The sequence below is a fragment of the Nicotiana tabacum genome, chromosome 21 (assembly GCF_000715075.1).
Source record: "Nicotiana tabacum cultivar K326 chromosome 21, ASM71507v2, whole genome shotgun sequence".
Classification (NCBI taxonomy): domain Eukaryota; kingdom Viridiplantae; phylum Streptophyta; class Magnoliopsida; order Solanales; family Solanaceae; genus Nicotiana; species Nicotiana tabacum.
The window spans coordinates 73,462,201-73,534,289 of NC_134100.1; the positions used below are offsets into that span (position 1 = coordinate 73,462,201).

Below are 72,089 nucleotides of genomic sequence, written 5' to 3' on the forward strand. Positions count from 1 at the left end.
AGGGTGTAGCATGAGTACAACCAACTCAGCAAGTAACAGAAATAAATAAGGAACTGAGAAGGTAGTGATGAGCTATACAATTACAGTTCATTTTCAATAATTCCAGCAAAGAATAGACATGCTTTCAAATCCGGCAGTTCAAATCAAATCAGTTTTATACAGTTAAAGTGTAGGTAAATCCGGATATAGAATCTTTCAGAAATTGTATGGCAATGACAGATTACAACTAAGTGCATCAACAAATGAAAGAGCAAGTACAACCTCTTAGGGTAACAGTCACTCAACTCGTCTCAACAGCTCAATCACTCGGCTCTCAGCCCTCAGTACTCACTCTCAATAGGTACCTGCACTCACTAGGGGCGTACAAACTCCGGAGGGGCTCCTTCGGCCCAACCACTATATCATTGCAGCGTGCAGCCCGATCCCATAATATATAAATAGCCATAAGGCTCGTTGTGGCGTGCAACCTGATATATATATATATATATATATATATATATATATATATATATATATATATATAGCCCGAAGGCTTGTAGCGGTGTACAACCCGATCCATATACATACAGCCCTCAGGCTCGTTATGGCGTACAACCCGATCCAAATACATACCTATAGCTTATAGCTCGGTACTCAGGCCCTACCTCAGTCACCAACCTCTTCAGTCTCTCGGGTTCTCAGAAATCATAAAGATTAACCCAAACAAAATAACATAGTGTATCAACAAGAATCAAGAAGAGACTGAGATATGATGCGTAAGTAAAATCATGATTGAGTACAAGACAACAATTAGCAAATAATTCAACAAGTACGCCACCTCTGCAGGTCCCAACAGTACTATCACATAGCCTAAGCATGATTTCTAACATTATTTGCATTTAAAGTTCTATAACACAGAGAGAACAGGTAATTAACAATAGTCTATTCAACTTTACAGTTTCACGAGACGGACCAAGTCACAATCGCACACGGTGCACGCCCACACGCCCGTTGCCTAGCATGTGTGTCACCTCCAAAATAGTCACATCATACCAATATCCGTGTTTTCATACCCTCATGACCATATTTAAAACTATTACTTACCTCAAACCGTGCAAAATCCTACTCCGCAATGCCCTTGCCCCTCGAATCAATCTCTAAATGCCCTGAATCTAGCTACAAACATAACCATATAATTAATATAATCCAAAAGAATCAATTCCAGAAGAAAAAACGAAATCATAAGCCAAAATCTGAAATAGGCTCAAACCCGGCCCCCAGGCCCAAGTCTCGAAATCTAATAAAAGTCACAAAATCCGAAATTTCACTCACTCACGAGTCTAACCATACTAAATTCATCAAAATCCGACATCATTTGGTCCTCCAAATTCCCAAAATCTACCCTCCAATTCTCAAGCCCTAAACCTCCAAATTTCACTTCAAAATCTCGCTAATTAGGTGGGGAAATCAGTGGGGAATCAAGATTTATGATAAAAAATGAGTACAAGAAGCTTACCTCAATAATCCCTTCGAAAATTTTCTCCAAAATCGCCTAAGTCTGAGTCTCAAATGGTGAAATAAGACTAAAATCGCGAACCCTTACCTTTAAACCTTCTGCCCAAACTTTTCGCATTTGCGGACCCACTGTCGCATCTGCGACGCCGCACCTGCGGAAATCCATTGTAGATGCGGATTCCACTTAAAATCCCAGATTCCGCTCCTACGGCTTCAAGATTGCATCTGCGCCTATCGCATGTGCGGAAACCCATTGCATATGCGGCTAAAACATGCACATGCGCCCAGCTGCCCGCTATTGCGACCATCGCAGGTGCGGGAAATCTTCGCACATGCAGCTTCTGCTCAACTTCTCCTTGGCCACTTCTGCGGTCCCATCACCGCTTCTGCGAGCTGGCACCTGCGTTTCCCACTCCACAGATGTGATTACACTACCAACAACAGCACTACAGTTGCCCCTTTTCAAATCCAAACCAAGTCCGAAACCTCCCGAATTCCACCTGAGGCCCCCAGGGACCTCAACCAAACATGCCAGCAAGACATATAATCCAATACAAACTTAGCCGAACCTTAGAATCACTCAACACAACATCAAAAACATCGATCACACACGGATTCAAGCCTAAAGACCTTCTAAACTTGTAAATTCCGCAAACGACACCGAAACCTACCAAACCACGTCCGATTGGCCCCAAACTTTGCACATAAGTCATATTCAACATTACGGACCTATTCCAAGTTCCGAAATTTGAATTCGACCCCGATATCAAAAAGTCAACCCCCTGATCAAACTTCCCAAAAATTTAACTTTCGCCATTTCAAGCCTAAATTAGCTACAAACCTCAAATTCACAGTCTGGACACGCTCCTGAGTCCAAAATTACCTAATGGAGCTAACGGAACCGACGACTTCACACACTTCGATTGCGATCAAAATCTTGGGACTTAAGCTTCTGTTTTAGGGATTAAGTGTCACAAAACACTCTGAAATCAAAAATAAGACCCCTCCCCCCGGCAAGTCACATAAGCAGAAACAGATACGAGAAAAATAGTAATTAGGGGATCGGGGCTAATACACTCAAAACGACAGGCTGGGTCGTTAAAATTATAGATCGAAAAAAGAAACTTATTTTTGATCATGTTTATCCAGAAGACCATCACGAACCCATTTCTCAAATTCTTGAATGACTAACGTATGATGTGGCCCCGATATTAAATCATCCTCAAAGGGGTGTTTCTTGTCAAATATGGCAGTCAACTTTACTGAGGTACCTGTAGTTCATCGTCGTCATTAATAGCGATATTTAATTATAGTTATCATGAGGAAATATATCAACACTTTATAAAACATAGTTTTTGTATAAGAATTTACTAACCGACCGAGTCAAAGTTTGACTCGTAAGGCGAAGAATACCATCGACTTGGATGTTGAGTCCTATGAGAGGGTAAAGGGGTTGAATCAACAACTTTTACTGCTTGATGTATCACAATTCTAGTGTCTGAAATTTGACTTGGAAGGTATTCATACGCCAACTCAAATTGTGATACATGTATTTCTCTGGATACATCCTCGTCAGTTTCAAGTGGTATGACAAAAGGCACCTCCGATGGAGTAGGCCCTTCCTTACTTCACCACATAGAGGATTAACCTCAGTAGATGCATCTAATGTGTCTCTAGTAAAATTAGCTTGTGGGGGTTCATCGGCATGAATGTCGGTGTTCAGCTTCCTTTCCATAACCTTATAATACCCAATATAATATATTAATATAGTGCATGTTTTACATAATTGTATTTGTCAGATTAGTAAAAATAATTCTTCTCAAATTCATAGTAGGCGTATAGACTTGTAATCCATTAATGTATTTCTATGTATATAAGTGTATTCTGAATAATGTATTTTATTGTATACTTGAATAAAATGAAGAATAGTAAAGGTTGTTTTTACAATATATATTTATTCACATCATGAATACAAATATAACATTGTGTTTACATGTATATAGGTGTATTATGAATCATGTATGTTGTTGTATATATGATTAAACTGAAAAATTATAAATGTTGTTTTGCAACATGTATTTATTAAATCATGAATACGTATTTAACACTGTATTGACATGTATATAAGTGTATTATGTAACATGTATTCATATAAATATAAGATTGTATTCACATGTATATAAGTGTATTCAGATTATAGTTACATAAAACATATATAGACTTGCATATATACGAAAGAGGTTACAAAATGTTAACCTCTGAATTCTCCCAAACAGTTATATCATGTTGTATTTAGCATTTGGGATTATCATGCAAGTTTGCCTCGGTTGACATTTGAATACCACCATCATGTGTAATGACCCGATCGGTCGTTTTGAGCATTTACGCTCTTTTAAACTATTTGAAGTCTTAAATAACTTCTTACGAGGTATTATGACTTGTGTGAATTGTCAGTTTTGGTTTTAAGATATTTCGGAGTTAGCTTGGAAAAATGAATTTCATGTTGGAAATTTAAATTAGAAAAGTTGACGGGATGTGGACTTATGTGTAAACGACCTCGGATCTAAATTTTGATGATTCCAATAGCTCCGTATGGTGATTTTGGACTTAGTAGCGTGTCCAAAAATATTTTTGGAGGTCCGTAGTGGAATTAGGCTTTCAATGGCGAAAGTCGAATTTTCGAAAAGTTTGACCGGGGCGTTGACTTTTTGATATCGGGGTCAGAATCCGATTCTGAAATTTGGAATACCTCCGTTATGTCAATTGTGACTTGTGTACAAAATTCGAGATCAATCGGACGTGATTTGATAGGTTCCGGCGTCGTTTTTATAAATTGGAAGTTTCAAAGTTCATTAGGCTTGAATCTATGTGTGATTCATGTTTTTAGTGTTGTTGGATTTGATTTGAAGGCTCGACTAAGTTTGTATAATATTTTAGGACTTGTTGGTATATATGGTTGAGGTCCCGGGGGGAACTCGGCTGAGTTCGGATGCTTAACGGATCGAATTTGGATTTGGAGGAAGAGCTGAAGCAGCTGGGCATCTGGTATGATCGCACCTGCGTGAAAAAAGGCCTCGGATGCAAGCTCACGGATGCGAGGCACTAGTCGCAGAAGCGAAAATGCATAGGCTGGCCAGGCACCGCGGGTGCGAAAATATTTGTTGCGGGTGCGAAGACAGCATGCGTGAAAAAATCATCACAGGCACGGACACTGCAGGCGCGAGGGTTTTGCCGGGGGTGCGAAGACCTCAGGCGCGAAGAAATCATCATAGGCGCAGACACCGCAGGTGTGAGGGTTTTGCCGCGGGTGCGAAAATCGCATGCGCGAAGAAATCATTGTAGGCGCGGACATTGCGGGCGCGAGAGTTTTGCCGTGGGTGCGAAGACCGCAGGTGCGAAGAAATCACCGCGGATGCAAAAACCCCTGGGCAATACAAAATCAGAGGGGTTCCAAGTTTTGCCATTTTTGGACCTTCAAACACGGGTTTTGGCTAATTATGCTAGAGAATTTAAGGGAAACTTGAGGTAAGTCACTTGTGATCATTTCTACTTCATAATATTGAATTATCATCGAATAATTCGACTAGATTACATGTTTTAGAGGTGTAAATCGGGGGTTTGAACTTAGGGATTTGAAAATAAGATTTGAAGATTTGGAGGTCGAGTTGAGGTCGGATTTTGGTAAAATTAGTATGGTTAGACTCGTGGTTGAATGGGCTTCCGGATTTTGTAACTTTTGTCGGGTTTCGAAATGTGGGCCGGGAAATTTTGAGCTAAATTTTAGATGTTTATGGGAAATTAGTATTTTCTTATGGAATTAATTCCAATAAATTTTATTGACGAAATCGAATTAATTGTGGCTATATTCGAGGCGTTTGGAGGCCAATTCACGAGGCAAAGGCATAGCAGAGTAAAGAATTACATGGTTTGAGGTAAGTAACACTTCTAAACATGGTTCTGAGGGTATGAATCCCCGAATTTGGTATGATATGAATTGTTTGGAGGTGATGAACATGTAGACGTGCACCACAGAAATTATGTCTTAAATAAATCCTGTGAAGTTGTAAAATTAAAGAATCATGTTATTATTTAAACATGTGGCATGTGTTATAGGAATTGAGGTGAGGCTCGTAATAAAGATCATGTTTAGGCTATGTGCCGATATTTTAGGACCCATAGGGTCGTGTTGTTGTTGAATTAATTGATTTAAAAAAATATACATTTCTCACTCAGTCATATACGTCAATTGTGAGGATATTTATGGGATTGAGCTGCGCAACACAACATGCCATTTGGCTTTATATATGTTATTATTAAATGGATCGGGGTTGCCCGCCTGCAGCATGCCAGAATGGCTTTATACATTATTATTGTTCTGGATCGGGGCTGCCCGCCTGCAGCAGGCCTTATTGGCTTTACTATTTTATGGATCGGGGTTGCCCGCCTGCAGGTGGACTTATAGGCTTTGATATTATACGGATCGGGACTGCCCGCCTGCAGTAAGCCATATTAGCTTTGTGTTACGCTTGGGCTGAAGGAGCCCCTCCGGAGTCTGTACACACCCCCAGTGAGCGTAGATGATTATATATATTCGGAATGGACTTTCCAAGGCATGGACTTGCCTTACTTACTGATTTTATATATATATATATATATATATATATATATATATTCGGGATGGATTTTCCCAGTGCATAGACTTGCCTTACTTATTTGTATTGTAATGAATTTACCTGGACATGGATCTTGTCCGTATCATTTACATTTGGGGATAAATTATCCCAGGGCTGCATTGGCCTTATACGGTACTGAGTGACTGACTGTCAGTCGATGTGTGTGTATATGTGTGTATATATATATATATATATATATATACACACACACACACACACATACGGGTTAGAACACCCCTGGGCTGGATTGGCCATAAACTGTACCGAGTGATCGAATGATTTGTGACTAGTATTTACATGAGGTCTTTCTACTGGGATGTCATATTCCTCATATCATGCAGTATTGATCTATTGCACTTGTACTGAATTTAACTATTGAACTTGAAAGCATGCCTACATTTTGTACCATTATTTATACTGGACTGTACCTGCGGAGCTCGTCACTACTTTCAGCCCAGAGGTTAGTCTTGTTACTTATTGAGTGTGTTGTACTCATACTACACTCTGCACCTTGTGTGCAGATCCAGGTACTTTCGGACACGGCGGCTATTAGACCTGAGGGTGTTACCAGTTGGAGACTATCGGGGTAGCTGCCTTGGCGTCCGCTGACCTTGTCTCTCTTTCCTTCAGTTATTGTACTGTTCTATACTTTTACATAGTGGTTTTATCAGTCAGACATTGTATTCATATTAGATGCTCATGTACTCAGTGACACCGGGTTTTGGGAGTGTTATATTTGTATTTGTGAGATTTATTCCGCTGAATTTAATTATTTTGTTTTCAAATTTAAAAGATATGGTGGTTTATTAAGATTTTGGGCTTGCCTAGTATTGAGATAGGAGCCATCACAACTTTTGAGTTTTTGGGTCGTGACAAGTTGGTATCAGAGCTTTAGGTGACATAGGTCTCATGAGTCATGAGAAGGTTTAGTAGAGTCTTGCGGATCGGTACGGATACGTCTATACTTATCTTCGAGATGCTGCCAAACCCTTAGGAAAATTTCACTTTTTTGCATCCTATCATGCGGAATTGATTCACCTTGAAACATAACTCTTTGAATTCTTTCCACGTATTCGTATGCGCACATGAGCGCTCGGTATCGGCTGTGCATCGTCAGCTTGTGATTCCATGAACGATGTTTGAGATGTGTATTCTGTGTTTTGGTGATGGGCTAGTCTGGAGGATTTGAGGCCAGGGTTAGACCGCAGCTTAAGCTCGGTAGCTTCATTTGTGTGAACTTGTATATTTGGACTCATATGTCCGGTAGTTTCCCTATGTGTGGAAAATATGGCTCGATGAGCGGATGAATGGCTATATGATATGTATGATGCGATTGCGGGATGTATTCAGATGGGTTGAATATGATGAATAAAGTACTTGTGACTTAAGAGTTTGTTATTGGGTACTTGATATCTGTCTTGATTTGACGTATAGTCTCAAGTTGTGAGTGTATTGAAGGATCTTTCACGTTGTTAAATTGTGGGACAAATTAAATTCTCATGTTTTGTCAATGAGTTTGGACTCAAGGAGAGTAAGTGATTGTGTAGTAATTTTGGCTGCGAATGGGTATTTCTAATGTTGATGGCTCGAGAAAGATGATCTTCGAAGAGGCTTAGAGCCGGTAAAATTTTATTGGTTCAGGTGCGACAGAGATGCATTTTGATTTGATCCAACAGTTGGGCAGCAAAGTGTGAGGGATGACGGGAAGTGTTTCATGGTGGTTGAAGTACTAGCAGGTCAAGTAAGAGAAGTAGAGGTTGAGAAGTTGCTTAAAGGAGATGGTTTAACCGAAGTAAGAGTGGAAGATTAGCATATGGATTCTATGGTAGGGTAGTCGCGTGCCTTGAGAAAGTGTAGAATGGTTTGGAATCGTGATAGAATGTGATTTGGCCTATAGACTTTATTTGGAGTGATGGTTACTGTACGGAGAAAGATTGAATATGGCAGAAAGGAGTTTATTTGAAAATGAAGAGGGATGTGAAGATCTGATTATCGTTTCAGGCACAATATGACTTGAGTTTGGAAGGTATTGATGAACTTTCAGTTATTGTCAATAGGGAAAGTGTAGACTTATACAAATAGTGGGTGAGCATGAGCTCAGAAGAATTTACTGATTACGTAGTCGTTGCACCCAGTGCAGCGTAGTTGGAAGATATCAGTAATGAATTCCACATGTGGGTTATCTCCTGTGAGAAGTTAGCGGTGGCGTGATGTTGATGAAACTTCTGCGAGGAATATTACTTGCTACCCGGTAAGAGGTCGAGTGTGTGACTGTGGCTGGTGATTCAAAATGTTCATGAAAAGCTTAACAAAAGACTTCGAGAAGTCTGGCGGGTTAACGGTGCGGGATCTTGGTAATTGAGAAGGAGAAATCCTTGCGAGTTCTAATTTTATATAATTGCAGCTTAAAGCTAAGTGGGGGAGCCTGCTATTGACAATTTGATTTCATGGTTATTTAGTTTTGGTTTGAGGCATACTTGTGGGTTAGTTATGACTTACATATGTGGAGATCGAGGATGACTCGGGTAAGTAAATTCCTAGATATGGGCTACATTGAACTTTATGAAAATATGAAAATTATGGAATGATTAAGTTTGAAGGTGCTTAAGAAGAATACAATGGCTTATGGGCCATAGGGCGATGTGGCTTTATGTTAGGATGTCTTGTAGTGAGCTTTGGGTGAAAATAGTAGTGTTCTGACAAGGAAAAATGTCAACTTGAGGGTAATTCAGAAGAAACTCGGAGAAAATAGGACAAATGGGTAACATGCTAGATCAGTATGGTAATGGTATGCTCGGTTCTTTTGGTTCTTATGATGAGGTGGGGCTTTTCGGGTGTTTTGTGGCAATACTCTCTGATTTGGCAACCTGTGTGGCTTGGTAGAGATAGAGAAAATTAGTTCTAATAGCTTGATTAGGTGGAAAATGGATTTCAAAGTGTTCTTAATGGTTTCTACCATGGTTTGAACCAGATATTTTCTACCGGTATGGGAAACGTGTTGTGCATTAATATTACGGTACTATCCTGGTTGATAGACTGTTGATATTCAAATTATTGATATTATTGGCACGTGAGTTGTCCGTGCGGGTTCAGATATTGATACTATAGCACGTGAGTTGTCCGTGAGAGTGATGTTAATGTGAGCTCTAGAAGAGCTGGTTACTATTTTTAAATTTGTATGTCTTAGTTCTACTATATATAATGAGCTTATAGCATTACAGTTGTGGTGGTGCTTGTTGAACTTACAATACGGTTCTCTACTTTGAGACATCTTCTATTTTGGGTACAAGGTTGCGCAGTTGTGGATTGAGTTGTATTGGTGTGGCATGTCAATGGGATAATTGTGTTTAATAATATAAGGTCATTGGACCTAGAATGGATACTATCAGGTTTGATTATGGTATATAGGGAGGATAATATTGAAGGTCAGCTTAGAAAGTGATTATGGTTCTGATTGGGGTGGGAGAGCTCCATGACTTGTCGATCTGATAAGGTGTTATGACATTTCACGTGTTTCTTTCGTTATTAGCAGTGTACGAAGGTTTTAGAACGAGGTTTTGTTTGATATGGGGTTTAATACTATTACCGGGTTACTTTGGAGTAGTCAATGTGATCGAAACTGGTGCTGCGAGCATGTGAGTTATGTAGTATGTTAAGTGATTATATCTGGGGTTATGGTTATAGCTTGATACAGCTTGTTCGAACTCATACAGCATGTAGATGTGAGATTCAGGTCTTGAAAAGAAATTCTGAATGTTAGAAATTGAAGTCCAAGGTTTATGGGCTAAGACTGAAGTAATGATTTTCAATTATGATTGTGTTTTCAGGCCTACACAATTTACACAAAATAGGGTGACGTGGGATCACCCCCGAGTATGTGTGTGGTAGATGAAATAGTGATGTGATGGCTTGAAATCAACTCTTGGCACGTTCGAGGACGAACGTATGTTTAAGTGGGGGATTTTGTAATGACCCGATCGGTCATTTTGAGAATTTATGCTCCTTTTAACCATTTGAAGTCTTGAATAATTTCTTACGAGGTATTATGACTTGTGTGAATTGTCATGTTTGGTTTTACGATATTTCGGAGTTAGCTTGGAAGAATGAATTTCATGTTAGAAATTTAAGTTAGAAAAGTTGACCGGATATAGACTTATGTGTAAACGACCTCAAATCTGAATTTTGATGATTCCAATAGCTCTGTATGATGATTTTGGACTTAGGAGCATGTCCAGTAAAATATTTGGAGGTCCGTAGTGGAATTAAGCTTTAAATGGCGAAAGTCGAATTTTTGGGAAGTTTGACCGGGGGTATGACTTTTTGATATCGGGGTCGGAATCCGATTTTGAAAATAGAAATACCTCCGTTATGTCAATTGTGACTTGTGTGCAAAATTTGAGGTCAATCAGACGTAATTTGATAGGTTCCGGCGTCGTTTGTAGAAATTGGAAGTTTCAAAGTTCATTACGCTTGAATCTATGTGTGATTCATGTTTTTAGTGTTGTTGGATGTGATTTGAAGGCTCGACTAAGTTCGTATAATATTTTAGGACTTGTTGGTATATTTGGTTGAGGTCCCGGAGGGGGAGGGGCTCGGGTGAGTTCGGATGCTTAACGGATCGAATTTGGATTTGGAGGAGAGGCTGAAGCAGCTGGGCATCTGGTATGATCGCACCTGCACAAAAAAGGGCCGCAGGTGCGATCTCGCGGATGAGAGGCACTAGTCGCAGAAGAGGAAATGCATGGGCTGGCCGGGCACCGTGGGTGCAAAAATATTTATCGCGAGTGCGAAGACCGCAGGCGTGAAGAAATCATTGCAGGCGCGAGGGTTTTTCCTCGGGTGCGAAGACCACAGGCATGAAGAAATCATCGCAGGCGCGGACACCACAGGCGCGAGGGTTTTGCCGCGGGTGTGAAGACCACAGGCACGAAGAAATCATCGCAGGAGCGGACATCGCGGGTGCGAGAGTTTTGTCGTGGGTGCGAAGACCGCAGGTGTGAAGAAATCACCGCGGGTGCGAAGAAATCACTGCGGGTGCGAAAACCCCTGGGCAATACAAAAACAGAGGTGTTCCGAGTTTTGCCATTTTTGGACCTTCAAACACGGGTTTTGGGGCGATTTTGCGAGAGAATTCAAGGGAAACTTGAGATATGGCACTTGTGATCATTTCTACTCCATAATATTGAATTATCATCGAATAATCCGACTAGATTACATGTTTTTGAGGTATAAATCGGGGGTTTGAACTTAATTATTTGAAAATAAGATTTGAAGATTTGGAGGCCGAGTTGAGGTCGGATTTTGGTAAAATTAGTATGGTTAGACTCGTGGTTGAATGGGCTTCCGGATTTTGAAACTTTTATCGGGTTCCGAGACGTGGACCGGCAATTTTTGAGCTAAATTTTGGATTTTTATGGGAAATTAGTATTTTCTTATGGAATTAATTCCAATAAATTTTATTGACTGAATCGAATTAATTGTGGCTATATTCGAGGCGTTTGGAGGCCAATTCACGAGGCAAAGGCATAGCGGAGTAAGGAATTACACAGTTTGAGGTAAGTAACACTTCTAAACTTGGTTCTGAGGGTATAAATCCCCGAATTTGGTATGATATAAATTGTTTGGAGGTGACACACACGATAGGTGACGAACATATAGACGTGCACCACAGAAATTGTGTCTTGAATAAATCCTGTGAAGTTGTAAAATTAAAGAATTATGTTATTATTTGAACATGTGGCATGTGTTAGAGGAATTGAGCTGAGGCTCGTAATAAAGATCATGTTTAGGCTATGTACCGATATTTTAGGACCCGTAGGGTCGTGTTGCTGCTGAATTAATTGATTTTAAAAAAATTACATTTCTCACTTAGTCATGTACGTCCATTGTGAGGATATTTATGGGATCGAGTTGCGCGCCACTGCAGGACATATTGGCTTTATATATGTTATTATTAAATGGATCGGGCTTGCCCGCCTGCAGCAGGCCGGAATAGCTTTATACATTATTATTGTTCTTGATCGGGGCTCCCCGCCTGCAGCAGGTCTTATTGGCTTTACTATTTTATAGATTGGGATTGCCCGCCTGCAGTAGGCCTATAGGCTTTGTTATTATACGGATCGGGACTGCCCACCTACAGTAGGCCATATTGGCTTTGTGTTACGCTTGGGTTGAAGGAGCCCCTCCGGAGTTTGTACACACCCATAGTGAGCGTAGATGATTATATATATTTGGAATGGACTTCCCACGGCATGGACTTTCCTTACTTACTGATTATATATATATTCGGGATGGATTTTCCCAGGGCATGGACTTGCCTTACTTATTTGTATTGTAATGTATTTACCTGGACATGAATCTTGTCTGTATCATTTACATTTGGGGATAAATTACCCCAGGGCTGCATTGGCCTTATACGGTGTGTGTGTGTGTGTGTGTGTGTGTGTGTGTGTATATATATATATATATATATATATATATATATATATATATATATATATATATATATATATATATATATACACAGAATTGGAACACCCCTAGGCTGGATTAGCCATAAACAGTACCGAGTGATCGAATAATTTATGACCAGTATTTACATGAGGTCTTTCTATTGAGATGTCATATTCCTCATATCATGTCATATTGATCTATTGTACTGAGTTTAACTGTTGAACTTAAAAGCATGCCTACATTTTGTACCATTATTTATACTAGACTGTACCTGCGGAGCTCATCACTACTTTCAGCCCAGAGGTTAGTCTTGTTACTTATTGAGTTGGTTGTACTCATACTACACTCTGCACCTTGTGTGCAGATCCAGGTACTTTCGGACACGGTGGCTGTTAGACCTCAGGGTGTTACCAGTTGGAAACTATCAGGGTAGTTGCCTGGCGTCCGCTGACCTTGTCTCTCTTTCTTTCAGTTATTGTACTGTTCTATACTGTCAGACAGTGGTTTTTATCAGTCAGATATTGTATTCATATTAGATGCTCATGTACTCAGTGACACCGGATTTTGAGAGTGTTATATTTGTATTTGTGAGATTTCTTCCGCTGAATTTAATTATTTTATTTTTAAATTTAAAAGATATGGTGGTTTATTAAGATTTTGGGCTTGCCTAGTATTGAGATAGGCACCATCACGACTAGTGAGATTTTGGGTCGTGACATCATGTCTCCCAGTATATTTCTTTCTTTGGTAAACCCTTTCTGTATTCTGATTGGCTTTAGCATATTCAAAAAGATTTTTCAGTTTTCATTGATCAATGTTCGAAGACAAGTGAACTCACCCACCACCTAATAAATACAAAAACAATTATAGATGGGTTAGAAACAGATATGAAAGTTAATACATAAACTGTAAAGTTGAATATGTTTTAACAATACTTACATAGTCTTTGAATGAATTTAGATCCTGCCTCAAAGCAGACAAATCATCAGATTTAGAATCAGTTGGCTTCTTAACACTCAATGCAGTTTCCTTGAATTCAATCTTATCAGTAGGAGGAAACTTGGTTTGAGGTATTGCAAGCACATGTGAAATTGGACTATCTGCAATTGAGGGATCACTTAACTACTGTTTGCGCTTTTTGTGAGGTAGTGATGAAGATGGACCAACACTTGCATCATGTTTCTTCTTAGGCTGAAGAGGCGATGTTGGACTAAAGTCATCAGAATCATCTTCATTGTTGTCTGAATGAATAGGACTTTTCTCTACATCAACGCTATCCGGAGGAACCTGAATAACAGTTTGTAGCATTTGGTTGAATATTGTTGTATTTCGTCTAAAAATAGAAACACACTCAATGTAAATCACACTTGTTGTATGATTACTAATGAATTATGCTTTATGTATATGAGCAATTTTCTTTATACATATATTCAGTTGTATTGTAAATAAAATTAATAACATTAAATTAAATGTGTAGCTGTAAATTGTATTATATATTCTAATGTATTCCAGGAAAATAGGAAAACAGTGACATTGATGTCTGATGTATACAACTGTATTTAATTTTTAATTTTAATAATGTGTTGTGTATTCAACTGTATTCAGTTTACTTATGAAAACAGGGACATTGATGTATTATGAATGTAACTGTATTTAATTTTTAGTTTCAACATTGTATTATGTATTCTACTGTATTCGATTTAATTATGAAATCAGAGACATTGATGTATGATGTATGCAACTGTATTTGATTAAAAACTCCAACACTGTTTTTACTAACAGAAATATATATTGACTAAAATACCAGTCAATTAAATAATAGTAACTTACCACGTTTCCTTGGTCGTTGAACATGTTGTTCATCGAGTAAACATAAGTTGGTTGGTTGACTGTGGATTTCCAATTAAGTATTTTGGGCATCCGGTTATCAACTCGGAGTACAATTTTGGTGTTAACCTTTGAACAACACTCGTAAAACCATACTTGCATAGCAAGAGGCATCCCAGCTATCATGTAGTACTTCTTCTGAGAATCCATCTTCTTGCTAATAGATCTGATAAGGACCTGGAATGCATTCTTACCCCATGGATAATCAGAATATCTCCCGTTCTCGACCAAGTCAAAATGTAATCTTGGGATGGTTGTACAGTTCTTCTCGGAGGATAATATAAAAGTATGTATGAAATACAACAAAGCTATTTATAGCATCCCCATCGTTGCCATAACCCCAATTTTTGTCATCAAAGCACTTCAACAAATCTTTCTTCTTGACATTCTTTGTGCCGCCAAAGTATGTATCCACAATCCTGTTAGGCTTCTTTGTGTTAAACTGAAAATCTTTAGCGCCACTAACACAATTGAGACCAGTTACTACCGCAAACTCCCTAATTGAAAAGCATAATTTTGTACCATTCACATATATTGAAAATGAATCATCGTGGCTTTATTCCAACTGCAGAATCATGAAGCACCTGAACAATTGATGTTGAACTTCACAGTGCTTCATATCGAGGAAACTTCCAACACAAGTATTACAAAATAATTGGTACTGCTCTAGAGTAAGCTTCTCTTTGAGGTCGGAGACTATGTCTATGTTAGTGTAAGAACTGATATGTGGTGATACAATAGGCGGGTGTTTAACAAAGAGTTTTATTTCCTGCATACAACAAAAATTAAAAAGATAAAATAAATGATTGAAAATATACAGGAATACACATATTTGGAATACATAACTCATTCATGATTTACAAACATAATGTATTGATAATTACCACAAAAAATGAGAGATATGACAATGACTGTTGTTCTAAATATAGCAGAATACAGTTGGCTTGAGAATGCTGATGAGAACACTTAGTTGGTATACATAACTAAAGCTAGAACAATATACATCTAAATACATATAAATATAACAGTCAAAAGTCACTGTAATAAGTACAAATCAGTGTTGGCACTATTGAATACATATAAATACATCAACACACAAGAAGAGAAAAACAGTGTAGAAGGTAATAATCGGTGTATGCGGACTAAAATACATATAAATACATCTACAATTACCGTTTTGATCAGTGTTTCCGAGATAATTCCTGTATCGACCTCTTTTCCCTTAACCCCTGAATCATCATCCATAAATTTTCTTCTCTTTTCCTCATCATGAAGTGTTGATTCTTTCGAAAATTTCTCAAATTGGGCTTGTTTCGATGTGTCATTGAGTACTTTTGTTCACTTTTCTGCAACTGTATTTGCTGCTAAACCTGCAAATACATGTTCCGCTTGAGTGATTTGCAAATCGAAAGATGGTCCTTCGAAATTGAGTGCTTTGGTAGGTATACCTCGGATAACCCTCCTGTGAGTTGTTGAATCAGCCATTGGAGATGAAATTTCGAGTTTTCTGGTGAAAGCATAACAATGGTGATTAATTCTAAAAATAAAAAAGAAAGAGATATAGAAGAAGCAAGCTACCAGCGAAAATCTAACAACTTTAACACTTATCACAACTTTTTGGAGCAATCAATTTTGAAAATTGAGAGAGAAAATGGAGATGAATCAGTTGAGAATCGTGGTTGTATTCATGGAGAAGAGACTGACATTGAGAGAGAAAGAGAGAGTGGAGAGAGTTCGTGGTTTCTGAAGTTGTATATTGTGCGGTGGTATTGTGAGAGAAAGAATAGAAAGTGGGAGAGAGAAAAATATTACATAGCGTATTTAATGGCTTAACGGTAGGAAGTGACCATAAATACATAATTTGTTATAAAGCCTAAAAGGTAGTTATAAAAAATAATTTTTTAAAAGAATATTTATTTATAATAAATAAGGTGTAAAGCTTTACTATAAGAGGTAAAATTTTCTTTAAAAAATTCCAAAAGCCACTTCTTTCAAAAACCAAAAGACACCTCTTTTTCCACTTCTCTCTCACATGTTCGGTGACTTCTCACAATGTTAGGATATTGTGCATTATGTTGCACTACACCAAGACTGCTGCCCAATGAGTATTACTCTTTCTTTCACACGTTGTTCCTTCTTCAAATAATTTCGAACTTTATTCCAAGTTCGTAGAGTACTCTATCCGTTCACTTTTACTTGTCCATTATAAACTTTGCACATCCATTAAGAAATAATAAATGAAATGCATAACTTACCATGATACCCATATTAATTAATGTATATTTTTAATAGATTTGAGAAAATGATTTGAAATGAGTAATTAATATTGTGGGTATAACAAATATTGTGGGTATAACAAAAAGAAATTATCTTTTCCTGATATGTTAAAAGTGACAAATAAAAGTAAAAATCTATTTTTAGAATACTGGACAAATTAAAGTGAACATAGTGAATACTTTATTTCCCATTGCGGCTTCCAAACTTCAACAAAATCCATAACTTTTACACTACATTGTGCTTAAAAATTCTAAATTTGGTGATTTTTCCCTGTTATCCTCTTTTTGTTCTTTCTCTATTCCGTCCTATAATTGACTCTTCATATTCAGGAACTGCATGAAGAGTTACAAAATTGAAGAAAGGGCCAACCGCTTATGGAGCGTAAATTTAAGTTCCATCCATACTAATTGTGAAGGCTTCTAAAGGATCTGCATGTTGTGAATACTCGTAATAATAAGAAACATAAAATCAGAAGAAAGAATGATTTGGTAAAAGATTTATCAAGAGTATTACCGATTTTTAAGGTCGGAAGGTAGCCAAGGCAGTTAGGCATCTCAAGAGCGTAAAGAAAAAGGGCGAACAAAGATGTCTTCTTCATAATATGAGAGTTGCTCAAGTGGTGAAATGCAATGAGTCGCATATTACGACCTACATATTGTCATGAAGATACAGATTTAATTTTCATTCTGAACTTTTTATTTTTTAATTTGTCATTCTTAGAAAAAATTAGGTGTCTCATAATTTTTTGTTTATTATTCAATTAAAGAAGTGGACACTTAAATATAGACTATTCATTTTCTATAATTATTCTTTTTCAAAAGAGAGTAAAAGTTCTCAATGTGATGACCCGTCTTATGTTTTAGAACATAATTTTGCGCTATGAAACCTTAAATACCTCATTCGAGCCTTCCTCGATTTACATGCACAGCCCGGGCGTTTTTCCCGTGAAAGCTTTTAAGTTAAAAACTGAGAAAATATGAAATTTTTGCCTTAAAAATCCATTTGAGTTGACTTCGGTCAACGTTTTGAGCAAACGGATATGAATTCATGTTTTGACGGTCCCGATGGGTCCGTATCGTGATATGGGACTTGGACGTTTGCCCGCAATCGAATTCGAAAGTCCCTAACCCGAGATATCGGACTTTGTCGAAATATGAAAGTTAAAGCCTTAATGAATTTGAAATATTTGACCAAAACTTGACTTTTTGGATAACGGGTCCGTATTTTGGTTCTGGAATCCTATATAGGTCCAATACTATATTTATGACTTGTCTGTCAAATTTTGTGAGAAACGGAGTTGGTTTGACGTGATTCGGACATCCGGTTGTTAATATAGAAGTTTCAAAATTTTCTTAAAAATTTTATTTGATTTGGTGTTCAATTCATAGTTTTAGGTGTTATTTTGGCGATTGGATCGTGCGAGCGAATTCGTATGATGTTTTTAGACCTGTGTCCATAGTTGGTTTGGAGCCCCGAGGGCTCACATGAGTTTCGGATAGACTACGGAGTGAATTGAACTTAGAAAATCATAGTTGGTGCATCAGACCTGCAGATTTTGCATTTGCGAGATCTGGCTCGCAAATGCGAGCCTCGCATCTGCGAAGGGACTATCGCATTTGCGAGCAATGGGTAGGGGTGGACCTTCGCATTTGCGAAGTTTAAGTCGCATTTGCGATCCTCTCTTATCCGCATTTGTGAACACTTGTTCGCATTTGCAATGACAGCAGGCCTAGGGCACTTTCATATTTGCAAAGAAATTGTTGCATTTGCGGGTTCGCTCGCAAATGCGATAACTGCAGCTGAACAAAAGATGACTTATACGGGATTTTTGATTTATTCTTCAAATTTTCAAACATAAAAACACAAGAGACGATTTTCCAAAGAACTTTGCTTCCCCAAATCATTGGTAAGTGATTTTAAACTAATTTCTTTCAATCTTTCACTACTTTTTCTAAGATTTCAACCTAAAATCTAAAGTTTTCATGGTGGAATTGGGGGTTATGGGTCGAAATTAGGGATTTAGACCTCAAATTGAGGTCGGATTCTAAAACAAATTACATACCCGGGCCCGAGAATTGACTTTTGTTGACTTTTTCAATAATGACCTAAATTGAATTCTTTGCAATTGAGGGTAGTTCCTAAGGCTTAATTTGAATCGTTTGGTTGGTAATTTGCTAGATTCTATTGGTTCAGAGGCTCGTTTGAAAGAAAAAGTTGTGATTGAGCTTTGAGTGGATCTTTGGAGCGAGGTAAGTATCGTAGTTAACCTTGACTCGAGAGATTAGGACTTGTTTTCCTATTTTCTATATATTTAGATGTTGGGTACAATGTATATGTGATGTGACGAGTACTTATGCGTTGTTGTCGGGTTAAAGCATGTGGGTGGGACTTGTTCCTTGTAGTTTATTGCTTACTTTGATCTTGTTATCCATGTTTAGACTACTTACTTACTAAATTGATCGTTCTTATCGTGTTTACGGGCTTTTGTGATAATTGAGTATTGACTCTAAGGTTGAGATTGGTATTGTGGAACCATTGTTGAAATAAGGCTTGTTCTTGTTGATTCTATCTCCCTGCTATTACGTGTTCATTGTTATGTGGTAAGGGAGAGTGTTAATGCACGAAGGATGATGTCGTGGCATATTGTGAGTGTTAATGCACGAAGGGTGATGTCGTGCCATATTGTGAGTGTTGATGCACGAAGGGTGATGTCGTGCCATATTGTGAGTGTTAATACACGAAGGGTGATGTCGTGTCATGTATGAGAGTTAATGCACGAAGGGTGATGTCGTGTCATTTCTATTGATTTTATAGTGAGGTTGAGGGTAAAAGTATGAAGGGTGATGCCGTACATTTTATTTCCTTTACTGTGTTTACTTGTTCTTATTGGTTCATAGTATATTGGCTGTTCAAGTTACCATTCTGCTGTAGTTTTCTATCTCGTATTCCTCTCAGCATGTTACTCCTCCTAATAGTACATGTTTAGCTGTTATTTGTACATATAGTATTAAATTGCACAGGTTTATTATGTGGGTGTCTTGTCATAGCCTCGTTACTACTTCGTCGAGGTTAGGCTCGACACTTACCAGTATCGGTTGTACTGATACTGCACTCTGCACTTCCTGTGCAGATTTTGGTATTGGTCCCAGCTGATCGAGAGGCGTAGCAGCTCGGACTGGTTCATCGTAGACTCAAGGTAGATCTGTTGGCGTTCGCAGACCTTGAAGTTCCCGTCTATCTTTTCATTTTTTTTTTCCTATTTCTTTCGTTCAAATAGTTGTATTTCTTTCAGACTTTACTTGTAGTAAATCCTAGAAGTTCGTGAATTGTGACTCCAGATCCGGGTAGTAGTAATTAATGAAGTTTTTATATCATTCCGCACTCGTTGTATTTCATTTTAGCTTATTTGTTGTTATTTAATGAATTGAATAAGGATTGACTTAATAATTCTCTAGCGTCGGCTTGCCTAGCAAGTGGAATGTTAGGTGCCATCACAGTTCCGACGGTGGAAATTCCGGATTGTGACACTCACCTTGATTTATCAATCAATCTTATCCTTTAAGCATTCAACCGAGACATTGGAGATTGAGAAAACTACAAAATTATGCATACAACTTTACCGGTACATTGACATTTTGTTATTTCCAGAGTTTGTTAGTACTTTGTGTTTGCAATGTGAATGGCTTTAGAAGTTATCGGTTTAATGATTCGCTTTTGGATCTGCGAACTGTGACAGAACACTATTTACTTTTCACAAAAAAAGTATTTGAATCTGTCGGCCGTTGAGAAAACTAGCGACTCTTTTATGGAAAAAAATTGAAACTAAAAACGGGATTTCTTTTGATTTATGAATAAGTTTTATCCTTTATAATGTACATAACTATGCTTTATTTCAAAGAAGAAAAACTGATCTGCTTTAGAATTGTTACATTGCAAATTTTTCTGGCAAAGAAATTTTTGATAAAAAGTGAGTAGAATTTTCGAATTAAAAACTTTTAAACCGGCAATCCTACATGAATCCCAGTAAAATTCAATAACTATAACGTCCTGTTGGTCAAGTTTTAAGGAATGTCCTCATAAGAAGTGTTGTTGGTTTTTGTGCTGAATATTTAAATATCAACAGAAGGTAAAGTGATGAAAATAACTCTTCTGCATACATATTCAGTACGTGGAATGTATATGTTGATATCCCATTTGATAGTTTAACATTGTATGTTCATGAATTTCTATTTTATCATTTTTATTCAACAAATAAGTTGTCAAGGGAAGAACAATTAATGGTCATTGAAGTAATTATTCATGAGCTTAAGAGAGCAGCAGATGGTGTAGATAGCAAACTGAAAAAAGAAAGTTGAGACGAATGTTCTGGTTGTGACAGGTCATAAGTAGCTCCGAGTGGTTCACATTCTCTCCAGTGACGAAAGAATTTTTTTACATATCTATCAAATAATTTTATATATAGTGTATTAAAGGAATCATGAAAATAGTAGATAACGAAAAGATGTTTGGTAAGTAAAGATTAACCTTATTTTATAAAATTATGGATTCATATATTAATTTATTTTCATGAAGCGCAAGCAGTACACTAGTATTTGGATATATTTTATTGATTATGAACTTTTTCCAACTGGTGTCAGCAGGTGGTAGCTAATTAGTTTTCCGTGCAAATCTTGGCAGCAGAGTTAAGTAGCTAACTCGATAATACGTGGATCAGACTTCAGAGTGCTTAGATTAAGTATCTGCTGCTCCAAACCTGGTCTCTTTTGAACACTTCTGCATAGACTTGTCGAGTTCATTAAATTTATCAAATGAAACACATATCACTTTCCTAGGTACAATGGTATTAAAAGTGAATCTATTTCTTCCCTGCATCAGACCTAGTCAAACTCAAGCCAGAAGTGAAGATCAACGAAGCTGAATATTTGAAGGAGAAGGTGGTAATCTCCTTCAAATATTCGTGGTAATCTCCTAGTTTTTCCCTAGCTGCCGCCTGCCGGTTATAAAGACTAAGCACAACCAGCGCAGCAAAACGTAAGATATGCAATCAACTGAAACCACTCTGTTCCCATCTCATAGCATTTTTACTTCATGCTTACAGCTTGCACAACATTTGACATTTGTGGATTCATACCCTGAGTAACTCACATACAAATGCAAACAAATTTATGTTGCTGCTTATGAGACTAATCAAAATACAAAGAGTCGGAATTAATCCAGCACAGTGGACCAAGTTTGATTGTCCTTCATGTGCATCCACAGTGTTTGTATGATTCAGATGATCAATTCCATACACACACGCACCAAAAAAAAAAAACAGGTCTCAAGAGAAGAAAAGTTAAATGTAAGATCAATCTTAAGTTTTTGCAGCTTTTAGTAGATACAATTTAACTTGAGGCAAGGAGAATCTTGACCATTACAGCCTTCTGTATCCAGATACGGGCTAAACATTTAGAAACAAGTTCCATAGCTGGTGAGAGTATACTCTAAAAATATACCTAACAGCTATGGATAAAAAGTTATGGAGAAATGAAACGAAGACAGCATGCTTATGAGCAGAAAAAGTAAGCTTAAGCATATATCATTGTTATATTTCAAAGTTGTTTGGACACAGACAAGATGAATTTGGGAGTTAAATATGTGAGATGCACATCTACAAGGTGTGTTTAACCATTACAAGGAGAATTTGTTTACTCCATCACTAGCATTCGTACAAGACCAGATGCATTAGACAAGTTATCTTGTTGGCACATCATTGAAATCATTATTTCCCACACTTCTTGACTAATACAATTTACAGAGGCCATTTTATTCAGAGCTCTCAGCAATGATTCCTTATCTCCTTCTTGAATTAACCCGTGGAATAATTTATTTAAACTTGTATCACGAGGAATATATCCTTTGAAAATCATCTCATCCAAAATAACTGCAGCTTCCTTAAACTGCATCGCTTTACATAGCCCATCGAAATATATCCTATAACTAACCACATCGGGTTTACACCTTCGTCTCGGCATATCATCCAATAGTTCACTTGCTTCTCTCAATTTCCCATCATTACAAAGGCCCCGAAGTATCACATTGCAACTAACTACATCGGGTTTACACCCCTTCCCTTCCATCTCATCCAGAACTCTAAACGCAGAATCGAAATCTTTCTCCTGACAATAACCGTGCATTAATGCATTGAAAGTAACTGTGTCACATTTGCAACCATTCTTTTCCATCTCTGTCAACAAACCATATACTTCTTCCTTTCGACCGACCCTGAAGTATGCACTAATCAAAGTAGAATATACAGCTGAATCCAACTCCACTTTCTTTTTCAACATCTCCTCCTTCAGCTCAACAGCAGAATCCAAATTATCAGCCATACAAAGTCCTTTAATCAACGCGACATACACAAAAGCATTAGGCTTCAACTTGAAATTCCTCTCCATCATCTTTTTCATCCTAAACGCCTCGTTCAACTCCTGGTTCACGCAAAGCCCATTAATCAGCGTCCCGAAAGTGACCACATTTGGCTGAACTCCTCTCTTTTGCATTTCGGCGAACACTTCGCGTGCTCTATCCAAATCGCCACACAAACAACTCGCATTCATCAGTATATTAAACGTACAAACATCTGGGGTTCCATAACTTTCAAAGTTCTTCAATATTTCAGCGATCTTTGCATACTCTTTACAAACTAAAAGTGCATTCAACAAGCTATTCACAGATTTTATACTTCTTGGGCAGCGAAAAGAAGGTATTTCGGTGAACATATGTAGAGCCTTTTCGGGTAAATGGGCTCTTCCGTAGAATGAAATAACATTGCAGAAAATGACTTCTTTAGGAGAAATACGAGTGTCATGCCTTAATTTATCGAGTATTTGTTCCATTTCGTTGAAGAGTTTGGCTCTGCCAAGTTTGCAAATGATGAGATCATAGCTGGCGGGAGAATAGCGAATGGGTTTAGTTGTGTGGTTTGTTCCATGGCTGGGATTAGGATTGAGGAACAGTTGAAGGGCGATTTTGGGATCCTTTTGCTGGCGAAGTAGAGAGGAGAGTCTGAATGGCGATAGCTTTTTCACTTTCTCCATTTCGTATTGTCACTGAATTCTAAGTTGTTATTTTGAACTTGGAAACTGTACCGACTTCCAAGGACGTTTTGTGGTATATTTTGTCAAAATAAATTTGGGTCTTATTTTATAAACACATATTTGACCATAGATTTTGCCTATATTTTGGCAAAATCTCAAATTCCAAATTCTAAATCTCAAAATCAGCTCAATAGCTAGTTTTGGACCAAAATATTACTATTACATTTTTTAAAAATTACTCCAAACTTTTATATTTCAGAATTCACGATGTGAATAATATTAGGCATGTTCACGATGTGGATTATAGTTGGTATGTTGTTATACATAATAGCTACAAAAGGTGTTTCTAAGATTTCTAATTAAGAATGAAAAGACTGGATACCACCTCACTCAAATATGTTTGTTATTAAGTTTTCTTTTCATGCTCGAAAAATTCGGATATGGAGGGAAGCACTAGTCACTACTGCGATGCAGTGAAAGTTACACGAAGAAACTATAGTCCCATCAAGCATTGTTTGATACAATGCACTGACCAATCACTTTGTTTTAGGGGCGTTTGGCCATAACAAAATTTTTATTTTTTTTCGAAATCACTGCTTGACCATCAAAATTTTAATTTTTAATTGAAGATTAATTTTGGAATTTTTCAAAAATTTTAAAAACTTCAAAAAATTATTTTTCAAAATTTTCACTTTTAAATCAATCACAAAAGTTTAAAAACAATCCAAAATTATATTCATATCCAAACACAACTCTAATTTTCAAATACCATTTTTTACTTGATTTTTTTCTAGAATTTTATAATTCTTATGTCCAAATGTCCACTAACGAGCGTAGTCTTGTTAAAACTTTAATATTATACCTCGATTGAATTTATTCAGGTTAATGCTATATTTGAATTTTTTTATATTGTGTGTATACAATATATGGATAACGATGTACTCCAACATGCTTTCGATTTGAAATTGTTTCATCTAAGTTTAGCACACACAAACAATAAGTAAGGGCATTTAGGGCTTTTCAGTTGTTACCATTTTGGGTAATACAGAAATTATAAACACTCCAGGAAAAAGAAAAAAAATTATAAACCCTAACTCCACATAAGTTTATAGAATGACAGAACCAACCCATTTAGGTTCGCTGAAATTGAGTTGAATTGGCACCGGAACTATTTTCAAAAACCCATCTAAACCCGCCCCCTTTAGAAACAAACAAGAAAACCTCCCGCTCTTTCAGATTTCTCTTCTGCACAAATCTGAGTAATACTCAATTTTGAATTTTACGCTTCACTATCGAAGAATAATCGATTTTACAAAGTATACAATGAGGGAAGAGGAAATAGAGAGGCTAAGAGGTGTAGTGAGGGATTGCGTGAGCAAACATTTGTATTCCTCAGCCATCTTCTTTGCTGACAAAGTGGCCGCAATTACTTCTGACCCAGCAGATATATACATGCAAGCACAAGCGTTGTATCTAGGTCGACACTATCGCCGTGCTTTCCACCTTCTCAATGCTTCCCAAATCGTCCTTCGTGACCTCCGCTTCCGTTACCTCGCCGCTAAGTGCCTTGTAAATGCCTTACCCTTTTTCTCTACATTTTACTATCTCTATAAAATTCCAATTAATTCTCTGGTTGCTATTTAGAGTAGGGTCTAAGTTATATACAGTGTCAGTGTGAAGAATTATTTGCACTATCATGTTAAAATGTGGGATTTGTGATCTTTAAAATAAGACAAGTTAGCTGCTGCAACATGTAAAAGTGACTTGATGGTGTAAATAATTCTTTATGCTGACAATGCATAAATTGAACTTGAGTAGAGGTACATCTATTTGGCTCCATTTAGACCCATTTTATTCCAAGATTGTGTATTTTGCACTTGTATATATTGGGTTAATGTTTAATTTGATACAATGAATTCATGATATAGGTGTTAATGCAATGATAGGCTACTTACTGAGTTGTGATTTAACAAAAAGTAGGTTTAGGTTCTACTTTCTCGAGATGACATGGATTAAAGTTGTGTTGGTAGCAAATGGGGTTTAAAAACTACCAGAAAGAACAGCATTTTGCACTTATTTATATAGGGTAATTATTGGGGATTCAATGGTTAATTGCTTTACTGGTAATCTCTAGATGTTAATGGAGTTAAACAGGCTACTTTTTGTGCTTTAACATCAGAACTGGTGATTCATCAAATTAAGTTTGGGCTATAGTTTGTTCACATGAAGGATAATGGATATGTTGTGCTTTAGTAGTAAATGGGGCTCAAATACTGCTTAAAGAATTGTATTTTAAGCTTCTATTGTGTGGTTCAAGGGCCCTTTTACATAAAACTTAGATATCTATTTTGATTGATTGGAACTTGAGTCAGGTGTTAAATTTCAGGGCTTGCGATCACTACTCAGATGCTTGTTAAAGCGAGAAGCAAAGCGCTCGCTTTTTTGAAGTGAAGCGGAATTTAAAAAAAAAAATTAAAATAAATACTGCATAGACAATATTCAATACTTCAATGTAAAAACTAAAGAGTAGCATCAATTAAAGCACAAAATGAGCATCCTATTCTTCTACAAGATTGTCAAATTCTTGTATTCCACTATCATTATTATATTGCTCGTCATATTCTTCAACTTCTTCTTCATCAACTAATAAGAACTAAGAATAAAGGATATAAAAATAAGAGGAAGGACAATATGCCATTCCAGCAAAAAATGGGCAGCATTTCAAATGAAAAAACAGTGCAAGAAAATGAAGAAGAAGAATGAGAAAGAAGAACTGAAGGGAAAAAAAAATTTCGCCGGCATTTCGCTGCTATTTGGACGCTGAAACAGTGAAAGAAAAAGAAAAAGAAGAAGAAAAAGAAGAAGGAGGAGGAGGAGGAGGAGGAAGAGGAGGAAGAAATCACATACCTGGACTTAAAAAGTGTAGAAAACTTGAACCCTAGTCGCCTCTTTCTTTCTCTGTTGCTGCTGGTCGATATGTTTTAAAAAAAGAACATCCTTTTAAATTAAATAGGTGGGCAGCCCTTTAAAATAGAGAAGCACACGCTTCTTACGCATCGCTTCGCATCCTCGCTTCTCGCTTCTCGCTTCTCGCTTTTTAGTGGGAAGCGAGCGCTTTTGAATACCTGCCACGCTTCAGATAGCAGAAGCGCTCGATGGGTCGCCTCGCTTCGCTTCCTCGCTTAAAACGAGGAAGCGCCCGCTTTTCACAACACTGATTAGAGCAACAATAAATAATTTTAAAGTGAATTGGAAAAAAGAGTATTTAGTATTAATTCTAACGAGACTATTGTAATTCCTTTTAAAGAATGAAATTTCTCTAGTAGAATTGTAGTAATGTACTTAATTGTGTTTTATTCATATATCACAGATTGTATTTTTAGTTTTTTGTAGGATGTCATTACAATAATTGGTTCATTTGATTACATCTTTAAATGTCGACACCAGTTACACAAAATCCTGCGTACGCCCTGTGTCTGGATTAATTTAACCTATAACAATTTCCACACTCTGATGGATTGTCCCCAAATGGTTGTGGGAATGGTTGTTGTCTCTTTATATGGTCTTGGATAATTCTTCACCTTGTTAGCTAGTTTTTGAGATTGCGTTAGGTACAAGGTCCATGTTCTTATCTTGGTACTAGAGCCAAATCTATCCCCGTTATTGTGTTTCACATTGTTAGGCCCCATGTTATACTATTCATGCTCCTTGTTATCCATGCGTGTGGTAGGATGTTAGATTGTCCCTCATTGGTTGGGTGCGGTAGAATATTAGATTGTCCCACATTGGTTGAGGGAATGTGGCAATGAGCTGTTATCTCCTTCTATAGTTTTGGACAATCCTCACCTAATGAGCTAGCTTTTGAGTTCTAATTAGGCCCATGACCCCTTTTCTTATCACACTCCCCAGTTGCAGTTGCACAATGCTAAAATATTTAGCTCAACAATTTGGTTGATGATAGTATGCCCAGCCTGGCAAGCCCCACTCTATCTACCGGTGTTCGGGTTGCTTAAGGCAGGCGTAAGCCATTAAATTCGGTGTAGAGAGATCGCGCGCTTCACCTCGTTTCGGCATTGCTTCAATGCAACACTAAGGCATTAAAACATGCGTTTTACCCTATGTTGTGTGGACTCTCTAAAACAGTTGCCGCACCCGTGTCAGATCCTTCGAAAATACACTATTTTTGGAGGATCCGACATGCACCCATCGATATTTTCGGCGAGTCCGGACAACATAGGTCTTGCGTCCACGGACTTGGTCTTGAAGAGAAAGACTCTAAACAATTAATATTTCACTACATTTTTCAAATATTTTCTATATAATTGTTGTTTGTTGTGGTTATTCTGCTTGAACTACATGCATAGTTTTTATTTTGTTCTTCATTAGAGACCATATTTTATTTGCATTTTGCGCTTAAAGTCCATCATACCTCTGCGCTTCTTTTTTCGCTTTTACCTTTGATAACACAGCTACATTAGGCAAGGTGTTACCCTTGAATGTAGGTCACCATCTTTCTTCTTTTAGTTACTGACATGCCACACACCTAAGTACGAATTTGGTTAGGATTTAATGTTTAGTATCTGCCCATAGATTAACATCTTGTTATGAATAAATCAATCAACTAAACTTCAATCCCTATATAATTGAGGTTGTTGATATAAACTATCTATATCCGCTTTACTTTATTCAAAGTCCATATTCCATTCCAATACTCATGTGTCTCTCAAGACTAATTAGGGGTTCTCCAAATATAGAGATTCTCTGAAGTCCGAACTTATCCATATGCTAACATATACCTAACTGACCAGACTAAACGTTAGGTGCAACAAGTTGGATCCTACTATGTTCTAAAATAATCTGCTTAAAGTTCTTTTTAAAATTTCTGTAATTTTAGGAAGAGCTGAAGGAGTGGGATCAATGTCTTCTAATGCTGGGTGATGCTAAAGTGGATGAACATGGAAATATTACTGACACAAGGGAGTGCAATAGTATGTACTTAGACAAGGATGGTGAAGATCGCGAAATAAATGTAAGTTTCTCCTCTCCCTGACCTAGTGGATTTTCGGGTTGAATCTAGTATATTACGAATCCCTACTTTCCCACAGAATCAAAATTCGCTCTATGTATATCTTTGACAGATTTTATCAGCAATATGCTTTTTGAGGGGCAAGGCATATGAAGCTTTGGAGAATCGCGCACAGGCTCGGCTATGGTTAGTGATAATTTGGATATAATAAGGTTTTTTTTCCCAGGAAACTTGAATTTCGAATTGGCTTATTTTACCTTGTAGGGAAAAGACATTGATGTTCGCAGACATTAATTTGGATAAATACAGATTTGGCCTGAATTTCTTGTGCTTACGGCCGGGTCAATAATGGGAGAGATTGTTCTGTGCTATGTTATCAGTTTGGCTGGCAATCATGTCTTCTGTCTAGAGAAAGGACAGAGTGATGCAAAGTGAATTTCCACATTAGATTTGAAATACGAAGTGTGTATTAGCAAAGCAAATAAGCAAAATATGAAGATGTTTAAAAGAGTACTTTTTGGATCTTTAAGATAAAGGTTGTGAGTCTTTAGGCTCCTTAAATCTGATTCTGGTAGTTGTTGTCTTGTTGAAACTCGAAAGAAGAATAACATTCTGAAAGAGTTAATAATTTCAAAAATTGGTACTCAAATATTTAACTTTTTTATATATCCTTCACATGCCGAATCAAGTTTTGACTATATCTTATCTTACCTGTGAACCTTCTGTTTGCAGAGCTCACCCTCTTCCATTTTTTCTCTTCTTTCATTCATTGATTGCTAATAAAATGAAGATGTTATCTGTGCTCCTTGACATAATTGTATCCTCTATCTTCTTTCTTGTATTCAGCATCCCCGATCACCATCAATCCCATCGTTTCACCTCTCAGTTCCTTGCTATAATGTGCATTGTATTTCGTTAGCAAATGAATCTTGAAGATCCTGTTTGATTAGGAAAGGAGAGAGATGCATTATCATTATTATTATTATTTTATTATTATTATTATTATCATTGTCATTATTATTATTATTATTATTATTGTTGTTGTTGTTGTACCAAGAATTCCTAACCTATACATCACGCATGGCACTCCTATCACTAGACCAAAGCCCTGGGGGCTGGAAAGAGATGCTTTATATCTCAAGTTTACAGAATTGCAAGAGAAACATCATTGGATTTGTAGTTAAGCAATTATAGTTCCATCTTATGTCTTGGGCTGCATTTCTTTTTTTTATTAGTTCTAATATTGTTGTCGAGCGGTTAAATTTCATTTATATCATTGGAAGGAGCTAACATGGTATAACTTGATGACACTTGCAGGTATAAAGCTGCTATCAAGGCTGATCCTTTGTGTTATGAGGTATGTAAGTTCTGCTGTCACATTCTTTCTACTGTAATTTGTCATGAAAGTCTTTGTTATAGGTATTGGTCAGATGTTTCTTGGCTTCTTGCTTAGTTTTTTCTCCTCTTTTTGGGAAAGTGTGGGGAATAAACCTTGGCAGTTATTGTATTAGAAGTCAAATTTATACCGCAAAACCCTACAAGTTACTTGGTTATCTTATATCCATGTGTTTTCTGATCCAGAAGCTTTGTAGGAGGCTTTTATGTTTTCAATTCCATGACAGTTTTCTGAAATTCATCTATGCTCATTTCTCCCTTTTCAGGCATTGGAATGTCTAATAGAGAATCACATGCTCGCTTGTGATGAAGGTGAGAACCCTTTGCTGGTCAAAATGGAACTCCTTGGAACTATGAAATTGTATGAGTTAGTTAACAGAATCATAATGCTGTAAACAATGTAAGTACTCTTGTTTACAGAGTTGGTGGATCTAAGGTACTCCAAAAATTGTTGGTCTGTGTTTCTATGAAGTAATGAAAGTTCTCTTTTCTTGAACCAAACATTATATTACTGTTTAGTACTGTTAAAGGTTCATATAATACATGCTTAAGCTTTGAAAGTACGTGCCGACAGTTGGCTGCTCTGAGTTACTTAGGCAGCTTCTATGCAGGCTTCAAGGTGCTAAGGCATGCTTCTCATTGACTATAAGCTCGATTTTGCAGATGGCTGCATTATGCAATATATTATATAACTGGCGAAATGATATTAATTGCTAAAGAAAACTTTATGAATGAATATCTAGTATAAAAGTAGCCACAAAACCTAACTTAAAAAATCAAAACCACATCTTTTCATCTCAATTAGAAATTTAAAATAGTTTTGGAACAACTGATATGATTTTTACTTTATATATTCACTTAACTGTAGCCTTTTAAATTCCATAAACTGTATAAGTATTATCTGTGTTTTTGTTATCCTATAAATATTTTTTTTTTGATGAAGTAAGTGGAATATATCATTAAAGGCATCAAGAAGATGCAAAAGTTACAAAAGAAGTGAGTTTGACAGCTCATTTACAATTAAGCGCTACAAAACTAGAGAGCTGACAAAGTCCAAGAAAACATTAGAGTTTTTTATAGTAGTAAGGTTAGCCCAGTGAAACAAATTAACCAAACATCTAGCCTTTAAGCAACCTATTGATGTTGATAATCCATCAAAACATGTACTATTCCTTTCGACCCAAATACACCAAAGAATGCTTGCAGGTGCCATATTCCAGACTTTTTTTATGGTTCTGTCAACTTCCCTTGAGGTCCAGCTCACATATCCAGCTCACAACTTCCCTTTAAATAACATATATATTCTTTTTGTTTGCAGCTTTATTTACTAAAGCATGCACTTTAATTGTGTTTTTCATTTAAAACCTTGATGTTTGTTGACATTTTATGCTTTACGCCTTTGAATATGCTTTATTGTTGGCATTATTATTGAAAATTTTGGATTTTGAAGATATTATTATTATTTGGGTAATCTTTAGTGAAGACTGTATTATTATGAAAACTGACATATTCATTAGCTGGTTAATTTCAGAGAAAACCCTACTCTCATGTTTGCAATTTGGTCCGGAAGATGGGTGGCTCTCTTCGTTCTATTCTTGTTTGATAAAGAAGGTAATCATTTCTTATGGGAAAATACATAAGTTGGCAACCGAACTATGGACCAAATCCCTGTTACGCACACACTCAACCTTTTAAAAGTGTGTCTAAGACACACCGCTTTTTTCTTGATCACTTTACCTAAATATGGGTAATGTCACGCACCAATAAGGTTGTGACACGTGTCATTAACATAAATAAAAAAGAAAATATAAAATTACACATATACCCGCATCTTCTTCAACCCCGCCTCTTCCACCTCCGTCTCCTCCTCCATGGACCACCTGAAAAATTAGAACACACAATTCAACCCAAAAATTAGGAGCCCAAGTGATTTAATCCCAATAAGCCATGGCTCACACCACCGTATCATCACCACAACAAGGCCATTGTTCAAAAAAAAAAACGCAACAATGGCAAAGGTAGATCGAAAATAGAATAAGAACGGCCTTCTCTCTATAATTCCTTGGGTACCATATCTACTGAAGCTTATTTACATCAACAAAAATATAAACTGGCTATTTTCATTTATAGCTCTCTTCCAAAATTTTGTTTGTCATTCCCATGGCTGCCGCCATCACCACCAACTTCCAGAATAAAAAATTCAGCCTCCTCTTCAACGTCAGAAGCTAAGAATCCTAAATCTGAGATAGATAACCGCAAAATCAAAGGAAAAAGCGGATGCACGCGATAGATGTAGCCGAAATTGCTCACAGGAAAAAAAAGCTATATTAATTGAAAAATTTGCGATGATGACAAAATTTTATCAAGTGGGAATGAAATCAAACATATAAAAAAGGAGGCTAGAGAATGAAAGATATTGGAAGCTTGAGATTAATGCAAAATATTTATATTTAAGAGGGTAATAATTTTGAGAAAGAAAAAGAAAAGGGATTTGGGGGTGGGGGTGGCTGGCGGAAGAGAGAGACAGAGGAAGGGTGGGGAAGATGAGGGAATTGCTGACACGTGGCATTAAATAAATATTTATACAGTATTTTTATTGGTAGACGCGCTTCTATCGTGGTGTTTTACACATGCCGAGTCCTGGTCAAAGGTGTGTATTAGACACACTTTTAAAAGGTTGAGTGTGTAATATTATTTTCGCCCACAGAAAGTGTGTAACAGGGATTTGGTCCATTGTTCAGGTGCCAACTTATGTATTTTGCCTTTCTTATGAGACTACTTTGTATTCCAGATGACCATCTTTGTGGGATCATAAACACTTGACATTGCATGTTTTACTCTCATCTATTGAAAGTACAGAATATCGAATTTGTATTTTATGTTGATAAATTGACAGAAGTATCTGTACATGAACTTTTACAGTAATAATTTATGAGTTGTATAGACTATTTTCATTTTTATGCTTTTGTGTACCCATTTATTTTTTAGTGGAATAATACTTTCTTTTGCTGTGCTTCCCAGTACGATAAAGAAAATGTGGTGGAAGCCAAATTTAGAGAGCTGGAACAGGGTGGACCTAATACAAAGACGTCGGAAAAATCTGTTTTATGTACGCTTAAAGCCAACACTGATCTTTTGGCCTGCAAAGCCGAGTACTATCATCAATGCGGTGAATATCAAAAATGCTTTGAACTAACTTCTGAGTAAGTTGGTAACCAACCATAAAGGGGATCATGTCCTTTTTTCTTTTTATTTGATTGTTATGCTACTCTGTGCACATGTATGTTGTTACGTAGTTTACATCACTGGTTGAAATTTGGCGAGCTTTTCCTTTTTCTCTTATCCTTTGGTACATGATGTAGTACAGATTGCTTGAAAAGGATCCATTCCATCTCAAGTGTACCCTGGTGCATTTGGCAGCAGCAATGGAGCTAGGGCATTCCAATGAGCTGTATCTTATGGCTTGCAATTTAGTGAAGGATTATCCTCAAAAGTGAGTGCTTATATTTTGGTCTTGCAGTTTTGAAAAGTATATTGCTCGTTTTCATTCACAAAATGCATAACTATTGTGTGACGATTTCTTTGCACAACTTGTTATTAATCAAGGAAAATTGATTCTAGTCTTTTTTATTTTTTATTTTTGGAAAAATGACTTTGTATAGCCGCTCTCAAAATAATAGCGGAAAAATGTATATTTTTTGTATATATATACATTCTGTATGTTATATACAAAAATTATACAAATTTTATACACTTTTTCGGCTACCAAATGTAAATAGTTTCTAGCGCGGGCTAAAAGTGAAAAAGGCCCTTTTTCTTTTGCTGGGGGTTGAGTTCTTTTCGAGGTCAACAGAGTTAAAAGTGATTATCCATGCAAAGATCTGTTGTTGACATTTAACCTATACATTACCTTGATAATGTATTTCTCTGATAGAAATGACCCAAACAAGGCGGGGTGTTGGGGTGGTGGTTTTTTCTCATGTAAAATATTTAAAAGTATGTATTCAGCAGAATGGCCGAACAAGATAACGGAGTTGAGGAATATGAAAGGCATACCAATTAATGATAGCATTATGTTCTCTGGTTTAGTAACTTGCATACTCTATTACCCACACCCAACCTTAGAATCCTTTCCAGTTCATGTGGAATCTGCAAACCCAGTTTTTTTCTCTGGAACACCCTTTATCTTTTACAACTTTGCCTGGTCAAATTAATCCCATCCAGTGCTAACACCACACCAAGCTATCCACGCTTTGAGAATTATTTTTTGCCTAAGCTCTAATGTCAATAAGTTTACTTTCCATTAGAGAGTAGATTTTACGACAACTTGCAGCTAACTTTGTCAGAATAGCTGAATAAGGACAAATGCATATTGCTGATAAGATACTACCAGCATATATTGTTTCATTCTTCATTAAAGGTGAGCTTGTGCTCCCCACAAGCATATTACTGGTGTCAGTTGAATAGATAACTATTGGACGGCAATCTCCGTGGTTAGGTGTCAGTTGAGTAAATAACTGTGTTCGGAATGTAGGCAATGGGACCTTCACTTTCTGTTTTTGCATCATATTCAAGAAAAGACTTTGGCCAATTGCTGGATGAATTAGCATAAATGTTGCCTGGGAGTAGGGGTGGCAAACTGACGGGTCAGGTCGGATATGGACGGGTCGAAAACGGATAATGTAAAAAACGTGTAAATTATCCGGCCCGATCTATATTTAATACGGATAAAAACGGGTTAACCGGCGGATAATATGGATATCCATATTATCCATGGCTTCTTGAATATGATCACTTTTGGGAAAATTCCAAGTCTCCCAAACTTGAGGAACCCCCAATTTGAGGCTTTACAAATGTAAAAGTTAAACCCATTAGTTATACATTGGTTATCTACTTGGTTATCCACTTTCTAAGTGGATATTATGGTTCTTATCCATACTTGACCCGTTTTTAAAAAGTTCATTATCAAACCTATTTTTTAGTGGATAATATGGGTGAATAACTGTTTTCTTTTAACCATTTTGCCACCATTACCTAGGAGAGATGGCGTATCAATTCGTTTGGATTGATGAAAATGTCCTCTTTATTTTCTATGTCCACTGTATGTGGTGAAAGTTGCTATTACATCATTAACTAACATTTTACGTTATTTAACACTGCCTGTGGTTAATCTGATTAGCTCACTAGATCATGTTTTTATTCAGGGCTCTCTCATGGTTTGCTGTCGGTTGCTACTACTATTGTATCAAGAAATATGACCAAGCACGACGCTATTTTAGGTATGAATATTATGTCATCATGTGGTGAAGAAGAGGATTTGTAATTCTACCCTTTCTTTCTCTCTCATGGAACCTTTTATTTTTTCATGACAATATTTCCGGTGAAACATTTTCTTCAAGTCTTGGAAGATGGGGTTTGTAATTCTGCTGTCTTATGGAACTCTTTTGGTACATGTGTAAATAGTTCTAGTGAAACACATTCTCTTAACAAGCTGAGTGGCGGCAGTGCAATTAAAATTGATTATTCTGTCACTTAAAGACATGAAGTGATGCGAAGCATGGGGTCCTTGCTTCACGTGGATGAAGCAAAAGAATTTCGAGGAATGATGCGCTTTGAATAGTAAAGTGGAAATAGATTTGGACTAGCAATCACTTTTTTGAATGACTTTGTAAGATGCAAAAAGGACAAAAAAAGAAGAGAATAAAGTAGTCCCATTTGCTATCTGAATACTAGGACACTCTTCAGATACAGTTCACTGTTCTCTTCATTGTTGTTTGCTCACTTCTCTGGTTTGCAGCAATCCCTACCATTCTATGCTTTTTCCTATTTGTTTCTCTTGTTTTTCTAAAGTGTGAAGTAATTTATTAATCATAAGCTGGCACCAACCTTATTCAGTGTTGTGTGCATAAAAATAGCTCCAAAATTAGTAAGGAACTGAGGCATTGATCGAGCTTTCTATATCATTTACATTTTGATTTGCGCCAAAAAGCTAAGTTATAGATACACTTGTATTTGGTCTTCATTATGTTCTCCACTTATCAAGAAAAAAAATATCTTCATTTTGTTCTCCTTTTTCCCTTGAAAGATTCTCTGATTTCTTTCTCTCCATATTACCCGCCATATTGCTGCAGCGACTGTATTCCAAATTGCTCTTGTATCCTTGTTTAGTCCTTCCCTGTTCCAGCAGAGTAGTTCTTTTGTGTTTCCTAACAAAAACCCTGTTATCTCTAAAAGGTTCAGAAGAATGCTCCATAACTGCTGAGTTACTTTCCAGTGGATGAAGAGATGACTCGAATCTTCATAGCCTTCCTCACACATCACACTCCTGTTACATAAAACTGCTCTTCTCTGTAGGTTATGTTGAGTTAGACATACTTCTTGTGCCACTAACCATGTAAAACATTGCACTTCATAAGGGGGCTTTGCTCTTCCATATTTGTTTCTAGGGCCAATTTCTTCCATGATTGTTGCTTTTCGTCATGGTTCTGTAGCGAACTAACAGAGAAAACACCATTTTCCTGTTCCTTCCAGATTGTCGAATCTTTCTGTTGATTTAGAACAGGCCAAATTGCCAATTACCTGTACGAATCTGCTCATTTCTTCTATCTCCCAATCATTGCAGCTTCTTCTAACAACCTGTTATCGGTGCATTCTGATTTCTAGCGGATGTGTATAGACGTGTAAACTACTCTTTTAGGGGTTCAGTCGAAGCCAGGTCCAATTTTCTTCTTTTTTATTGTTTGTCTTCTTTAAGATGACTGAATTGTGTATTCACCTTTTCTAGGCATTTTCTCAATTTCATTTTCTATCCTCCAATTCTTGATCTATATGCTGAATGTTAGGACAATAATAAAACGACTCTTTGCTATTAAAACTAGTTATTAGTATCGTCTAAGTTGCTCGGACACGGATGCGGGTGTTCGACACGGGTGTGGAACCTTCGAGATGTAAATGCTAATATTTGGGGACACGGATCCTAGTACGGATACGGGTGCGGAGATTCGGCTAAAAATAATTTAAAAAAATAAAAAATCTCTAAATTATGAGAAATTTGTGGAATACTTACGTATAGCTTGGAAAGTGTGGATTTCTTTTTTATTCTCAAGTTGTAGATAAGTAAACGATTGATTTTCTCAATAAGGTATGCTATTTTCTTCAAATTTACCAAAGTTTTGGTTCTGATTTTGGGAATCGAATTGTATCTCGTCTCGAATTTTTTCGTCCGTCGTGGTTAAAGTACCCAAAATTATTTGACCAAATCCGGTACGGATCCCATACCCACACTCATACTAGTGTCGTGTCGACACAAGTGCGGCACCTAAGCTGCCGTGTCGGAGCAACTTAGTCTGAGACTATGTCCAAGAAGTATGTAATCAATGTTGCAAATTGGCCAAATATTGAAAATTAAAAATAGATTTTGTAGTTGAAATTATATTCTTGTAGGATTGTTAAAATTTTAATTTTAATTTACTGGAATTAGTATTTTAATGTTATATGTGGGGTGTAGAAATTAGTAATGTAAATTGCAATTTTGACATTGCAAGTACTAAATCGTCATATGTTAGGTAATTTTTTGTATCTTCAATATATTATAAGCTTAATTCGAAGAAGTTTGTGCTTCACTTCTTGCTTCTCGCTTAAAGTCCTAAGGGTCTTCTCACCTTTTGCGCTGTTGCTTTTGAAAACACTGGTGGTGGGTCAAGGTGGTGGATTGAGGCTTTTCCCCTCCTTAGTAGTCCAGATTATTTTCTCTGAATATCAGTTTCCTGGGAACAACAACTTTCTACAAAAAGTTTGAATCATATGCAGTTCTTCTGAGGTTTTCAGGGTCTCCTATTTCATTTGTAAAATATCTACTTTGGGTGGTGATTTTCTACTGAACTGCTCCATCACTGAAGTTGGGACTGGTCCTTCCATTGAGGATATTAAACACTATGATTTCCTTTAGAAAATTATTCTCAAGTCACTTTTACCTGATAAAAAAGATATTCTTAGCTATTGTGCAAGTTCTTAAGCTTTGAGAGCTAAATGCTATCTCATATGTCTTGTTATTTCGAAAATACTAATGTAGCTCACAAATAAATCATCCACATTTCTATCATTCGTTGAAGGTCTCTTTTTGTTTTCTGAATTTTGATATTTGGCAGTAAGTCAACAAGCTTGGATGGAACATTTGCTTCAGCTTGGATAGGCTATGGAAATGCTTATGCAGCTCAAGAAGAAGGAGACCAAGCAATGTCAGCTTACCGTACTGCTGCTAGATTATTTCCTGGGTAAATCCTAATTTTGCTTCAAAATTTTGTATTATCCAAGCCGTGGAGGACGTAATATTCTCAAATTTTCTGATAGACTTCAACTTTGAGCTCAACACGTTATGAACTTCTATCTTGTGTTAATTGTTTCATCCATAGTAAATAATACTCTTCCACCTCATGGATAGTTTGTACCTTTGCGACTTAGAGCTGACACCAAAAATTGACTGCCATAAGAAGACACTGAATTCCATGAAGTTGGACTAAATGAATTTCAGCATGTTAACACTTAACAGATAATCTTAATGGAGCCGGTGCTATCATGACATATTAACACTGCATAGTTATTGAAGATTAGGGAAATTATATAAATCTGACTTGCATCTTGAGTGTGCTCAACTGTTAAAGCTGCAGCTGTAAAATGAGGTGTCTAGATTGAAACCCAACTCCTGAAAAGAAAATGAAAAAGAGAAAAAAAAAAAGAAAAAGAAGAGGAATGAATGCAGAAGAAAGACTGATTTTTTATGGAGATAATTTTGTACTTTGCACACTAGAGTAGCATTGCACCCGTCAATGAAGTTGAGTAGTAACAGTAAACTCTGAATATTATTAAAGATAAAACAAAAAATAAGGTCATTATTACATAATATTCTTTAGTCATTTAACTGAACTAAATAGAAATCGGGTTAATTTACATTGTGGACTAAAACTAGAAGTCATTTTTAAACAAAATAATGTGCTTGTCCGTACCCCTGATTTCTAAAATTTATGTGATGATGTATTTGAACTCTAGATCCACACCCATGTTGGATACTTGCACCCGTATCCGAGCAACATAGGATATTACTTATAGGATATATGTATTTCCTTGACAGGTTGAATCCTTAAATTTTCTTGTCCAGGTACCATTTGCCTACTTTGTACATTGGAATGGAATATATGCGAACTCACAGCTTTAAACTGGCTGAGCAGGTGACTATACATAGTTCGTGGCTTCCAATGATCAATTCTTTGTCATGCTTTAGTTGTGAGAACAAATATTCTGCTTCTCCCCGTCTGCACGAGGATGCGAGCTGGTTATTTACCCAGAAGTTTATTTCACATTTGATTGTCTGGAGTTCCCTTTATAAAGTGCTGATAGTGTTCCGCTTTAGTTTTTTATGCAGGCCAAGTCAATATGCCCCTCAGATCCACTTGTATATAATGAACTTGGAGTTGTTGCTTATCACATGAAGGAGTAAGGATCCTTACTCTTGTGAAACTTGCAGCGTTTATGATTTAATTGCATAACCTAACTTTTGAAACAGCTGCATAATTGTTTTTCTTTTCATTTATCCTCTAATAGTGATAAAACATGTATATTATGTTTTGACCTCTAACTGTTCATGTTTTGGAAATTATGGGTTATTTCATTCTGAAGTCTTGTTCAACCTAGTAGCCTCGAGTATCTTGCCCATTTTTACCAAAGCATCTGGTTATCTTTCTCGTGTTATATTCTTATACATTTTTGCCAGCATTGCATTTATTTCTCTCTTCAAACTCTTTCAGGTATAAGAAAGCAGTGCGGTGGTTTGAGAAAACATTGGCTCACATTCCATCTTCCTTAAGTGAGATGTGGGAATCAACTGTAATCAATCTGGCTCATTCCCTCAGAAAATTAAAGTAAGTGACTTATGCTACTATTAGTTTTATATGTACAAGTTGTAGTTTGGTGGCCATTTGTTCTCCTGGTTAGATCCAAAATGACATAGATAATGAGGTTACATGTTTTTCAGGATTGCTAATCATACTATTCTTGGATGAGATTTGTATAGATATTTCTAAAAGTTCTTCAAAATGTTAATAATTCAACTTGTTTTGGTTAATGTGCTAATGAGTTTACCAGCCGGAGAAATCTGAACGGCTTCACCAGCAATATGATTACTACTTTTTTGCTTCGAAAAAGCATGGAATGGAGTTGTTATATGGATGATGCTCCGAATTGATTGAGAGAACTTGTAGTTCCTTAGATCATTGACTATGTGCCCCTCCTTTTGGGAATTAATATTACGGGTGTCAAATTTGCCCAGCCAAGCAGATTCTATCCTTTATTTAATTGGTTCAACTGTACCCAATATTTTGACACGAAATATTTTAATGAAAAATCATTGAAAATTTAACGAACAGTAACTTTTGAACCCATAAGTTTTAAAAGTCCAATGAGTTCCGTGTTAAGAACTTTACAAGTCGAACCCATCAAGTTTAAATTCTACTTTCGCCTCTAAAAGTACAATGGTTTCAGTGTGGGTAACATTAAGCATAACTTTCTTTCAGGAGGTACAACGAAGCAATTACATATTATGAGAGAGCCCTTGCGTTGTCTACGAGAAGTTTAAGTACTTATGCAGGTCTTGCATACACTTATCACCTTCAGGTAATACATCCCTGAAAAGGAAATCTCTGATTGCACAGATTAACAAAACCAGGCTTTGATATGTTTCTCTTGCTATTGTGCAGAACAATTACACTGCAGCTATTACATACTACCACAAGGTGGGTTTTCTACTTAATGTAAATATCCTCATTTTGAGAAGGATATGGTTTTATCCCTAAAGATTCATTTTAACTAAAACATGAAGGAAATTACTGAAATGGAAAATATTGATTTTTCTTTTGAAAAGTTTTACCTATATTTTGCACAATTCAATATTTATTGTCTATTTTTCCGTTTTCCAAACAGGCTTTGTGGCTCAAACCAGATGACCAATTCTGCACAGAAATGTTGACTTCAGCTCTGGTTGATGAAAGCCGCCAAGGGATTGACCCAATGGTTGAATCTCGCTGTGGCGGTCTATTTATCTAATTTGGAACCCGAGGAAAAGAATTCTCTGGTGATGTTATTAATTTGTAATTTTCTATAATGATTTCTCCAAAAGGTTAGGAAAAAATTTACAAGATATAATTTTGTCTTGTTGTATCATAGACTAGTAGGAGTCGATAAATTTGTATCTGCAGCTAGTTCTAGCAGTTAAAACTCGTACAAGAGTGGATCAGGATTTTTTATAACATAATATGATTGCATTCTTTTTTCTTTCTTTCTTGAGTAACATATATGCAAGACGTTATCATTTGTTGGTTTGGTGCAAACACTTTATAATGAGTAAGTTTTTTCTAGAAGCTAACAGATAAGATAATTTAATATTGCTTGTTCTCATTGGCCATAATCCTGATGGCTCGAGAATTTTTGTATTTGAGAATGCGTTGAGTAGGATGAAAAGACAGTCATCATATCATAATATGACCTAAAAAAACAGAAAGAGCTAATTATGCATAAAATTTATTAGATAATAAGGACAGTACCAAGTGTTGTATAGTAATATGCAGAGAGGAATTGAAATTAGACATAATTAGTTCTGGTATGGGCAGTGTTGAGTGGTGGTTTTATCATTATTGCCCTGTTGCTCAATGTTAGACTCAGAAATTGGTGGTCCCTTAAGTAGTCCAGCGAACAGTTGTGCTGGATCATAGTATATCTCAACATCCTCTGCTCTTAGAGATTCATCTACCTGCCAACATAGGAAAAACAACTAGTTAAATCGACAAGTTTTATATAACAGTAGTGAACAACTTAATACTATCTTTTTTTCTTATATACTATAAAATAAAAAAAGTTGGAGAAATTCCTGTTGAGCTTCCGGGTTTGAATCTAAGAAGTATGGGCTCGCCTCTCTACTCTCCCCACAGCTAAAATATTGGTTAGGCTTGGGCCTAGCTAAGATTAAAGTGCTAATTCTTACTACTAAACAGTCTTGGGGGCTAAACTTAACAATGTCATTCCTTTTAGAGCTTTTTTGAAGAATTGTGCTTCATCTAATTTTCTCCTCCCAATAATAACAGCGAACAAGAAGTGGAAGGATAAGAAGTCCAATTAGTCAAAACATAGTTGTTACGTACTTATTATGCTTCTATTTCTAACAAGAAGATATATATATACTGCCTTCTGCTTCTACTCCAAGAAGAAGAAGAAGAGGAAACTCCAAAAATATTCTCTTAAAATTTCTGCCAAATAAAATAAAAAGGAAAGGACCTTCATTATTCCAACGCCATAAAACTGGACCATCTCACGAGTAGGGGCATGTCCTTTAAAAGGTCCTTCAAAGAAACCCCAATGTCTGAATTTGAAAGTCACAACAGGAGGACCTGTATATACGTTTATCACTTCCCAAGCGAATCCTCTTGGAAAAGCTGATCGAAAAGCATCGTGAGAAGATTCAAAGCTCTCTTCATCTGCTTTGTAGTATTTGAATTCCTCTGGCACTGAACTCTTTAGTAAAGCATTGTAACTTCCCACTTTTAGTGTCTCTTCTGCTGATAGTCCCTCTCTTCCTGTTCACTCCATCGCCAATATATAAATCAAACCTTCTATACCTTTTTAACATGCAAATTTTCTTGATTTTTATTAAAAAGATTTAAAATATAGATATATGAAGAGTATCTTGGAGTATCAGTCACATTCACATAAATCTTTAAGAGAACGTTTAATTTGTTTTGAATGATTTAGATTTATTAAAAGAAAATAAGCAATTATAAAAAAAATACACTTAGAGCCCGTTTGGGTCAGCTGATTATTAATAGTTGACAAGGTTGAAGTGTATTTTTAAGTGCTGAAACTGATAACAAACAGTTGATGGATAAACTGTTCTTTTGTTAAAAAGATTAGAATACCCTTAAAACTTTATAAAATATTATAAATTAAAAATTTCTTTGTAAAGAAGCTGAACAACCATTATGGAATTAAGAGAAATTTAGAAAATTTATTTTGGGAAAAATATTTTGTAAATTAAAAAATATTATTAAGACTAAAAGCCTTGGTCAAATTAAAAGTGCTTATAAGCTTAAAAGCCATAAGTTGGGAGTGACTGCTGATTACCCCAACTTATGACTTAGAGCCCGTTTGGATTAGCTGATTGTAAATAGCTGATAGGTTTGTAGTGTTGAAAAGTTTTTTTAAGTGCTGAAACTGATTTTTAAAATAAGTATTTACGTGTTTGGATAGAAGTGCTGAAACTAATAATATACAGTTGATGTGTTTGATTAAAAAGTGCTGATAAGCTATTCTTTTGTTAAAATGACAAAAATACCCTTGAATTTTTTTCAAAAGATTATAAATTATAATTTTTTTTGTAAAGAAAAGAATTAATAACGAATATGGAATGAAGAAAAAGTCAAGAAATTTATTTTGGGAAAAGTATTTTGTGAATTAGAAAATATTATTAAGAATAAACTAGTAAAAATGTTGGTCAAAATAAAAGTGCTTATAAGGTGAAAAATCATAAGTTGGGGTGACCAGCTTATGACTTATGGCTAATTTTAACTTATAAGCACTTGGCTAATAAGCACTTTGAGTGTTTACCAAACGTGTAGATAAGCCAAAATGTGCTTATAAGGCAGTTTGACTAGCTTATAAACTTAGCCAAACACCCTCTTAATGCATATTTTAGCTTATAAGCACTTTGACTGATTATCAAACTTGCCGTTAATGGACTGAGATATGAATGATTCCATTTAAGCAGAAAGAAACGTTTGTTTTTGTAAGCCTTACCATTAACAAAGAGTTTGAATTTTTCAGGGTTAATGGTCCTAAAGTCCTTAACGCGAGTCTTGTGAGAAAGCTCCATTTCCCATGATTTTATAGCATTTTGAACTGTTTCTTCCAGAGACCCTTCTGCCCATACCTTCAAAACCATATATTTATATATGGAACCATAAACAAAACAAATAGTATTGTCAACAAAGATGATAAATATTACTTACTTCCATTCTAATTTATATGAATCAATTTGATTCGACTCAAATTTTAAAAAAAGAAAGAGTAAAGACTCTTGATTCTTATGGTTTTAATTAAACATGACATAATATTAATGTAGTCATAAACGTTTTTTGTTAAGGTAAAGTGAGGAGTTTAAATTTAACAAAAAAAAGATTAAATGAAAGAGTAATACAAACCTTGGTTCTTCCTTGTTCAAAGAGATGATTAACAGCGTCATAAATGGGAGGGCCACCATGTCTCCAATGGATGCTTCCTGCAGTAGCAGCTTGTTCTTCATGCAGGAATTTCCTGTACTTATCACTTGCCATTTTAATCCTTTCCTTTTCACCTTCCATTTTTGGACTACTTTTAAAACTTTCAATTATCCCCTCTCTCTCTCTCTCTCTCTCTCTCTCTAAGCTTATTGAATTGGTGAATCCAACTATTGGTGGCTATGCCCTTTTATAGATAAAATTCCGGTATGATTATCTGTTTCAATTTATTATGTAGTAATATTACTGTTTCCAGAGTCTTCTTTAATCACACTATTCTTAATTTGTTTTAATTATTATAACTTATACTAATACTTTTTTATGTAGTTTTTAATATGTAAATTATTTTTATAAAAATTAAAGTATCTATATGTCTGAATTCGAGTTTTTAACGGGGATCTACACAAATAGCCGGCCATATTTATTGTTTACTTTTTCTAGCCATATATATAGATTATACATATATAATACATAAATTATGCATACACTATACCTCCACTGGCTATTTTTAGTTTAAGCGGTTAGGTAGGCGGCTATTTGGGTTAATTCTTAATGGGAATATTGTTATACAAATAGCCGTCCATATTCATTGTTTATTTTTTCTAGCCAATATACATAGATTATATATTATACATGAATTTTACATATATTATATATTCGCCGGTTATTTTTAATTTAAGAAATTAGGTAGGCGACTATTTAGGATAATTCTTCTTATCCTCCCTCCCCTTAATGTATCTAAAAATGAATAGGTTGTCTAAAGTTAACTCTCAATTAGAAAATTAATGGCTGAAACCAAACACGGGCAATGCGTGTGATTACTGGTTGAGTGAGCCATTTGAATTTTACAGTGAGTTTTAGGGCGATTAATTGGGCTCACAGAGTGCGATTTCTGCATTGGTTTGCATCAAAAACTCTACATAGATATTCCATCTCAACATTTTGAAAAACAAAAAATTTGTAGAAATTTTACAGCAATTAAAAAAAAAAAAAGTTCAGGTAAGCTAGACTGTACAGTATCTACCGAACCAAAAAGGAGAACGATTTACTTTAAGGATATTTACTGTCAAAAATTGGTCCCAATTCACATAAAAAATCAAGTAGTTTGATAATGGATTGGAGGACGGACTAAACTATCGTTAGGCATTGAATTTCTTAGAAACTGTAATTTGTTAGGAGATGGGGAAATATCATATCAATAAACAAGCTGACACACGATTTGACAAATAATTGGACGAGAAACTATTAGTTTATGTTGATTGCAGAATTATACTTAAAGGAACTCTAATTGGAAGAGAATTGAATTGTGACAAAAAAATATTTTTTTTAGGAAAAAGAACATAGATAATAGAAGAATCATAATATAAGACATGATAATCACATATATAGTGCCTTGTTGAGGACATCTAATGAAAATTTTGTGCCCAAATTTATACTTAAACAAGTTGCAGAGGCGGATCCATGCTGTAAATTTTATGGGTTAAACCTTTAAAATTATTAGTATAGAACACATTGTATTTTCTAAGTTATGAGTTCATATCGACTCTTTATTACAATTTTAGTCAGTTTTTACTCATAAATTATGGTCCGCGCCGAAAGTATTGAGTTCAGATGGACACGACAATAATATTACCTTGACTCCATTTATAGCTTACAAGGAAAAACAAATAATAGCATAGCATAGGCAATTTTTCAAAAAACATTTAGAGGGGAGATTTTAAGAAAATGTTTATGTTTTGATCATCTTTTAACCCCCCAAAAAAGAAAAAGATATTTATCCGAAAAACTGTTGAAAACCATCTAAAAGAACTTTCTGAGGCCAAACGGATGATAAAAAATTAATGATGCCTGCTTTCCGGCTGCTATCATAAGTAAATAATTAATACGTATAACATTTTTTGACAAGGTGGGTTGCTCTGATGGTAAGCACCGTTCACTTCTAATCAAGAGATTGTGAGTTCGAGTCACCCAAGAGCAAGGTGGGGAGTTCTTGGAGGGAAGGATACCGATGATCTATCTATTGAAAACAGTCTCTCTACCCAGGGTAGGGGTAAGGTGTGGAGCTTTCATTTATTGTATCACATCAAAGAGTGTAAGTAAATCAACTGTTAGTGCTAGCCTAATTACGTAAATATGGACATCTACAGAAGATATAACCAAAACATGGAACGTCATTAATTAGTGTTGAAGACATGATTTATTAAATAAAATTATACTCTTCAATTTCAGTGCAATCTCCATAGTGTACACCGCATGTAGACTTTCCATGGCAATCACTATCCACAATAATTGTAGCTGAAAATTTCTCACAATTAATATTGTGACAGTTAGATAAATGTTCCGGTGGGAGGTAGGTGTCAGGTCAACTCTCGTTATCTTGTCAATGAGTTTGTTGAGAATCACCATGTTTCCTGTTCAAATTTCAGCAAAATCGAAGCAAATATATAACTCACTCCGATCACTTTTACGTAACACGTTTTGACTTTTCATGCCCCTTAAGAAATAATAAATAAAGTACATAATTTATCATGTTACACATATTAATTGATGCATATTTTATTGGATTTGAGAAAATAATTTGAAATGATAATAAATACTGTGGGTAAAACAGAAAAAAATTTGTTGTCTTCTCTTGATATGCGTAAAGTGCCAAGTAAAAGTGAACACCTATTTTTAGTATACATCCAAAATAAAAGTGATCGAAATAATAGATAATTTCTTTTTATTTGTCTAAATCTCGATTGATTAATTTATTTGATATTTGTATTGGTAAAATCTAACAAGTACCCGTAAAATAAGTTGACATGCATGTAAGTTAGCCCGACAAAGTTATAAAAAGAAAAAAGATAAATTCTTCAGTTCATGCAATCATGGTTAAATAGTTCAGCACATGTATAATTATATATGCACTGTTGAGTAACTTAGCTTAGTTGATCTTGATACAAGTAAAATTCGCTATTCGCATTTTGTACTCTTCTCGCCGGGTGTAAATAAACCGGATTGGTTCGGTTTTTATCAAAATCAAATCAAATCAATTATATCGATTTGGATTGGTTCGGTTTTGTCGAATTTTTTGGATTTTCGGATTTTTTGTTACTTAAATATTATTTCAATCTTACTTTGTTAAATATTTGATAAGTAAATATATATTTAGTAAAAATATAAAAAAATGACAAACATATTATCGATTAAAATATTCTTATGGGAGTAAACATAAAATTTAATATATCACTTCGCATTCGAAAAAGATATAAGAATTTAATAGATCTTAACATATGATATGAATATGGAAGAACAAAGAGATAGACGCATTTCAGTAACACTTGATAAAAAAGTGATCATACAACCCATTATTTAAGGTCAATAAATATGGAACACTTCATATTCTATTAAAATTTATATCGCGCAAGAGAATCCCAAATATTTTTAGATATTTTTTAAAGAAAAATCTATATAAAAATTATATGTTTATATGTCAGGTTGGTTCGGATTTTTTTACTCAATACCAAATCAAATCAAACCAAACCAAGTCGGATATTTTAATCGGTTTAATTTGACTTTTCAATTTGGTGCGATTTTTCGATTCAGTTTGTACACCCTACTTCTTACTAACAACTGAAAACTTGATAAAATGGATGTACCTCTTTTGGTTATCACAAGATATTACTACTTTACAAAGGATTATAATTTTTGTTTCCTGTGATATCTTTTTTTACTTTTGGATTATCTTTTTTGGGAAAAATATACAGAACTTTCGATCCGATGTTTTGATTTATAAACGGAAAAGGGCCAGAACTGCCCCTGAAGTATTAGAATTGGTATAAAATTATTTCCGTCTACCTATTTGAATAAAAATGCCCCTACCATTTTTTTTGGCTCAACATACCCTTATTACTAACAGAAAATTCAGAAAAAAAGAAAATTTAATTAATATCCACATGCCATCGTCTCATTGGCCTAACATAAATCCTAAGCCAAATTATAATTAAACCCACTCATAACCCGCCCGGATATTGATCCGCCCCAATTTTAAAACATAACTATCTCTCTCTCTTCGCTATTTCATTTTAGTGAGCATTTATTTACGAGTGTATATATGTCTACGATTATTCACGAAGCAAATTCAAAATTGAGTTCTCTATTAGAATAATTTTTATAAAAAATGGAAGGAATTGTTATATTATTCTTAATGCAAAAAGTTTACATTCTTTAAGTTTATGTAATGGGTATTTTTTATTGTATAATTTTTCTTTATTTGAATTTTCTAGGGTTATTTTCACTATTTTTTGTCATTCCTCTGTGAAATATGAGGATTTTTATTTTAATTTTATATTGTTTATGTAATGTGTTTTCTATTTAATTTATTTTGCTATTTATTCTATTAATATGTCAGCTTTTCTGCTATGTGTAATGGATATTGTGCAATTGTCATATTTCATACACACCGGGTTCATATGATGTACTAATAATACTTGATAATTTTTTAGATAATTTCTTCACTAGTATTTGTTTTCTTCTTTTGATTGTTATCATGGATTTAATTTTCTCGATTGGATTACAGTGCTAAGTCAATTAAAAAAAAGATTTTCTACTCATAATTTGCAAATGAGATGGGCTACTGTGTACGTTGCTATTTTCGGCGGATCTTGTAATGACCCAACCGGTCATTTTGACTTTTAGAATCCCATTCCCCTAAATAAAACTCCCCGTATGTACTTTTATTAATTTATGACTTGCGGGGATGGTTGGCTTAGAATTTGAAAGTGATCGGGTTGAAATTAGAACAATCGGTTCCTTTTGTTTGGCTTTAAAAGGCCAAGTTTGACTTTGTTCAATATTTTGAGAAAACGACTCCAGAATCGGGATTTGACGGTTCCAATAGGTTCGTATGATGATTTCAGACTTGGACGTATATTTAAATCGGGTTTTGGATAAACCGGGAGCGTTTTGGCGCTTAATAATGAAAATCAACTATTTGAAGGTTTAAAGTTCTTTAAATTTGGTTTGGAGTAAGTTTTGGAGTAATCAAGGTCCGTTTGAAATTTTGAGTTTGGGAATAGCTCCGTATGGTGATTTAAGACTTGCACGCAAAATTTGGTGTCATTCCGAGTATTATAAGTATATTTCGGCGCGTTCAGAGTAAGTTTGAAGAATTTGAAATTTCTAAGTTGAATCAATTTGCTTTGGGGTATGATTCTTAGTTTTGATATTGTTTTACACGTTCCGAGAGTTCGAGTGAGTCTGTTTTATGATTTCAAACTTGTTGGTATGTTTGGGCGGGGCCCCCGAGTGTTAACCGGATGAGGCTCAGACCAATTTTGGAATTTGGAGGAAGAGCTGAAGCTTCCAGCTTCTAGTATGATCGCACCTGCGTATGGGCAGCCGCAGGTGCGAGCCACCAGTCGCAGGTGCGAAGGCGAGGAGCAGGCTTGCCACCGCAGGTGCGGATTTTTGGGCGCACATGCGAACGCACAGGTGCGAGAAAAGGGGTGCAACTGCGAAGCTTGGCAGCGAGGGAAAACTCGCACCTGCGAGGCTTTTCCGCAGGTACGGAAGCCGCAGGTGCGGTACACCTCCGCAAGTGCGAAATCACTGCTTGGCAGAATGGTTAAAAATCGGGGCTCAGACATTTTTGAGTGCATTTTTCTCCATTTTCGGACGATTTCAGAGCTTTTGAGAGGGGATTTCAACAAGCAACTTGAAGGTAAGTTAATCCTACACACATTGAGTTAAAAACATAGATTATGGGTAGATTATAACCTGTAAAACATGAAAATCAAGGGTTAGAGGAAAAACCTAGATTCGTATTTAAAAAAAAAGAGATTTTAACCACGAAAATGGTTATGGAATTGGATAGAAATTATATATTTGAGTTCTTGAGATTATGGGTAATGTTTTTCTTCGAAAATTTTCGGAATCCGAGCACATGAGCCTGGGGTGAATTTTAAAAATTTTATCAATTTGGATAGGGTAATTTATTTAATAGTCTAATTTCGAATTATTGAACATGTATTAATTATTTTATATAACTTTTGGATTGAGGTTTTACGCGATATTTTGATCGGAAAGTGGACTTTGAGACAAGGTAAGTCTCTTGTCTAATCTCGTGAGGGGGAATTTACCCCATATGTGATTAAATTAATAATTGTTGCTAATTGTGGGGGCAACATTCGCACGAGGTGACGAGAGTCCGTACGTAGCTACTATCTATGCTAAAGTCTAGGTAGTAGGACTTAAAACATGAATTACGTGTGTAAATTGTATCCTTTATTTAATTAAATTATTTGAACTATATTGTGAATTTTTAAGGAAAGATAGTAAAAGATGAAAATCTCATATACTTAATATTAATTAATTGTTAAAAAAAATAGTTCATCCTCTCGAATTAATCTTATAATAAATATACTCTAATTCCGGAGGTACATAAGAAAATGTCATCCTTTCTTGTGGAGCGAGCCGAACGCCTCGACAGTATAGATGCATCTATGGATCGCGTCGCATGTCCCTCGACAGTGTACACGACACTCTGGATCGGGTCGTACGACCTCGACAAAAATCGTGCCTAATAATAATAATAATAATTACACGATACCTTGATATTTTAATTGCAAATTGTGAATTTAATTAATAGATTCGAAATTATTGCATTTGAAGTTATTTAATTATTTCTGTTGATTAAAAATAATTATTGTTAATTCTATAAATCATGTTGATTTAAATATTTCTATTTTATTTCAATTATTATTATTGACCTTTAGTGAGTGTCAAAGTCGACCTCTCGTCTCTACCTCTTCGAGATTAGGCTTGATACTTACTGGGTATACGTTGTTTACGTACTCATACTACACTTGTTTTACTTTTTGTGTAGGACCTGAGACAGGTGCTATAGTTGGACCTATCGGCGCGCACCCACGATATCCAGAGGCTTAGTGGTGAGCTGCCCTTCTGAGCCATTCTGCAGCAACCAGTGCCTCTTCCTGAAATTTTTATTCTGTTTATTTTATTTCAGACAGTATTTGGAATTTTTATATAATCAACTAGATGCTCATACACTTGTTACACCAGGTCTTGGCACACACTAGTAGAATTTTTGGATTTAATTAATTTTCTTGGTTATTTTGATTTACTAGATCTTTTCATATTGTTTTTAATTCTTGCAAGTAAGAAAAGTTTAATTGCTCGGTTAATTTTAAAGAATTGAATATGTGTTTAAATTACTAGTTGGCTTGCCTAGCTGTAGTGTTGAACGCCATCATGACCTATAGGTGAAATTGGGTCGTGACAACATGGTATTAGAGCACTAGGTTCACGTAGATCTCACAAGTTATGAGCAGGCCTAATAGAGTCTTGCGGATCGGTACGGAGACGTCTGTACTTATCTTCGAGAAGCTATAGGGTGTTAGGAACTAACTTTCTTCATCTTCCATTATGAAATTGATGTAGAACTAAATATCTTTCTCTTATTCTCTCACAGATGGTGAGAACGCGCTTTAATAAGGTTCCAGACTAGGGAAGAGCTACTCCTCCCTATTGTTAGAGGTCGAGGCAGAGGGAGGGCTCCAGCCCGTGGTAGAGGACGAGGACATCCCAGAATTGTTCCAGTTATGCCACCAGTGGGTCCAGCAGAGGATCCTATTATTAAGGAACATGGCGAGGTGCCCGTGGCAGAGCCAGCTCCGGTGGATTTCACGTATGCACGGGGATTCCAGGATGTCATGGGCCGTATGCTGCGGTTCATGGACACTATGACTCATGCCGGTTTATTTCCGGTAGACCCAGCCACATCTCAGGCGGGCGAGGGAGCACATACTACGACCGCACAGGCTCATGGGAAGGCATCTGCTGTATATCAGACCAGGGTGCACTACCCGTAGGTAGAGCCCAACTAGTGTCAGCAGCTACACCTGAGCCCAGGCCAGCTATAGCCGCCGATACGCATAAATTATTGGACAGATGGACTAGACTACATCCTCCTGTCTTTGGGGATGAGCGACATAAGGATCCCCAGGATTTCATTGATCGGTGTAGGGACAGACTGCACAACATGAGGATATTGGAGTCTCATGGGGTAGACTTTGCTACGTTTTAGCTAGAGGGCAGAGCCCGTAGATGGTTGAAGTCTTATCTTCTTGGCAGACCAGCAGATTATCCTCCCATGACTTGGGACAGATTCACTCGTATCTTCCTGGACAGGTATATTCCACCCTCTTAGAGGGAAGAGTTGCGGTTTCAGTTTGAGCAGCTCCAGCAGGGTCAGATGTTAGTGACCGATTATGAGGCGAGGTTCTCTGAGTTATCTCGCCATGCACTTATGATACTTCCTACTGAGGCGGAGAGAGTGCAGAGGTTTGTTGCGGGTTTACATACTGGCATTCAGACCACTATGGCTCGAGAGGTTGAGATGGGTACTTTTTATGAGCTAGTCATAGAGATAGTCCGGAGGATTGAGGGTATGCGTCAGCGTAGCCGAGAGCAGGTTATGAGAGATAAGCGGTTTAGATATTCTGGAGATTTCAAAGGTGCTCCGTCTAGGGACATAGGTCAGTCCGTGAGAGGGCAGTCCAGCAGGCCCCCATATCCAGCACCATCGCCTCATCGGGGTGCTCCAGTGCGACCTTATTTCAGTGCTATGCCAGAGAGTTCTTATCGCCCACCAGCTATTCAAGGTTCTTCCAGTGGGTATTCAGGTCACCAGGACCAGACTCTTAGTCAGCAACCCATCGCACTGAAGAGTTGTTATAAGTGCGGGGATCCCAGTCACATGCGGAGATTCTACCCCAGGCTTCAGGGTAGACTAGTGCAGCAGGGTCAGCAGCGTATAATTACCGCAACAGTTTCTCCATCAGTCGTCCAACCACCAAGAGGTGAAGGACAGGTAGGTAGGGGTCATCCTAGAGGTGGAGGTCAACCAGGTAGAGGTCAGCCAGTTGGCGCTCCAGCTCTGTTCTATGCTTTTTCGGCAAAACCAGATGCAGAGGCCTCAGATGCCGTGATTACATGTATTATTTATGTTTGCGGTAAAGATGCCTCCATATTATTTGGTCCAGGATCTATATATTCCTATGTGTCATATCTATTTGTTCATTTCCTGGGTATTTCTCGTGAGTCCTTGAGTACTCATGTTTATGTGTCCACTCCTGTGGGCAATTCTGTTATTGTGAATCAGATCTACTGGTTCTGTATTATTACATTCTGTGGTTACGAAACTAGAGCATATCTCCTATTGCTTGAGATGGCTGACTTTGAAATCATCTTGGGCATGAACTGGTTATCTCCATATCATGCTATTCTAGATTGTCATGCCAAGACTGTTACCTTGGCTTTTCCAGCATTGCCTAGGCTGGAGTGGAAGGGTTCGCCTGTTAGTGCATTTTATCGGGTTATTTCTTTTATGAAGGCTCAACACATAGTGAGAAGGGTTGTCTAGCTTATCTATCCTATGTTGGGGATACTACTGTAGAGACTCCAACTATTGATTCAGTGCCTGTAGTTCGGGAGTTCTCCAATGTATTTCCTTCAGATCTTCCAGGAGTGCCACCAGATCATGATATTGATTTTTGTATTGAATTGGATCCAGATACCCAGCCTATATCTATCTCACCGTATCACATGGCTCTGAAAGAACTGAAAGAATTGAAAGAACAACTTGAGGAGTTACTAGCCAAATGGTTCGTTAGACCGAGTGTATCGCCTTGGGGTGCACCAGTATTATTTATGAAGAAGAAGGACGGAACGATGCGAATGCGTATTGATTATTGTCAATTGAACAAAGTCACTACTAAGAACAAGTACCCATTACCACGTATTGATGATCTATTTGACCAGTTGCAGGGTGCTAGGGTGTTCTCTAAGATTTACTTGAGGTCGGGGTACCATCAATTGAAGATTCGGTAATCGGATGTTCCGAAGACTGCTTTCCAGACTATATATGGTCATTATGAGTTTCTAGTGATGTCCTACGGTTTAACTAATGCCCCGACAATATTTATGGATTTGATGAATAGGGTATTCAGGCCATATATTGATTCGTTTGTCATTGCCTTCATTGATGATATTTTGATTTACTCGTGCAATAAGGAAGAGCACGAGCATCATATGAGAGTGGTGCTTCAGACGTTGCGGGAACAAAAGCTATATGCTAAGTTCTCCAAATGTGAGTTCTGGCTAGAGTCTGTAGCATTTTTGGGGCATATTGTATCGGGCGAGGGCAATAATGTTGATCCCAAAAAGATTGAGGCAGTTCATAATTGGAATCGTCCCACTTCGGCGACTAAGATCAGGAGTTTCCTAGGTTTAGCAGGTTATTATCGTTGGTTCGTGGAGGGTTTTTCATTTATTGCAGCACCTTTGACCAAATTAACCCAGAAGGGTGCTCCGTTCCTATGGTCTGATGATTATGAGGTGAGCTTTCAGAAGCTCAAGACAGCATTGACTACAACACCAGTATTAGTATTGCCTTCCGGTTTGGGGATGTATACAATGTATTGTAACGCTTCACGCGTTTGCTTGGGTTGTGTATTGATGCAGGAAGAGCGAGTTATTGCATATGCTTCACGCCAGCTGAAGCCCCATGAGAAGAATTATCAGTGCATGATTTGGAGTTAGCTGCGATTGTTCACGCTCTTAAGATTTGGAGACATTATCTTTCTGGGGTGTCTTGTGAAGTTTACACTGATCATCGCAGTTTGCAGCATTTGTTCAAGCATAGGGACCTAAATTTGAGACAACGCATATGGCTTGAGTTACTAAAAGATTATGATATTACTATCCTGTATCATCTGGGCAAAGAAAATGTGGTTGCAGACGCCTTGAGTAGAAAGGCGGAGAGTATGGGTAGTTTGGCTTTCATTTCAGTAGAGGAGAGGCCATTAGCTTTATTCAGTCCTTGGCTAACAGACTTGTGAGATTGGATATTTCAGAGCCCAGCCGAGTTCTTGCATGTGTTGTAGCTGAGTCTTCACTATTTGAGCAGATCAAGGCACGCCAGTATGATGATCCACACTTAATAGTTCTTCAAGAAAAATTACTACGGGGTGGTGCCAAGGAAGTTACTATTGGCATGGATGATGTTCTGCGACTCCAGGATCGTCTATGTCTTCCTAATGTGGATGGACTGAGGAAAATGATCCCAGAGGAGGCACACAGTTCTCGATATTCTATTCTCCCAAGTGCTACGAAGATGTATCGTGACCTGAGACAACATTATTGGTGGCGACGAATGAAAAAGGACATAGTTGAGTATGTAGCTAGGTGTTTAAATTGCCAGCAAGTTAAATATGAGTACCAGAGGCCAGTTGGCCTACTTCAGTAGATGACTATACCGGAGTGGAAATGGGAACGCATTACTATCGACTTTGTAGTTGGGTTGCCGCGGACCTTGCGAAAGTTTGATGCAGTTTTGGTCATTGTCGACAGGTTGACCAAGTCGACACACTTTATTCCGATTATGACTACATATACTTCAGAGAGGTTGGCCGAGATATATATATTCAGGAGATAGTTCGGTTGCACGGTGTGCCAATTTTTATCATACCAGATAGAGGCCCTCAGTTTACTTCACATTTCTGGAGAGCAGTAGAGAGTGAATTGGGGACCTGTGTAGAGCTCAGTACAACCTTTCATCCGTAGACTTGGGCAGTCAGAGCGGACTATTCGGATTTTGGAGGATATGCTCAGGGCATGTGTGATTGATTTTGGAGGTCAGTGGGATCGCTTCTTGCCTTTGGCCGAGTTTGCTTATAACAACAGTTACCAATCCAGCATTGATATGGCTCCATTTGAGGCTTTATATGGTCGGCGATGTCGTTTGCCCATCGGATGGTTTGAACCCGGTGAGGCTAAGTTATATGGTACTGATTTGTTGAAAGATGCCTTGGAAAAGGCAAAGTTGATCCAGGTGCGACTTTGTACAGCACCGTCCAGATAGAAGAGTTACGCAGATCATAAAGTGCGTGATTTATCATTTATGGTGGGTGAAAAAGTTCTCGTAAAAGTTTCGCCGGTGAAGGGAATCATGAGATTTGGGAAAAAGGGGAAGTTGAGCCCAAGGTTTATAGGCCCATTTGAGGTGTTGAGACGAGTTGGGGAGGTTGCTTACGAGCTTTCTTTGCCTCTCAGTCTATCAGGAGTTCATCCGATTTTCTATGTATTTATGCTCTGGAAGTATCATGCCGACCTATCACATGTGTTAGACTTCAGCACAGTTTAGCTAGATAATAGCTTAAGTTATGAAGAGGAGCCAGTTGCCATTGTTGGTAAACAAGTTCGCCAGTTGAGGTCCAAGAGGATTTCTGCAGTAAAAGTCCAGTGGAGGGGCCAACCAGTGGAGGAAGCGACTTGGGAGGCCGAGGAAGACACGCGGAGCAGATATCCACACTTATTTAGCACTCCAGGTACAATTCTAAACCCGTTCGAGGACGAACGTTTGTTTAAGAGGTGGAGAATGTAATGATCTAACCGGTAATTTTGACTTTTAGAATTCGGTTCCCCTAAATAAAACTCCCCATATATACTTTTATTAATTTATGACTTGCGGGGATGGTTGGTTCAGAATTTGGAAGTGATCGGGTTGAAATCGGAACAATTGGTTCCTTTATTTGGCTTTAAAAGGCCAAGTTTGACGTTGGCCAACATTTTGAGAAAATGACCCCGGAATCGGTATTTGACAGTTTCAATAGGTTCGTATGATGATTTCGGACTTGGGCGTATGTTCGAATCGGGTTTTGGATAACCCAGGAATGTTTTGGCGCTTAATAGTGAAAATCAACTATTTGAAGGTTTAAAGTTCTTTAAATTTGGTTTGGAGTAGGTTTTGGAGTAATCGAGATCTGTTTGAAATTCCGAGTTTGGGAATAGTTTCGTATGGTGATTTAAGATTTGCACGCAAAATTTGGTGTCATTTCGAGTAATATAAGTATATTTCGGAGCGTTCAGAGTAAGTTTGAAAAATTTAAAATTTCTAAGTTGAATCAATTTGATTTGGGGTATGATTCTTAGTTTTAATGTTGTTTTACACGTTCCGAGAGTTCGAGCGAGTCTGTTTTATGATTTCAAACTTGTTGGTATGTTCGGGCGGGGCCCCGAGTGTTAACCGGACGAGGCTGAGACCAATTTTGGAATTTGGAGGAAGAGCTGAAGCTTCCAGCTTCTGGTATGATCGCACCTGCGCATGGGCAGCCGCATGTGCGAGCCATCAGTCGCAGGTGTGAAGGTGAGGAGCAGGCCTGCTACCGCAGGTGCGGAATTTTGGGCGCAGTTGTGAACACTGCTTGGCAGAATGGTTAAAAATCGGGGCTCAGATATTTTTGAGCCCATTTTTCTCCATTTGCGGACGATTTCAGAGCTTTTGAGAGGGGATTTCAACTAGCAACTTGGAGGTAAGTTAATACTACACAGTTTGAGTTAACTACATAGATTATGGGTAAAATATAACCTGTAAATAATGAAAATCAAGGGTTAGAGGAAAAACCTAGATTTGTATAAAACAAAAATGAGATTTTAACCACGAAAATGATTATGGAATTGGATAGAAATGATATATTTTAGTTCTTGAGATTATGGATAACGTTTTCCTCCAAAGATTTTCGGAATCCGGGCACGTGGGCCCAGGGTAAATTTTAGGAATTTTACCAATTTGGATAGGGTAATTTATCTAATAATCTAATTTCTAATTATTGAACATGTATTAATTATTTTATATAACTTTCGGATAGTTTCGAATTTTCCGGCATCGAATTGAGGTTTTACGCGATATTTTGAAAGTGGACTTTGAGACAAGGTAAGTCTCTTGTCTAATCTTGTGAGGGGGAATTTACCCCATAGGTGATCAAATTAATAATTGTTGCTAATTATGGGGGCTACGTACGTACGAGGCGACGAGAGTCCGTATGCAGGTACTACCTATGCTAAAGTCTGGGTAGTTTAGGACTCAAATCATGAATTACGTGTGTAAATTGTATCCTTTATTTAATTAAATTATTTGAACTATATTGTCAATTTTTAAGGAAAGATAGTAAAAGATGGAAGTCTCATATACTTAATTTTCTGTTTAAATTAATTAATTATTAAATAAAATTGTACATCCTCTCGAATTAATCTTATAATAAATATACTCTCATTCAAGAGGTACATAAGAAAATGTCCTCTTTTCTTGTGGAGCGGGCCGAACGCCTCGGCAGTATAGATGCATCTATGGATCGCGCCGCACGTCCCTCGGCAATGTACACGACACTCTGGATCGGGCCGTACGACCTCGACAGAAATCGTACCCAATAATAATAATAATTACACGATACCTTGATATTTTAATTGCAACTTGTGAATTTAATTAATAAATTGGAAATTGTTGCATTTGAAGTAATTTTATTATTTCTGCTGGTTAAAGAAAATTATTGTTAATTCTATAAATCATGTTGATTTAAATATTTTTATTTTTATTTCAATTATTATTATTGACCTTTAGTGAGTGTCAAAGTCGACCTCTCGTCTCTACCTCTTCGAGATTAGGCTTGATACTTACTGGGTACACGTTGTTTACGTACTCATGCTACACTTGCTGCACTTTTTGTGTAGGACCTGAGACAAGTACTATAGTTGGACCTATCGGCGCGCACCCACGATATCCAGAGACTTAGTGGTGAGGCAGTGGAGCCGTGGCGGAAGTGAGGAGCGGGCCAGCGGCAACGGGGATTTTGGGGGTAAAATAGGTGGGAAAAGATAGGTCTCATGGAGCTCTATCCATTTATATATGTGTTGTAGGGTGGTGTTGGCCGGAGCTTCACGAATTTGGACCAAAAGGTGGCGGCTAAAGTTTCCTAAATCTAAAATTCAAGGAGTTTGAGGGGGGTTTGAAGGAATTGGTTTGGAGATATGGGAAGAGGAGGTTTTGGAGATTACATGGTGTTAATTTGGAGGTGTTTGAAGGTGGTCCGCCGCCGGTGGGTGATTTCCGGCGACGGCGGAGAGAAGAGAGAGAAGAGAGAGAGAGAGAGAGAGAGAGAGAGAGAGAGAGAGAGAGAGAGAGAGAGAGAGAGAGAGTTGTGTTTTAAAATCGGAGGGGTCAATATTCGGATGGGTTACAGGTGTGTTTAATTATATTGTAGTTGAAGTTTAAGTTACGCCAAAGGAAAGGTGACACGTGGATATTAATTAAATTTCCTCCCCCCCCTCCCCCCTTCCCAAAATTTTCTGTTAGTAATAAGGGTAATGTTGACCCAAAAAAATAACGGTAGATGCACTTTTATTCAAATAGGTGGACAAAGGGTATTTTTATACTAATTCCAATAATTCAGGGACAGTTTTGGTCCTTTTTCGATTTATAAATTACACACCTTTCTTATTATTTTAGGTATTACACAAATTATTATCCAATTTTTTCATCTTTTATGTAAGGAAACCATATGTCATAATCGGAGGCGGACCTAAGTCGGGGGTTAGGAGATCACGGGAACTCGTTAGTATCATCAAAAAAATTTATACCAACGTATCTTATATGTACTGTATATAAAGTTGAGACCTTAATATAATTTACTTTGCCCCCTCACATTCAAAACCGGACGGGACAACTGGTTTTTAGTGGAGTGCTCAAGGTTCCTTCCCTTACTTGATTGACTGGGTTTGAAACCGAACTTTAGTAATTTAGCTTTTCTTTTCTTCTTGTTTATACTTAGTAGCCAATTGGTTTATTTTTCCCTTTTATCCTTTTCATACCCCTTCCTCAAAATAAGAAGCCCCAACCGCAGCTTCTCACTCCACAAATACAAAATACAAACCCTTCTGTTACAACATCCATCGACTTCAACTTTGTGACGGTGACAAAAAGTTTGAAATTCTTCTTCTGTTCTTTGATTAAATAACACACTTAATCTTGACTTTTTGAGTAAAATTTTGATAATCTTTAATATTTGGATGACTTTTTGATTACTGGCCTCTTTTTCCTATGAGAAAACTAGAAATTATGAAGTTTGGAATAGACGTAAATTAAATAGCTTCCCTCCGATAGCACCAATTTTGCGAATGAATTATCCTTTTTTTAAAATTTACTTTCGTATATACTTTGCGTCTAAAGTATCATAATTATTAAATTTTTAAAGAGTTGCCTGTCGAACTTTATCGCTAGTAATTGATATATCTAAAGGCAGTGGTGCCCCTATCGCACACAAATTAATCCTAGATCTGCCTCTTGTCATAATTTACAAATGGACTAGTTTGCCCCTTTCGTATTTAGTTTTCTTTTTGTAACAAAACTATTTTTTGTTTGTTGTCTAAATCTTTAATCATAGAATGCAAACATTTAATCGTTTCATACTCCTAAGTCCTAAAGTTCATTAAGTCATCTCCAAAAACTTAACGATAAGGAAATAAAAAATAAAAACCAAAAAACAAAAGCTACAGAATATAAATGTGGAAAAACTATCTCCTATCTCTTTTAAGATTTAATTTTTCTTCTATGTGGATTTTGCAATCTTTTTTACTTTTACGTTGTTTTTTTTTCTTTTTTAAATTTAAGCATGCAAAAATATTTGGAAAATTTTAATGGAGAATGGCAGGAACAAAAATGATATTGTAAAGTTTGAGAATACAGATTTGCCACAGGAAGAATCAAACCAAAGCATATATAGTGTCAAATTCGTTCACTTGTATATTAAATTGTGATTATATAGTTACAGAAAAAACTTGAAAGAATAATGGAGATTCACATAATATTTATAAATTATACTCGAGATATATGTTACTTTCTCCGGTCTATACTAAGTAAGCTTTTGGCCTTTTTATTTTGTATCAAAATGTGTTTTTTTACATATATTTAAGAATGAAATAGCTTTAGCTTTTCAAATTCGCCATTATTTATATATTAATGTGTCAAGTTAATAATATGCAAATTTTAATTAAGGGTAATTTAGTCAAAATAATTATTTAATTTTTAGGAGTTAATATTTTCATATAGGGTATGCCAAAAACCAAAAAATTATTTATTGTAGACCAGAAAGAGTACCAGAAAGCCTCTAGGGAAATGTAATTATGTAATTTTCTGTTTCTCACATACTAAGGAAATAATGAAGGCAGAATTTGGCAATAGTTTTCAGTTTTCACGGATCCACTAAAATCGAAATTGTACTCTCTCCGGTTTACTTTAATTAATTATTTGATTGTTTTTATACATATTAAGAAATTCACCTTTTAACATTAATTAATAATAAAATTGACTATATTAACCTTAATGTTTTCATTGGAACTACAACAAATACTCCTAGTCTCTTTACTCCAAGTGCAACTGGGGAAAAATGAAGTTAATTCCTTTTTTATATCCTAAAAAAATCAAATATTAAGGACCCCAAAAATAGACAAAAAAATCAATCAAAGTGGAACGGAGAGAGCAACTTGTAAGTACAACAATTTTCTTAATTTGATCATTGAATTGTTCTTACGGAAGGTTAAGCATAATTAATAAGGACTTTCATGATCACAAGGTGTCTGATTCATCCATTTTTTTCCAAGTGGTTATATATAATCATTGAGTTTGAAATTTTGAATATATCTGAATTATTCATTTAAATTAATATCATTTAATTTTTTAAGAAATGTAATTTGATTGGCTATAGTTAATAGATTACTTGTTTGTTTGTACTGTGCCGTGTTCGTAATTAATTAGCTTTTAATTAACATTGCACTTCCCAATCATGACGACACAGACCATGCTTAAATAATTTACTCCAAAACATAAACATTATTTTTGCATATTCTTAAATTCGAATAACAAACGCGAAAACTTTGTCACTTGTTTACCCGAAAAATCGGATAACGTTCAATTTAAATATGGTTCTAAGGATATGCAAATTTCTTTGATATAAATACAATACATGTATTTTGCTGTGTAAATAAAAAATGATGGAAGGGAAGACTGAAAAATATTAGGAGAACATGTATAATGAAATCTTGAGCCTGCCTCCTATTGCAGTCTATCTCTCCTTTTATAGTAGAGGGTCACTATTTTATTAGTAGCAACATAAAATAATACATATAGTGGAGAACCCATGATCGTTTGTCTCTTTCTCGATTCTCGCCAAGATTCTCTCCCTTGGTGCGGTTTTAACGGCTCTTGTCTTGCGATCTCGGCACTGACTCGAGCTTGGTGCTAGATCAAATCCCCGGTGTTAATTCGAGCTCGGTTCTGCCTTGGAGCATCGATATTCGGAGGCCGCGTCGATCGTCGTTACCCCGTAGTCCGATCCCGACGCGGGTTCGATAATGACATCGGGTTTTGCGGTTAATTGGTCTCATGGCTCGAAACTCGACGTCTCTACTTCGGAATTCATCCGAGCTCGCCATGCGGATACCCTTCGATTGAAACGTTACTGTCTCGACCGGTCTTCATGACTGAGAATCGGTTTTTTGACCGTACACAGATAGTCCCCTCGTTTCTCGGGAAGGATGTGGCTAGGAACGATATGATTTCCCTGCGGCTTGATCAAATTCATGCCGAAATTTCTATCGAACCCGATCTCAACGTATGCGATGGCTGTCTCATCGGCTTGGTTTTACCGAGGCATTTAATGTGTGTCGGACGGTGGTCGGCCACCGCTGATACCGAACCGTCAGGCCTTACTCTATAAATAATCTTTCCACACAACTTTTACCATTTTTGCGCCTTCTCTTCCTCCAGACTTTCCTATTTATCCCCTCTACTTTGCTGCTACAGAGCCGTTCATACCATAATTTTGGTGCTGTCCATTTCTTCCCTTGCACTCTTCCATTTCAAATCAATGGCGAAAACTTCCAAAACTGTACCTCTGAAGGAAAAAACCTCTTCCTCACGGCTGTCTGATGATAAGGCGCCGGTGGAGCCGCCAGCCCATGACTATGTTCCTGGCCCGTGCATTTTGAAAACCGATTTTAAGGTGGAGAATCCTTCTTCCGTTCCGGGTCGATGTGAACACGTATCGATGTATATATGCTCTATAATGGAGGATCACCTCGAGGCAGTCCGAAAGGACTGCAACTGGGGTTCCGAGGTCGTGCTGCAAATTCCGTCTTCCGACGAGGATGTTACCACTTACGTGGAGGGGTTTTTAAGTGTTTACACTTATTCCTTCACACTGAGACCCGTCGACCCGGTGATTATTGATTTCTGCAAAAGGTATCAAGTCACCCTTGGCCAAATCCATCCCTCTTTATGGCGTATAGTGATCCTATTGCGCTTCTTCTCTACCAAAGCCGGAGGGTTGGATTTTTCTCTGAACCACCTCATCCGACTGTATCGGCCTCAGATCTTTCGAGGACTAATTAGACTTCATCGTCGGGCATCGAAAGCATTGATGTCGAGCATCGATGAAGACAAGGATCGAGGTTGGATGGGTCGTTATATCCTAGTGAGGACTCGTGATATCATTCCGGAGGAGAGGATGCCGTTCCCTGAGGAATGGAATTTTGACCGTAAGTAATTTTTGTTCGCTTTTCAGGTGCTTTTCCGATTTTTTCTGACGTCCTTCCCTGATGTTTAGCTTCCCCTTGGATGCCACAAGCGGTGCCCAAACTTGAGGGCTGGGTTCGAAAGTTGGCCTCGACCTCCTCTTACGCCGAGCGCGCTTGGCGTGATTTGGCAAAAGGCAGATGGGAGGCCAAGAACCATGGTGAGGTTTGCTTCTTGTTTCCTTCGAAGTAGTCTTTGCGTTCTATTCGTTATTGATTTTCTCTAGGGCAGGTGTAACCAGGGATGCCGTTTTGAGGCCTTCGAGCGGCGAGGAAATAAACAAGTCCCTGGTCCCTAAACAGGGGGAAGATAAGAAGCGAAAAGCTTCCTTTCGGTCAGGGGACCCCAAGCCCAAAACTCGCAGGGTGAAGAGAAAAATAATTGCCCTTTAGATTGATTCGGTCCAGCGACTGAGAGATGAAGAAGAAGAAAATAGCTCCTCAGCTTTGGTTGTTCGGTCTACGGAGGCCATCGAGGTTGACAGAGCTACTGAACCGATGGCGGCTGTACCTGTCGGGGTTGTTCCCGAAGACCAGGATCTCGACCGAAATACTCCGAGCGATTTGCTCGGGGCTTTGGCAATGGGTGATTCGCCTCCTCTTCCATCATTTTCTGAGGAGGCGCTGAAGGAAGCTCGAGAATTGAAGACTCCTGATATCGGTGCCGGCTCTGTTGCAGGGGATCTTTTCAGGGATTGTTTTACTGGAGTCGACGACGGTTCCGATATCGGTGACGCTTCTCTTCTGTTGGAGGAGGCTCAGCATTTCATTACTCGGGTAATGATTCTTCTATACTTTGTTTATTTGTTCTTTTCCATACTTGACTTCGTGTTTCATACTGTGCAGGCCATTGGTAGGTTTCGAGTCGATTTCAGCCATTGTGAGGCCGAGCTCCGGAAGGCCTCAGGTGAGAGAGATGCCCTGCGGCTTCTTTGCATCCAAAAGGACGAGGCTATAAAGGGCCTCCAAGCGGATTTGGCTAAGGTCCGTGAAGAAAGGGTCGAGCTTGATAAGTAGGTGAGCCTCGTTCTGTTAAATTATGGGTCTGACTCAACCGTGGAAGTTAACCCTTCGTTGTCTCAATTGCAGCAAAAGATCGAAAAGATCGGGTTACTTCGAGAAGAAGTCGAACAAATCCGAGCTGAATACAATCGGTAGAAGGAGACCCTCGACCGCCTGGCAGCGGAAAAAGAAACCATCTTAACAGAATTATCATCGGCCGACGTTCAGCTTCGGAGTGTCAAGAAAAAGGGGTCGGTTCAAGCTAAGAAGATCGAGGAGCTTGAAACACGACTTGCCGATGCTAAGGCAGAGGTTGAGTCGTCAAAAGTCTTGGCAGATAAGTCCATTGCTGTATATCGGGCTGATGCTGAGGCTACTCAGATGGAGGCCCGGTAAGCGGCGAAGATCGCCGATACTCGAGCTCATTGGATTACCGAACTTTCTAAGTGTAGGTCTCGGAGGGAGACCCTTGAGGAGATTCACGCTCGAGGTTTCGACCTTGCCGAAGAGGTAAAAAGGGCAAGAGAGCTCGAAGAGGAAGCTGAAGCCTTGGCTTCCGACGATGATGATGATGATGGTAGCAAAAGCGGATCCGAGGATAGGGAAGAGCTTGACCCGGAAGCTTAGTTTTTAATTCTTGATATTTGTACATTAACCTTGTAGGCAAATTTTGTATATACATGTGTAATCAAGTCGACTTGTTTTTGTTTTGTGAAGACTTTTAATCGAATGTTGAACTTGTAGTTTCTCTGATCGATCAGATTTGTAGCCCCTGGGTTTGCTTGTTGAGTCAATGATTCAAACTTTTGAAGGAACATAATCCATAGGCGTAATGTAATAGTTGAGTTAATGTAAAAATAGTAGCTTATTAGCCGTCGAGTGAATGTTTTGAACTTAAAATATTGTAGTCCGTAGGCGTAATGGTCGAGTGAGTGCTTGCTCGAACTCGGAATAACAGTAGCCCGTAGTCTTTAATAATCGAGTGAAAGTTTCGAACTCGGGATAGTAGTAGCCCGTAGGCTTAATGGTCGAGTGAATGTTTCGAACTCGAGATAACAGTAGCCCGTAGGCTTAATAGTCGAGTGAATGTTTCGAACTCGAGATAACAGTAGCCCGTAGGCTTAATGGTCGAGTGAATGTTTCGAACTCAAGATAACAGTAGCCCATAGGCTTAATATTCGAGTGAATGTTTCGAACTCAGAATAACAGTAGCCAGTAGGCTTAATGGTCGAGTGAATGTTTCGAACTTGAGATAACAGTAGCCCGTAGGCTTAATATTCGAGTGAATGCTTCGAACTCGGAATATAAGTAGCCCGTAGGCTTAATATTCGAGTGAATGTTTCGAACTCGGAATAACAGTAGCCAGTAGGCTTAATGGTCGAGTGAATGTTTCGAACTTGAGATAACCGTAGCCCGTAGGCTTAATATTCGAGTGAATGCTTCGAACTCGGAATATAAGTAGCCCGTAGGCTTTTTTGTTGAGTGAATCTTAATTCTGGTTGAGCAATAAATCTCAAGTCATTGCACATATGTTTTGGGCCAATCTATATGAGCATGGTTCATTTTGACCATTTGACTCTTACAATTTTTCCTGTTGTTGTGAGATGAACTTTCTTATATCTGAACTCGATGTATTTGAGGGCCCTGATTCCCCCCTGATATTCGAGGTCTGTTGTAAAGAGGCTTTGGATATTGTTGAAAGTGAAGCACGATCGATGGTTGCCTCATTAAAAACCTTGCCGAAAAAACCCATTTGGGAGAAAACCGGTCTAAGGGAAAAAGAGTGCAACGCGTGCTCTTGATTGGAAGATCTTCTTCAGCTCTCGTTCGGACTTCTGCATGGATTAGTTAGATGAATATGGAAAGGCCGTGCCATAACAGTAGCACCGTTTTAGATGTGATACATTCCAATTTCTTGATAGCTGTTTACCGTTTATGATGCCGAGACTGTATGATCCTTTTCCAACGTTCTCGAGCACCTGGTATGGTCCTTCCCAATTTGGTCCCAATTTTCCTTCATTCGGATTCCGAGTATTGAGGGTGACCTTTCTTAACACCAAGTCCCCGGGCTTGAAATGGCGTAGTTTAGTTCTTCGATTATAGTACCTTTCGATTCGTTATTTCTGGGCGGCCAGTCGGATGAGGGTAGCTTCTCGTCCTTCATCCGATAATTCAAGGCTGGTGTTCATGGCCTCGTTATTTGATTCTTTTGTCATGAATCGAAATCTGGGACTAGGTTCACCGACTGCGACTAGTATCAATGCTTCAGAACTATATACTAAGGAGAACAAGGTCGCCCCCGTACTGGATCTTGACGTTGTTCGGTATGCCCAAAGGACTTCGGGCAGGATTTCTCTCCATTTTCCTTTCGCGACGTTCAATCTCTTCTTCAGGTTTTGAAGAATAGTCTTGTTCGTCGATTCGGCTTGACCGTTCCCACTGGGGTGGTACGGTGTTGATAATATCCTTCTTATTTTGTGATCTTCGAGGAATTTTGTGATTTTGCCGCCAACGAATTGTTTCCCATTGTCGCATACTATTTTGGCGGGTATCTCGAATCGGCATATGATATGATTCCAAATAAAGTCTATGACTTCTTTCTCTCTTATTTTCTCGAACGCCTGTGCTTCAACCCACTTAGAAAAATAGCCAGTCATAAATAAAATAAATTTTGCTTTACCTGGGGTCGAAGGCAGAGGGCCGACGATGTCCATTCCCCATTTCATGAATGGCCACGAGGATAGGACCGAGTGAAGTTGCTCCCCGGCTTGATGGCTCATTGGCGCAAACCTCTGACATTTATCACATTTACGAACAAACTCTTTCGCATCTTTGCCCATATCGATCCAATAATACCCCGCTCTGATCATTTTTCGGACTAATGCATCGGCGCCGGAGTGATTGCCACAAGTGCCCTTGTGTACTTCTCGGAGGATATAATCGGTATCTCCCGGACCCACACACACCTCCATCGGTCCATTGAATGTGCTTCGATATAGTGTTCCGTCCGCAACCAACGTAAATCGAGCAGCTTTAGTCCGTAGGGCCCTGGAATCTTTAGGGTCTGAAGGGAGCTTTCCGTTTTTTAAGTACTCAATATACTTGTTTCTCCAATCCCAGGTTAAGCTAGTAGAATTTATTTCGGTATGCCCTTCTTCGATTGTCGATCTTGAGAGTTGGACGACAGTCCCCGAGCTTAATTTGTCTACCTCGACCGATGATCCCAAATTTGCTAGAGCATCGGCCTCATTATTCCGTTCTCGGGGGATATGCTGTAGGGTCCATTGTTTGAAATGGTGTAAGGTGATAAGCAGTTTGTCCAGATACCTTTGCATCCTACCTTCTTTGACTTCGAAGGTTTTGTTTACTTGACTCACCACCAGCAAAGAGTCACAGTGCGCCTCAATGACTTCTGCTCCCAAGTTTCTAGCTAGTTCGAGACCTGCAATCATGGCTTCATACTCAGCATCGTTGTTAGTTAACCTGCTAGTTTTAATGGCTTGCCTAAGAATGTTACCCGTGGGTTTTTTTAAAACTATGCCTAACCCGGACCCCTTTATATTCGAAGCACCGTCCGTAAAAAGGATCCATACCCCGGACGATATATCTGATTTCGAAAAGAGTTCCCTTTCGACTTCGGGTATGAGGGTTGGCATGAAGTCGGCCACGAAGTCTGCTAAAATTTGAGTCTTGATGGCCGTGCGGGATTGATATTCGATATCGTACCCACTGAGTTCGATGGCCCATTTGGCTAATCGGCCTAATAGTTCGGGCCTATGCAGGATATTTCGGAGTGGGTAGGTGGTTAATACGCTTATGGGGTGACATTGGAAATACGGCCTTAACTTTCTAGATGCGCTTACCAGGGCAAGTGCCAACTTTTTTAAGTGCGGATATCTAGTTTCTGCTTCTCCTAAGGTCCGACTCACGTAATAAACGAAAAATTGCGTACCTTGCTCTTCTCGAACTAGGACGCTGCTTACGGCGACTTCCGATACCGCCAAGTACAGGTAGAGCTGCTCGTCTGTTTTCGGAGTATGAAGCAGTGGCGGGCTCGAGAGGAATTGTTTCAATTCCTGTAATGCTTGTTCGCATTCCGGCGTCCAGGCGAAGTCGTTCTTCTTTTTGAATAGGGAGAAAAACTTGTGACTTCGATCCGATGACCTTGAAATGAACCGGCCCAAGGCTGCAATTCTCCCCGTTAACCATTGTACAACTTTCACGCTGTCCACGATGGTGATATCTTCGATGGCCTTGATTTTGTCGGGTTGATTTCAATTCCCCGATTTGAGACCATGAAGCCAAGGAACTTGCCCGAACCGACCCCGAAAGCACATTTTTCGGGGTTGAGCTTCATGTTGAATTTCCTCAAAATCTTGAACGTTTCCTGCAAATGGGCCAAATGGTCCTCTGCGTGCAGGGACTTAACTAGCATGTCATCAATATAAACTTCCATCATTTTACCTATTTGTTCTTCGAACATTCTGTTTACTAGGTGTTGATAAGTAGCTCCTGCATTTTTGAGCCCGAAGGGCATCACGTTATAACAATATGTTCCATATCGGGTCACAAATGAAGTCTTTTCCCGATCGTCCGGATTCATCTGAATTTGATTATATCCGGAATAGGCGTCGAGAAAGGTGAGAATCTTGTGGCCGGCCGTGGCATCGATCATACGATCGATGTTGGGCAGTGGGAAGGAATCTTTGGGGCATGTTTTGGCTAACCATTCAGGGTATTTTACTTCCCGAATGGACCCTATCTTGAGCAGTTTGGTTACCTCGTCCTTTATGAATGCGTGCTTTTCCTCGGACTGGGGCCTTCTTTTTTGCTTCACCGGTCTGAACATAGAATTCAAGCTTAGCTGGTGCGCCGTTATATCCGGCGGGATCCCTGTTATATCTAGATGGGACCAGGAAAAACAATCGATGTTATTGATAAGAAATTGAATGAGTTTGTTCCTGAGTTCAGGGTTCAAACCCGTTCCCAGGTATACCTTTTGTTCGGGCCAGTGTTCGATCAGTACGATCTGCTCCAGTTCCTCTATTGTTGATTTGGTGGCATCGAAATCATCGGGGGTTATGAAGGATCGAGGGATCCATCGATCATCATCATCTTCTTCGACGTTTTGCTTACCTGGTCGGGTTGAAGCTGATGTCTGTGATTGCTATTTGGCGCTCAACTTTGAACCTGATCCTTTCATTGGTGAAGGTGAGGATATTGATTTTGCTTCTTCGACGGAGAACATTTCCTTTGCGGCTGGTTGTTCCCCGTACACTATTTTGATACCTTCCGATGTTGGGAATTTAAGGACCTGGTGTAGGGTCGAGGGTACAACTCTCATGCTGTGGATCCACGGCCTTCCGAAGAGGGCGTTATATCTCATATCACCTTCGATTACGTGAAACTTTATTTGCTGGATGGTTCCGGCTACATTTATCGGTAGGGTGATCTCGCCTTTAGTGGTTTCACATGCCATATTAAATCCATTTAGAACCAGAGTTATGGGTACGACCTGATCCTACAGGCCGAGCTGTTCTATGACCCTCAATCTGATGATATTGGCCGAGCTATCTGGATCAATCAACACATGCTTAATCTTAGTTTTATTCATGACTACGGATATTACCAGCGCGTCGTTATGGGGTTGAATGATTCCCTCCGTATCTTCATCACTAAAGGATAAAGTCTCTGCGGGTGCATGATCTTGGGTTCGAGATCGCTTCACAATTGACATTTTAGCGTGTTTAAGCATCAGTCCCTGGGGGGTATGGACGCCGCCGACGATCATGTGAATGACATGTTGTGGTTCTTCTGGCTCGTTTCGCTTACCGAATTCCTTGTCTCTAAAATGGTTCTTCGTCCTATCGCTTAGAAATTCCCGAAGGTGCCCTTTATTAAATAAGCGGGCCACTTCCTCTCTTAGTTGCCTGCAATCTTCCGTTTTGTGACCATGGGTGCCATGATATTCGCACATTTGATTAGGATTCCTTTGGGCAGGATCGTTTTGCATGGGTCGAGGCCATCTGGTGTCTTTGATGCGCCCGATGGCCGATATGATGGCGGATGTACCAATGTTGAAATTATACTCCGATAGCCGAGGGATTTCTATAGGATCCGTATATTTATCGAAGCCGCTTTTGCTCATAAGTCCCCGAGAACTTTGCCTCCGATCAATCCTTCGGTTGTTCCGAATCGTGTCACGTGCTGGACTGTTATTCATCCGATCTGTGCCGTACGGTTGGTATCGATCTCTGTTCGACCTTTGCTCTCTATTGGCTTCCCTTTGATTTTTAGTGGTTGTGTGGTTCTGTCGTGCGGGACTATATGAAACTCCCAATTGATCGTCTTCGACCCTGATTTTTGATTGGTACCGGTTGTGTACATCTGCCCACGTTATTGCAGGGCATTCGATCAAATTTTGTTTCAGCAGACGTGACGCTATTGAGCTTAGCCCGTTCAGTCCTTGGGTGAAAGCTTGTACGGCCCAATCGTCTGTGACCGGTGGCAAGTCCATACGCTCTATTTGAAATCAGGATACAAATTCCCTCAGCATCTCGTTACCCCTTTACTTTACTTTGAAGAGGTCCGATTTTCTTGTTGTAACCTTAATGGCACCAGCATGTGCTTTTACGAACGAGTCCGCCAACATGGCGAAAGAATCAATGGAATTCGGTGGTAAGTTGTGATACCAGATCATCGCTCCCTTTGCGAGGGTCTCTCCGAACTTTTTCAACAACATGAATTCGATTTCATCATCCTCCAAATCGTTGCCTTTAATGGCGTATGTGTAGGAGGTGACGTGTTCGTTAGGATCGGTCGTACCGTTATATTTGGGAATTTCGGGCATACGGAATTTTTTGGGGATTGGTTTTGGGGCCGCGCTTGAGGGAAAAGGCTTTTGCATGAATTTTTTCGAATCGAGCCCTTTTATCATTGGCGGAGCCCCCGGAATTTGATCGACCCTAGCGTTAGACGTTTCCACTTTTTTGTCATTGGCTTCGACTCGCTTTGTGAGTTCCTC

General features: G+C 37.8%; 2 protein-coding genes across 2 annotated transcripts; one reads left to right on the forward strand and one right to left on the reverse strand.

Moving 5' to 3' along the window:
• Nucleotides 1–24,978: 24,978 nt before the first annotated feature.
• LOC107777012 (anaphase-promoting complex subunit 6) lies at nucleotides 24,979–41,604 on the forward strand. The gene is made up of 16 exons (XM_016596974.2): nucleotides 24,979–25,432; nucleotides 28,758–28,892; nucleotides 29,002–29,075; nucleotides 30,207–30,246; nucleotides 30,551–30,596; nucleotides 31,816–31,895; nucleotides 33,306–33,487; nucleotides 33,652–33,777; nucleotides 35,489–35,563; nucleotides 38,432–38,557; nucleotides 39,439–39,508; nucleotides 39,691–39,773; nucleotides 40,085–40,198; nucleotides 40,850–40,949; nucleotides 41,033–41,068; nucleotides 41,256–41,604. Exons 1-16 carry the CDS (start codon nucleotides 25,187–25,189, stop codon nucleotides 41,376–41,378), a joined length of 1,656 nt encoding a protein of 551 aa, XP_016452460.1. The 5' UTR covers nucleotides 24,979–25,186; the 3' UTR covers nucleotides 41,379–41,604.
• A 214-nt stretch (nucleotides 41,605–41,818) lies between these two features.
• LOC107777013 (pathogen-related protein-like) lies at nucleotides 41,819–44,758 on the reverse strand. The gene is given in 4 exon segments (NM_001325230.1): nucleotides 41,819–42,081; nucleotides 42,603–42,901; nucleotides 44,118–44,250; nucleotides 44,522–44,758. Coding segments are annotated over 4 exon segments (750 nt in total). The 5' UTR covers nucleotides 44,681–44,758; the 3' UTR covers nucleotides 41,819–41,922.
• Between the last annotated feature and the right edge of the window lie 27,331 nt (nucleotides 44,759–72,089).

Excerpts from the sequence above, each read along its gene's own strand:
- LOC107777012 (XM_016596974.2), top strand. The coding sequence starts at position 25,187 with ATGAGGGAAGAGGAAATAGAGAGGCTAAGAGGTGTAGTGAGGGATTGC. Across the intron at positions 39,509-39,690 it reads GCTTTAAACTGGCTGAGCAG|TTTTTTATGCAGGCCAAGTC; the intron begins GTGACTATACAT and ends GTTCCGCTTTAG. Across the intron at positions 41,069-41,255 it reads CTATTACATACTACCACAAG|GCTTTGTGGCTCAAACCAGA; the intron begins GTGGGTTTTCTA and ends TTTTCCAAACAG.